Source organism: Bos javanicus, chromosome 18 (genome assembly GCF_032452875.1).
Source record: "Bos javanicus breed banteng chromosome 18, ARS-OSU_banteng_1.0, whole genome shotgun sequence".
In the NCBI taxonomy this organism is placed as follows: domain Eukaryota; kingdom Metazoa; phylum Chordata; class Mammalia; order Artiodactyla; family Bovidae; genus Bos; species Bos javanicus.
The window spans coordinates 58,458,870-58,530,958 of record NC_083885.1 but is presented as its reverse complement, the minus strand read 5'-3'; the positions used below and the strand labels follow the sequence as shown (position 1 = coordinate 58,530,958).

Below are 72,089 nucleotides of genomic sequence, written 5' to 3'. Positions count from 1 at the left end.
CAACTCTCACATCCATACATGACTACTAGAAAAACCATAGCTTTGACTAGATGGAGCTTGTTGGCAAAGTAATGTCTCTGCTTTTTAATATGCTGTCCTGGTGTGTTATAGTTTTACTTCCAAGGAGCAAGTGTTTTTTCAATGTCATGGGTGAGTCACCATGTAGAGTGATTTTGGAGCCTAAGAAAAAAAAAATTCTGTCACTGTTTCCATTTTTTCCCCTTCTATTGCCATGAAGTCATGGGTCCAGATGCCACAATCTTCATTTTTTGAATATTGAGTTTTAAACCAGCTTTTTCACTGTTCTCTTTCACTTTCATCAAGAGGCTTTTCAGTTCCTCTTTGCTTTCTGCCAGAAGGGTGGTGTCATCTGCATATCTGAGGTTATTCATATTTCTCCTGGCAACCTTGATTTCAGCTAGTGCTTCATCCAGCCTGGCATTTCGCTTGACGTACTCTGCATAGAAGTTATATAAACAGGGTGACAATATACAGCCTTGACATACTCCTTTCCCAATTTGGAACCAGTCCGTTGTTCCATGTCTGGTTTTAACTGTTGCCTCCTGACCTGGATACAGATTTCTTAGGAGGCAGGTAAAGTGGTCTGGTATTCCCATGTGTTGATGAATTTCCCGTAGTTTGTTGTGATCCACACAGTCAAAGGCTTATGCTCCTAAGTTCTGAATTTCAGTGTGTCTACTGTGCATGAAGAAAGCTCTACCTGAAAGGATTTGGAATTAGTCAGAGGCAGACTGTGTCATACCTTTTTGCAAAGGAATTTCCACTTATTTCTTTACTGGGGTTAAATCATTGAAATATATGCCTGACCCTTTTGGAGGAGCTTGCCATTTTGGTGGCAGAAATGGATGATCCTGCTTACATTTTTATTGTCTATATAGGGCAGGAAAACTACCCTCTGGGATGGGAGATCCCAGTTCTGCATTCTCTCCTTAATATTTTCCTGATTTCAGTCTTCTAGGGTCATTGTTTCTTTCAGAGATGAAGCTTTGGTCTTTGGGCTCTAGTGATCCAAGGACACCTTGCTGTCCCTTCTGCCTTCTACATGGCTTTAAGAACCCCTGGGAAGCTACCATATTTCTCCCAATGACAGTCTGGGGATGGGACAATGAGTCAGTAATTAAAAGCCAAGTTTTCTGATACAAGGATGCTGTGATGGCAACTCTGAAGCTGACTCTGGAGCTCTACCTCTAGTTTCATATTCCACTCATCAGCAAGATGGGTTTGTTTTGTTTTTTCCTGGAAAATTCCCATTTTATAAAATTTTAATTAATTTAATTGGAGGCTAATTAATTTACAATATTGGAATGTTTCTTGCCATTCATTCACGTGAATCAGCCATGGGTTTACATGTTTTCCCCATCCTGAACCCCCCTCCCACCTCCCTCCCCACCCTATCCCTCAGGGTCATCCCAGTGCACTAGCCCTGAGGGCCCTGTCTCATGCATTGAACCTGGACTGGTGATCTATTTCAAATATGGTAGTACACATATTTCAGTACTATAGCCTCAAATCATCCCACTCTCGCCTTTTCCCACAGAGTCCTAAAGTTTGTTATTTACATTTGTGTCTCTTTTGCTGTCTTGCATATAGGGCCATTGTTGCCATCTTTCTAAATTCCATATGTGTGAGTTAATATACTGTATTGGTGTTTTTCTTTTTCACTTACTTCACTCTGTATAATAGGCTCCAGTTTGATCCACCTCATTAAACTGATTCAAATGCATTTTAATAGCTGAGTAATATTCCAATGTGTATATCTACCACAGCTTTCTTATCCATTCGTCTGCTGATGGACATTTGTTGCTTCCATGTCCTGTCTATTATAAACAGTGCTGTGATGAACATTCGGGTATACATGTCTCTTTCGATTCTGGTTTCCTCAGTGTGTATGCCCAGCAGTGGGATTGCTGGGTCATATGGCAGTTCTATTTCCAGTTTTTTAAGGAATCTCCACACTGTTCTCCATAGTGGCTGTACTCGTTTGCATTCCTACCAACAGTCTAAGAGGGTTCCCTTTTCTCCACACTCTCTCCAGCATTTATATTTTGTAGACTTTTTGATGACAGCCATTCTGACTGGTGTGAGATGGTACCTCATTGTGGTTTTGATTTGCATGTCTCTGATAATGATACAGTCAACAACAAAAAAAGACCAGGAGCTGACTGTGGCTCAGATCATGAACTCCTTATTGCCAAATTCAGACTTAAAATGAAGAAAGTAGGGAAAAACACTAGACCATTCAAGTATGACCTAAATCAAATCCTTTATGATTATACAGTGGAAGTGAGAAATAGATTTAAGGGCCTAGATCTGGTAGAGTGCCTGATGAACTATGGACTGAGGTTCGTGACATTGTACAGGAGACAGGGATCAAGACCATCCCCATGGGAAAAAAAATGCAAAAAAGCAAAATGGCTGTCTCGGGAGGCCTTACAAATAGCTGTGAAAAGAAGAGAAGTGAAAAGCAAAGGAGAAAAGGAAAGATATAAGCATCTGAATGCAGAGTTCCAAAGAATAGCAAGGAGAGATAAGAAAGCCCTCTTTGGCGATCAATGCAAAGAAATAGAGGAAAACAACAGAATGGGAAAGACTAGAGGTCTCTTCAAGAAAATTAGAGAACCAAGGGAACATTTCATGCAAAGATGGGCTCAATAAAGGACAGAAATGGCATGGACCTAACAGAAGCAGAAGATATTAAGAAGAGGTGGCAAGAATACACAGAAGAACTGTACAAAAAAGATCTTCACGACCCAGATAATCACAATGGTGTGATCACTGACCTAGAGCCAGACATCCTGGGATGTGAAGTCAAGTGGACCTTAGAAAGCATCACTATGAACAAAGCTAGTGGAGATCGTGGAATTCCAGTTGAGCTATTTCAAATCCTGCAAGATGATGCTGTTAAAGTGCTGCCCTCAATATGCCAGCAAATTTGGAAAACTCAGCAGTGGCCACAGGACTGGAAAAGGTCAGTTTTCATTCCAATCCCAAAGAAAGGCAATGCCAAAGAATGCTCAAACTACTGCACAATTGCACTCATCTCACATGCTAGTAAAGTAATGCTCAAAATTCTCCAAGCCAGGCTTCAGCAATATGTGAACCGTGAACTTCCTGATGTTCAAGCTGGTTTTGGAAAAGGCAGAGGAACCAGAGATGAAATTGCCAACATCTGCTGGATCATGGAAAAAGCAAGAGAGTTCCAGAAAAACATCTATTTCTGCTTTATTGACTATGCCAAAGCCTTTGACTGTGTGGATCACAAAAAACTGCTGAAAATTCTGAAAGAGATGGGCATACCAGACCACCTGACCTGCCGCTTGAGAAATCTATATGCAGGTCAGGAAGCAACAGTTAGAAATGGACATGGAACAACAGACTGGTTCCAAATAGGAAAAGGAGTACGTCAAGGCTGTATATTGTCACCCTGCTTATTTAACTTCTATGCAGAGTCCATCATGAGAAACGCTGGACTGGAAGAAACACAAGCTGGAATCAAGATTGCTGGGAGAAATATCAATAACCTCAGATATGCAGATGACACCACCCTTATGGCAGAAAGTGAAGAGGAACTAAAAAGCCTCTTGATGAAAGTAAAAGTGGAGACTGAAAAAGTTGGCTTAAAGCTCAACATTCAGAAAACAAAGATCATGGCATCCGGTCCCATCACTTCATGGCAAATAGATGGAGAAACAGTGGAAACAGTGTTAGACTTCATTTTTGGGGGCTCCAAAATCATTGCAGATGGTGACTGCAGCCATGAAATTAAAAGACGCTTACTCCTTGGAAGGAAAGTTGTGACCAACCTAGATAGCATATTCAAAAGCAGAGACATTACTTTGCCAACAAAGGTCCGTCTAATCAAGGCTATGGTTTTTCCAGTGGTCATGTATGGGTGTGAGAGTTGGACTGTGAAGAAGGCTGAGTGCCGAAGAATTGATGCTTTTGAACTGTGGTGTTGGAGAAGACTCTTGAGAGTCCCTTGGACTGCAAGGAGATCCAACCACTCCATTCTGAAGGAGATCAGCCCTGGGATTTCTTTGGAAGGAATGATGCTAAAGCTGAAACTGCAGTACTTTGGCCACCTCATGCGAAAAGTTGACTCATTGGAAAAGACTCTGATGCTGGGAGGGATTGGGGGCAGGAGGAGAAGGGGACGACAGAGGGTGAGATGGCTGGATGGCATCACTGACTCTATGGATGTGAGTCTAAGGGAACTCTGGGAGTTGGTGATGGACAGGGAGGCCTGGAGTGCTGAGATTCATTGGGTTGCAATGAGTCGGACACGACTGAGCGACTGAACTGAACTGATAATGAGTGATGTTGAGCATCTTTTTATGTGTTTGTAGCCATCTGGAGAAATGTCTGTTTAGTTCTTTGGCCCATTTATTGATTGAGTCATTTATTTTTCTAGAATTGAACTGCATGAGCTGCTTGTATGCTTTTGAGATTAATTCTTTGTCAGTTGTTTCATTTGGTAGTATTTTCTCCCATTCTGATGGCTGTCTTCTCACCTTGCTTATGGTTTACTTCGTTGTGGAAAAGTTTTTAATTTAATTATGTCCCATTTGTTTATTTTTACTTTTATTTCCATTACTCTGGGAGGTGGGTCATAGAGCATCCTCCTGTGATTTATGTTAGAGAGTGTTTTGCCTATGTTTTCCTCTAGGCATATTATTAGTTTATCTTACATTTAGATCTTTAATCCATTTTGAGTTTATTTCTGTGTATGGTGTTAGAAAATGTTCTAATTTCATTCTTTTACAAGTGGTTGACCAGTTTTGCCAGCACCACCTGTTAGAGAAATTTGTCTTTTCTCCATTGTATATTCTTGCCTCCTTCGTCAAAGATAAGGTGTCCATAGGTGTGTGGATTTACCTCTGGGCTTTCTATTTTGTTCCATTGATCTATATTTCTGTCTTTGTGTCAGTACCATACTGTCTTAATGACTGTAGCTTTGTAGTATAGTCTGAAGTCCAATAGGTTGATTCCTCCAGTTCCATCCTCCTTTCTCAAGATTGCTTTGGCTATTCGAGTTTCCTTTTTTTTCTTTTTCTTTTTTTTTTTTTTGATATTTCCATACAAAGTGTGAAATTTTTTGTTCTAGTTCTGTGAAAAATACCATTGGTAACTTGATAGGGATTGCATTGAATCTATAGGTTGCTTTGGGTGGTATACTCATTTTCACTATATTGATTCTTCTGAGTCATGAACATGGTATATTTCTCCATCTGTCTGTGTCATCTTTGATTTCTTTCACCAGTGTTTTATAGTTTTATATATATAGGTTTTTTGTTTCTTTAAGTAGATTTACTCCTAAGTATTTTATTCTTTTCGTTGCAATGGTGAATGGAATTGTTTCCTTAATCTCTCTTTTGGTTTTCTCATTGTTAGTGTATAGGAATGCAAGGGATTTCTCTGTGTTAATTATATTTCCTGAAACTTTACTATATTCATTGATTAGCTCTAGTAATTTTCTGGTGGAGCCTTTAGGGTTTTCTATGTAGAGGATCATGTCATCTGCAAACAGTGAGAGTTCTACTTCTTCTTTTCCAATCTGGATTCCTTTGATTTCTTTTTCTTTTCTGATTGCTGTGGCCAAAACTTCCAAAACTATGTTGAATAGTAGTGGTGAGAGTGGGCACACTTTTCTTGTTCCTGGCTTTAGGGGAAGTACTTTCAATTTTTCACCATTGAGGATAATGTTTGCTGTGGGTTTGTCATATATAGCTTTTATTGTTGAGGTACGTTCCTTTTATTCCTGCTTTCTGGAGGGTTTTTATCATAAATGAATGTTGAGTTTTGTCAAAGGCTTTCTCTGCATCCATTGAGATAATCATATGGTTTTTAATCTTTCAATTTGTTAATGTGGTGTATTACATTAATTGATTTGCTGTATTGAAGAATCCTTTCATCCCTGGGATAAAGCCCACTTGGTCATGATGTATGATCTTTTTAATATGTTGTTGGATTCTGTTTACTAGAATTTGTTAAGGATTTTTGCATCTATGTTCATCAGTGATAATGGCCTGTAGTTTTCTTTTCTTTCTTTCTTTCTTTTATTTATTTATTTTGGTGGCATCTTTGTCTGGTTTTGGTATTAGGGTAATGGTGGCCTCATAGAATGAGTTTGGAAGTTTGCCTTCCTCTTCAATTTTCTGGGAGAGTTTGAATAGGATAGGTGATAGCTATTCTCTAAATTTTTGGTAGAATTCAGCTGTAAAGCCATCTGGTCCTGGGCTTTTGTCTGCTGGAAGATTTCTGATTACAGTTTCGATTTCCATGCTTGTGATAGGTCTGTTAAGATATTCCATTTCTTCCTGGTCCAGTTTTGGAAAGTTATACTTTCTAAGAATTTGTTCATTTCTTCCAAGTTGTCCATTTTATTGTCATATAGTTGCTGATAGTAGTCTCTTATGATCCTTTGTATTTCTGTGTTGTCTGTTGTGATTTCTCCATTTTCATTTCTAATTTTGTTGATTTGATTCTTCTCCCTTTCTTTCTTGATGAGTCTGGCTAATGCTTTGTCAATTTTATTTATCTTCTTAAAGAACCAGCTTTTCTCTTTGTTGATTTTTGCTATAGTCTCTTTTGTTTCTTTGCATTTTTTTCTGCCCTAATTTTTAAGATTTCTTCCTTCTACTAACCCTGGGGTTCTTCATTTCTTCCTTTTCTAGTTGCTTTAGGTGTAGAATTAGGTTATTTATTTGACTTTTTTGTTGTTCTTGAGGTAAGCCTGTATTGCTATGCACCTTCCCCTTAGCACTGCTTTTACAGTGTCCCATAGGTTTTGGGTTGTTGTGTTTTTATTTTCATTCGTTTCTATGCATATTTTGATTTTTTAAAATTTCTTCTGTGTTTCTTGATTATTCAAACACAGCATGTTGTTCAGCTTCCATATGTTGGAATTTTTAATAGTTTTTCTCCTGTAATTGACACCTAATCTTACTGCATTGTGGTCAAAAAAGATGCTTGGAATGATTTCAATTTTTTTGAATTTACCAAGGCTAGATTTATGGCCCAGGATGAGATCTATCCCAGAAAAGGTTCCATGTGCACTTGAGAAAAAGGTGAAATTCACTGTTTTGTGGAGAAATGTCCTATAGATATCAATTAGGTCTAACTGGTCCACTGTATCATTTAAAGTTTGTGTTTCCTTGTTAATTTTCTGTTTAGTTGATCTATCCATAGGTGTGAGTGGGGTTTAAAGTCTCCCACTATTATTGTGTTATTGTTAATTTCCCCTTTCATACTTGTTAGCATTTGCTTTACATAATGAGGTGCTTCTATGTAGGGTGCATATATATTTATAATTGTTATATCTTCTTGGATTGATCCTTTGATCATTATGTAGTGTTCTTCTTTGTCTCTTTTCATAGCCTTTATTTTAAAATCTATTTTATCTGATATGAGTATTGCTACTCCTGCTTTCTTTTGGTCTCTATTTGCTTAGAATATCTTTCCAGCCCTTCACTTTCAGTCTGTATATGTCCCTGGTTTTGAGGTGGGTCTCTTGTAGACAACATATATAGGGGTCTTGTTTTTGTATCTATTCAGCCAGTCTCTGTCTTTTGATTGGGGCATTCAACCCATTTATATTTAAGGTAATTATTGATAAGTATGATCCCATTGCCATTTACTTTGTTGTTTTGGGTTCGAATTTATACACCCTTTCTGTGTTTCCTGTCTAGAGATGATCCTTTAGCATTTGTTGAAAAGCTGGTTTGGTGGTGCTGAATTCTCTCAGCTTTTGCTTGTCTGTAAAGCCTTTGATTTGTCCTTCATATTTGAATGAGATCCCTGCTTGGTACAGTAATCTGGGGTGCAGGTTTTTCTCTTTCATCACATTAAGTATGTCCTGCCATTTCCTTTTGGCCTGAAGAGTTTCTATTGAAAGATCAGCTGTTATCCTTATGGGAATCCCCTTGTGTGTTATTTGTTGTTTTTTCCTTGCTGCTTTTAATATTTGTTCTTTGTGCTTGATCTTTGTTAATTTGATTAATATGTGTCTTGGGGTGTTTCACCTTGGGTTTATCCTGTTTGGGACTCTCTCGGTTTCTTGGACTTGGGTGACTATTTCCTTCCCCATTTTAGGGAAGTTTTCAACTATTATCTCCTTAAGTATTTTCTCATGGCCTTTCTTTTTGTCTTCTTCTTCTGGGACTCCTATGATTCGAATGTTGGGGCATTTAACATTGTCCCAGAGTTCTCTGAGGTTGTCCTCATTTCTTTTAATTCTTTTTTCCTCTCTGCTTCATTTATTTCTACCATTCTATTTTCTACCTCACTTATCCTATCTTCTGCCTTTGTTTTTCTACTGTTGGTTCCCTCTAGAGTGTTTTTGACCTCATTTATTGTATTATTCATTATTGATTGACTCTTTATTTCTTCTAGGTCCTTGTTAAACAATTCGTGCATCCCCTCAATGCTTGTCTCCAGGCTATTTATCTGTATCTCCATTTTGTTTTCAAGATTTTGGATCATTTTTACTATCATTATTCTGAATTCTTTTTCAGGTAGACTTCCTTTCTCCTCCTCTTTTGTTTGGTTTGGTGGGCCTTTATCATGTTCCTTTACCTTCTGAGTATTTATCTGCCTTTTCATCGTGTTTAGATTGCTGTGTTTGGGGTGGCCTTTCTGTATTCTGGCAGTTTGTGGAGTTCTCTTTATTGTAGAGTTTCCTTGCTGTGGGTGGGGTTGGACAGGTGGCTTGTCAAGGTTTCCTGGTTAGGGAAGCTTGTGTCGGTGTTCTGGTAGGTGGAGCTGGATTTCTTCTCTCTGGAGTGCAATGAAGCGTCCAGTAGTGAGTTTTGAGATGTCTATGGGTTTGGTGTGACTTTGGGCAGCCTGTATATTGAAGCTCAGGGCTACGTTCCTGCGTTGCTGGAGAATTTGTGTGGTATGTCTTGCTCTGGAACTTGTTGGCTCTTGGGTGGTGCTTGGTTTCAGTATAGGTATAGAGGCTTTTGGATGAGCTCTTATTGATTAATGTTCCCTGGAATCAGGAGTTCTCTGGTGTTCTCAGGTTTTAGACTTAAGCCTCCTGCCTTTAATTTAAGTCTTATTCTTACAATAGCCTCAAGATTTCTCCATCTATACAGCATCAGTGATAAACCATCTAGGTTAATGAGAAAAGCTTCTCCACAGTGAGGGACAACCAAAGAGATTCACAGAGTTACAGGGAGAAGAGAAGAGGGAGGAGGGAGATAGAGGTGACCAGGAGGAGAAGAGGGGGAATCAAAAGGGGAGAAAGCAAGCTAGCCAGTAATCAGTTCCCTATGTGCTCTCCACAGTCTGGACCCCTCAGAGAGGTTCATGGAGTTACACAGAGAAGAGAAGAGGAAGGAAGTAGACAGAGGTGATCAGGAGGAGAAAAGGGGGAATCAAAAGGAGAGAGACAGATACAGCCAGTAGTCAGTTCCCTAAGTGTTCTCCACAGCCCAGAACACACAAAGAGATTCACAGAGTTGTGTAGAGAAGAGAAGGGGGAGGTAGAAGATAGAGGCGACCCAGTGGAGAAAAAGGAGAGTCAAAAGGGGGAGAGAGCAATTAAGCCAGTAATCACACTCCCAAGTAAAAATGGTCGCTGAAGATTGGGTTCTTAAAGGTACAAAATTGATAACAAATACCAAAAAGCAAAGATTAAAAATTTAGAGTAGAAGTTAGATTCTCAAAAATACAATATAAAAAAAAAACAAAACAAAGTCACAAAAATTATAAAATATATATATATGAAGTTTGCTTTAAAAATAGGGTCTTTTTTTTTTTTGCAAGGTAATAAGTAGGTTATAAAAATGCAAATTAAAGGAGTAATAGAGGACTTAAAATTTAAAAAATTTTTTAAATGATAAGAGTAAAAATATATCTAGGAATTTCTCTGGAGCCGTTGTGGGCAGTGTGGGTTCAGTTCAGTTTCAGATAGTTCCTTGATCCGGTTTATACTTCTCAAGGTCTATAGGCCCCTTCCAATGTAACTACAGGGTTATGGTGCTAAGTACAGGGTTTCAATCTGTTGCACCTATCACTTCCAAAGCAGTTCCCTCTGTTTATTTTAGTTTCTTCTACTTTCTGGTCTCTTTGGTGTCTAATTTCCGCCCTGACACAAGGGGACGAAGGTGGTCACCTATTTAGGCTCACTTGTTCAGTCGTGCTGTGGGGAGGGAGCAACACTGCAAACAAATATCACTGGCATGTGTGGGGACTGCTCACAGTGTCTTGGCCACACTGAGTTTGCCCCTACTCAGGGCGTGTGCGCTTTCCCAGTCTACATTTCTCAGGCTCTAGGTTGCTCTGCCCAGGAACTGTCTGAGCTGGACCCTGAGTTGCGTGCACTTCCCAGATATAAGCCACTCAGGTTCAGGTTCTCAGGTACTCCACAAAGGCGAAGACTCAGTTGGGCCTGCGTTTTGTGCCCTTCCCAGATCCGAGCAGCTCAGGTGACCAGGTGCTTGGTTAGCACAGTCTCCCCAGGTGGGGAGTGCATCTTATCACCTCCCTGGTGCCAGCCGCCTAGTTTCCTAGGTAGCAGCAGGCACGCCCGTCTCAGGTGTTACCTGTTTCTCTTCTGGGGAGCTGATCTCTGGCTGCAACCTTCCCAGTGGATGTCAACTGTCCAGAATCCCAAGAAGTCGTGGTTAACAACTGGGAACCTGCTTGCAGTTTAGTAGAAGATGCCTCTCTGGGGCCAAGATTGTCCCTGTCCGGCTCTGGCTGACCCCGCCTGCCTCCCTGCCTCTGGCGGGGGATGGGCTGGTCTGCAGCCGGCTAGCTCTCCTCAGTCCTTTGTTCTGTGAGCAGCTTGGCAGTGCCTTGCTGCTGGTGCTGCTGCTAAGTCGCTTCAGTCGTGTCTGACTCTGTGCGACCCCATAGACGGCAGCCCACCAGGCTCCCCTGTCCCTGGGATTCTCCAGGCAAGAACACTGGAGTGGGTTGCCATTTCCTTCTCCAATGCATGAAAGTGAAAAGTGAAAGTGAAGTCGCTCAGTTGTGTCCAACCCTCAGCGACCCCATGGACTGCAGCCTACCAGACTCCTCTGTCCATGGGATTTTCCAGGCAAGAGTACTGGAGTGGGGTGCCATTGCCTTCTCTGGGCAGTGCCTTAGGTTAGGGCTTTCATAGGATAGTTCCTTTTTTTCCTCTCTCCCTCTGGCTATCCCACAGTTTGGGTTGCTATCTCACGTTAGTTCCCTCAGATTGCCCTCAGGGCATTCAGGCCCGGTCCTTACCCTAAGCAATGTAGCCCACGCCTCCCTGTTCAGCCACGTGCTGGTGGTGGATGGGAGCACTGGGAATTGCCATTAGGCACATAATCTATGGGTATTATTTATTTATTTATTTTTCCTCCTGGTTATGTTGCCCTCTGAGATTCCAAAACTCCCCACAGAGAGTGTTTCCTGGTGTTTGGAAACTTCTCCTCTTTTAAGACTCCCTTCCTGGGATGGACCTCCATCTTGTCTCTCTCTTTATCTTTATATTTTGTCCTACCTCCTTTCGAAGACAATGGGCTGCCCTTCTGGGTGCCTGATGTCCTCTGCCAGCATTCAGAAGTTGTTTTGTAGAATTTGCTCAGTGTTTAAATGTTCTTTCCATGAATTTGATGGGGAGAATGTGGTCTCCCCATGCTATTCCTCTGCCATCTTAGGACTGCCCCCAGAAATGGTAATTAAACACAATGCAATATTCAGTTCAGTTCAGTCGCTCAGTCGTGTCCGACTCTTTGCAACCCCATGAATTGCAGCACGCCAAGCCTCCCTGTCCATCACCAACTCCCGGAGTTCACTCAAACTCACATCCATTGAGTTGGTGATGCCATTCAGCTGTCTCATCCTCTGTCGTCCCCTTTTCCTCCTGTCCCCAATCCCTCCCAGCATCAGAGTCTTTTCCAATGAGTCAACTCTTCGCATGAGGTGGCCAAAGTACTGGACTTTCAGCTTTAGCATCATTCCTTCCAAAGAAATCCCAGGGCCGATCTCCTTTAGAATGGACTGGTTGGATCTCCTTGCAGTCCAAGGGACTCTCAAGAGTCTTCTCCAACACCACAGTTCAAAAGCATCAATTCTTCGGCGCTCAGCTTTCTTCACAGTCCAACTCTCACATCCATACATGACCACTTATTACTCAGCCATTAAAATGAATGAAATAATGCCATTTGCAGCACCATGGACTGACCTAGGTATTATCATACTAAATGAAGTAAGCTGGACAGAGAAAAGCAAACAGCGTACAATATCGTTTATATGTGGAATCTTTTTTTTTTTTAAGATCCAAATAAACTTATTTACAAACCAGAAAGAGAGTCACAGACATAGAAAATAAATTTATGATTATCAAAAGGGAAAAGGGGGAGGAGGGATAAATTAGGAAGTTCGAAATAACATATACACACTACCATATATAAAACAGCTAAACAACAAGGAACTAGTGTACAGAACAGGGAACTGCACTCAATATTTTGAAATAACATATAAGGGAAAAGAATCTGAAAAAGAAAAATATATATAACTGAAGCGCTTTTCTGTGTACACCTGAAACTAACATAACATATAATTTAAAAAGCAAAATAAAAGACAAACAAAAAAACCCTCATTTAAACTGGACTAAGAACTTGCTCATGGATTGTTTCTACATTTGAGCCCATGGTGAAAATATCATAGGCATATAAAGCATGCCTGGAAAAACCTTTACCCTTTATACACTAAAGGACCAGAAGTGGAATTTTATTTATTTATTTAGACTGTGCTGGGTCTTGGTTCTTGTGTGTGGGCTTTCTCTAGTTGTGGTGAGCATGGGCTCCTCACTGCAGTGGCTTCTCTTGCAGAGCACAGGCTCTAGGCACACAGGTGCAGAAATTGTAGTGCGTGGGCTTTGTTGCCCTGTGGAATGTGGGATCTTCCTGACCCAGGAATCGAACTGGAGTCTCCTGCATTGGCAGCCGGATTCTTTACCATCAAGTCACCAGGGAAGCCCTAAATATACACCACTATATATAAAATAGGTAACTAATAAGGGCCCAGGGGGAATTCCCAGATGGTCCAATGGTTAAGACTAAGTCCTTTCTAGGCAGGGAGAAGGGGTTCAGTCCCTGGTCAGGGAACCAAGTCCCACATGCCCTGAGGCCTGGTTTACAACAAAAATGAAGGGACCTACTGTATAGCACAGGAACTCTACTCAATACACTGTAATGGCCTATATGGGAAAACAATCTAAAAAGAGTAGATAAATGTATAACTGATTCACTTTTTTTATACACCCGGAAGTAACACAACACTATAGATCAACTATACCTTGATAAAATTTTATTTATTTATTATTATTTTTTTAAATGTTACTTGCAATTCAATTTTATTTTTTTATTTTATTTTTATTTTTTGGCATACAGTCTCTTTTTTTAATTTAAATTTATTTATTTTAATTGGAGGCTAATTACTTTACAATATTGTATTGGTTCTGCCACACATCAACATGAATCTGCCACGGGTGTACACGTGTTCCCCATCCTGAACCCCCTCCCACCTCCCTCCCAGTACCATCCCTCTGGGTCATCCCAGTGCACCAGCCCCAAGCATCCTGTATCGAACCTGGACTGGCACTTTTTTTCTTATATGATATTATACATGTTTCAGTGCCATTCCCCCAAATCGTCCCACCCCCTCTCTCTCCCACAGAGTCCAAAAGACTATTCTATACATCTGTGTCTCTTTTGCTGTCTCACATACAGGGTTATTGTTACCATCTTTCTAAATTCCATATATATGCATTAGTATACTGTATTGGTGTTTTTCTTTCTGGCTTACTTCACTCTGTATAATAGGCTCCAGTTTCATCCACCTCATTAGAACTGATTCAAATGTATTCGTTTTTATGGCTGAGTAATACTCCATTGTGTATATGTACCACAGCTGTCTTATCCATTCATCTGCTGATGGACATCTAGGTTGCTTCCATGTCCTGGCTATTGTAAACAGGGCTGCGATGAACATTGGGGTACATATGTCTCTTTCCCTTCTGGTTTCCTCAGTGTGTATGCCCAGCAGTGGGATTGCTGGATCATAACAGTTCTATTTCCAGTTTTTTAAGGAATCTCCACACTGTTCTCCATAGTGGCTGTACTAGTTTGCATTCCCACCAACAGTGTAAGAGGGTTCCCTTTTCTCCACACCCTCTCCAGCATTTATTGTTTTGGATCGCAGCCATTCTGACTGGTGTGAAGTAGTACCTCATTGTGGTTTTGATTTGCATTTCTCTGATAATGAGTGATGTTGAGCATCTTTTCAAGTGTTTGTTTGCCATCTGTACATCTTTTGGAGAAATGTCTGTTTAGTTCTTTGGCCCATTTTTTTTTAATTAGGTCGTTTATTTTTCTGGAATTGAGCTGCAGGAGTTGCTTGCATATTTTTGAGATTAGTTGTTTGTCAGTTGCTTCATTTGCTATTATTTTCTCCCATTCTGAAGGCTGTCTTTTCACCTTGCTTATAGTTTCCTTTGTTGTGCAGAAGCTTTTAATTTTAACTAGGTCCCATTTATTTTTCCTTTCATTTCCTATATTCTGGGAGGTGGGTCATAGAGGATCCTGCTGTGATTTATGTCAGAGAGTGTTTTGTCTAGGTTCTCCTCTAAGAGTTTTATAGTTTTGGTCTTATGTTTAGATCTTTAATCCATTTTGAGTTTATTTTTGTGTATGGTGTTAGAAAGTGTTCTAGTTTCATTCTTTTACAAGTGGTTGACCAGTTTTCCCAGAACTACTTTTTAAAGAGATTGTATTTTCTCCATTGTGTATTCTTGCCTCTTTTGTCAAAGATAAGGTGTCCATAGGTGCGTGGATTTTAAAAACATACAGTTTACATTTTTCTGATAAGATTATGCAATACTGAGTTCTTCATGTACAGAAAGCAGAGACTGGATACAATGGAGTCATGGCTCATGAGTAGAAAGGGGCTGATAAAGGGAAAACACACAGAAATCAGGCTATTTGTATACACCAACCACCAATCGGGATTATGGTAAAGAGCAAGAGTAATGTTAAAGATGCAGGACAGGGTGTGGAAACACATGAAGGTGCTCGCCAAAAGTAGGATGCTTTGGGTGGCTCTGGACTCAGCAGAGGATCTGGGAGACACAATAGCCTTGTGAATATACTGGACTCGCTGACTGTGTCTGTACAGGGTGAGAATCATGGAGCCACTGGCCCAGAAGATGAGCACAGAAAATGAAATTTCAGGGAACACTATCAAAGCTACATATATTGAGCCTGAGATGTTCTCAAGATCTGTGTCAGAACAGTACGCTGAACCTCTTGTATTTCTCATGTTTGTGCTGCACCTTTTGTCAGAAACATATAATGCATACAGAGGAAAAATGAGATGTACCAACATGCACTGGATCCAGCAGAAGGAAATGGAGAAGGCAATGTACTTTGGGGCTTTCACTTTAAGATTCTTCCAATAGGAGTTTATGGGGCTGATCGTGATGGTCTGAAACACACTCAAGAGGCAAGTGGTGCCGATGGACATACTCCTGCCCACTCTCTCAACATGCCAAATAAGTTTGCAGGCAAAATCACTGGCAAAATGTTTCAACCTCAAAGTTGTAATTGTCTGAGGGACTCCTTTCGAGAGAATGACCAAAATGTTGGCAATAGCCAGGTGCTTGCAAATCAAAGCTGTGACCCTCATCCTGCTCTGAGTGTGGTAAAGAAAGAGGTAATGGTACAGAAGGGAGATATTGCCCCAGATTCCAAGCACAGTCTGTAATAAGAAGATTATTCCTATGGCCAGTTGGCTGGAGGCTGTTGTGTTATTCAAGATACTCCCCTTTAAATGATGGCAACAGTGATGCCTTAGAGCAGGATGGTTTATATAAATCTGTGACATTGACAGCCAACTTTCCTTGTGTGCTTTGTGAAATTGCCAAGGCTTCACGTGACAGGAAACGATGATGAGAGGATCCATATATTTTATGAAAAAGTCAGCAGGAAGGACGAAGTGGTGGCGACCTGGAGGAAGCAATGACAACTGAGAGTAAATTGAAACATAACATGAAACAACACTTTAAGAAGAAGCTTACTGGAGGAAAAAATATCTGCATCACTGCCCTCATCAAAAAAGAGGTCAATTCTAAATGCATTCCCTTCTAAATTTTAAAGAAGATAATGTATTATTATTGTAGGGGGTTCTGTGATGCCTCAGTTGGTAAAGAAAATCTTCCTCCAATGCAGGAGACCCCAGTTCAATTTCTGAATTGGGAAGATCTGCTGGAGGATACATAGGCTTCCCACTCCAGTATTCTTGGTCTTCCTGTGCAGCTCAGCTAGTATTTTAAAGAAGATAATGTATTATTTTAGAAAAAAAGACAGGAGTTATTCTAGGATCTTACAAGTTAAAATGTATGCTAAAGGTACTTCCCTGGTTGTCTGGTAGCTAAAAATCTGCCTTGCAAAGCAGGGAACACAAATTTGATTTCTGGTTGGGCAACTTAGACCCCATATGCCACGGGGTAACTAAGCCTGGGATCTTCAACTAGAAAGTCTGTGTACCACAACAAAAAATCCTGCATGATACAACAAAGCTCCCATATGATGTGACTAAGACCCAATGCAGCTAAATAAATAAATATTAAAAAAATATATGTATGCTAAACAGAACAGAATATATAAAACATATGGTGAAGTAACTTTTGCACATATGAAAATTAAGACTGGTTCTCATCAATACACATACACACACAAAGATGTAACTTAGAACCACACAAGTATGTCCTAAAAAACACAAAATAGAATAAACAGTGGACAGAGTCTTCAAACAGAAACTTTGAGAAGGAAGTTATTCAGTGGATAAAACATATCAAAAAATATTCCACATCCTTGGTAATCAAGACAATTAAAATATAACCACTACCTATATGTAATCAAATACCATCAAGAAATCTGAAACAGAAATGACAAAAATGCCAAGTTTGGGCATAGCTGTGGATGAACCAAGAATCTCATACACTGATGGTGGGTGTTCAAATTGGTACACACATTTTGGAAAACTGTTGTATCGACTTAGCAGATCAGATGTAATCCTGTTCTGAGAAATCTGCTCCTATGAGTATACTCAATAGGATTTTGTACATGTATCACCCAGAGATTAGTTATATTAATAGAATTTATATGACAGCCCTAATTATTACTTGTAATAGCCCCTAACTCTTAATACCCACCTACCCATTAACAGTTGAATGATCAATTAATCCTTTGATAGTCACAGAATGAAGTCCAATATAGCAATGATAATGACAAAACAGCAATAATATAAAACAATAAGATAAATTCACAAAGATGTAATGGAATGGAGGAGAAAGTCCAAGTGAAAGATGCTGTATGATTTCTTTCATGTGGAGGCCAAGAGAGGCAAAGTGATCCAATATTAAATGTCATAATAGTTGTAATCATATACTGAATAATCCAGGCCTACATATAGTTAACAAAGCTATAGCCTTGGGAACAGTGAGTTAGAAGGGGCACAAGAGAGTTTCATGGGAACTGAGAACATTCTGTTCCTTGATCTAGTTGTAGTCTCTAGACGTGCAATAATTTCTGAAATTTCACTGAGCTTCACACGTATAACATGCGAACATGCTTTTAACTTTTTAAAAAAACATGCATTATCAAAAAAATATGGAAGGAGCTTGGGAAAGCCTATTTCTGTGCATGTGTCTCATCTGCTGCCTGTGTCTGCAAAGGAGGGGAGCTGTAAGCCCAGATCATAACTCCAACAATGAAACATTAAAGAATAGCAACATTGCTGCATACAGAGAATCACTGATTTTGTCATAAAATTCAGCAGAGCAGTATCCTAAGTCTTCATGCTTTGTGTTGATGTGTTGCTCCATTTGGCATCATGTCCATGGGGAAAATAATGTTTACACAGAGATATGACTTGTGACCAATCTTCTCTAAGGACCAGGAAATATAATGAACAGTAGACACAGTCTTCATACAGAAACTTTGAGAAAGAAGTTACATACTGTTCAGTAGTGCAAAGTGGAGACCCCAATATGCTCAGAAGCTTTATTTCTTGAGAGGATTTTATTTATTTCATCTTATTCATTTATTTATTTGGCTGTACCGGGTCTTAGTTAATGGTATGTAAACTCTTAGTTATGGCAGGTAAATTCTCAGTTATGGCATTGGGAGCACAGCCTTAACCTCTGGACCACAGGGAAGCTTTTGCTTTAAGTTGCACCCACCTGGATTTCCTGGGGCTGATCCTGGTGGCACTTCAGGGGCCAGGAGGGCCAATGGACACACCCTGCCAGCTCTGGGGGCATAGAGAACACATTTGCATGGCTAAATCCCTGAAGACAAGCTTCAGTTAAAGGCTGCCATTGTCACGGAGATGCCTTTAAAGGGAATGATCAAAAAGCGACTACAGTCCTGTGCCTGAAGGTCAAAACTGTGAACCTCAACTCTCATTCAATGTAGTATAGGAAGAAATTAAGGTAAAGAGAAGAAGCACCCAGGATTCCAACTATAGTCTGAGAGGAGCACACTGTTCTTAATGCCAACTCCCTGGAGGCCATTCTGCCAGTTGTTTGATGTACATAACTGCATGGGAGGCACTGGCACTGATTTATTGCAAAGATAAGGAGATCCTAGGTACAGAGAGGTCAGGTGATCTATGTAAATTCACATGCTGATTACAGGCCTAGTGGTGGTAAGAACCTGGTAGGCTGAGTACAAGACAGTGTCCTAAGCACTGTGATGCACCAACCAAACACATCAGCTGTTTTTCAATAATCCAATGTGAAATTTAGTTTTATTTTTCTATCATACAGTTTATTCTATCAGTTCAGTGCAGTCACTCAGTTGTGTCCAACTATTTGCAACCCCATGAACGGTAGCACACCGGGCTTCCCTGTCCATCACCAACTCCTGGAGCAGGCTCAAACTCATGTCCATTGAGTCCGTGATGCCATCCAACCATCTCATCCTCTGTCATCCCCTTCTCCTCCTGCATTCAATCTTTCCCAGCTCAGGGTCTTTTGCAATGGCTCAGTTCTTCTCATCAAGTGGCTAAAGTATTGAAGTTTATTCCATACCTTTTATATATGATAATTTTGGTTGTAAATAGTTTTCATATCTGCATAAGTATTTATTCTATAGGTAAATAACATATCAAGAAGATTCCCTGGATTGGATATGGCAACCCATTCCAATGTTCTTGCCTGGGAAATCCTAAGAACAGAGGAACCTGGTGAGCTATGGTCCATGGGGTCACAAACCGAGCCACTAACATGTATACACACAAACACACACAAACTTATAGGAAAGTACTTCCTGTCCATATTGGATATAATGAATGCAAGATTTCCTCAATGTAAGTTTTGCAACAGAAAGATGCATTCCTGTCATGCCAGGCACAAATTCACTATGGTATCTATCAAAAAAAGACTTGGACAATATTACTTTGTTTAAAAAACTATGAACCATGAATTACTACTATACAATAAATGAGTATAGGATAGAAATGAAAGAATTATTTTTGTCTAAACCCTTAGGTATTTTTAAAATCGAGGTTAAATGAGACTACAATATAACTTGACTTGTGAAGAATATTAACATACTAGGCACATGTAAAAGTATAATCTAGAAAATATTGACTGTTGTGTTGCAAAGGTGGAAGCATAAAGAAATGAATTGTGTGCTTGGAATTGGTGTTAGAATATGCGATTAGACAACATATGAGAAGATATATTTGGTCCTGACAACTATATTCCAAACCTCACCATTATAAAGCTGCCTTTTCCTTAAATGCTGCTTCTCTATCTTGAAGAGGGATAGCAATCTCGCCATCATCATCAGACCTCAAATGTTTCAGATAAGACACAACTTCTGTGTCCAGTAAGCACATTTTATGCCTAGAGTTAGATATATATGTAAAAAATCATTTCTGTTCTTCAAACATATTCATATTCATGCTTTCTGTAGAGGATTAGAAAATCATTGCTTTTCTATCCTAGTCTTTATGGAAAGCATAAAGGCATGATAATACTTCTAATACAAATTTAAAATTAGTCTAGAATTTCTGGAAGGCAATGTTACAGCAGATTGAATTTAGAAATACAACCCTTAAGCTGCATCAAGATGATCTTTTGGCACTTCCCAGTGTCCAGTGGCTAAGACTCAGTGCTCCCAATGCAGGGAGCCTGGGTTTGATTCCTGGTCAGGAAAATAGATACCACATGCTGCAACTAAGAGTTCACATGCTGCAATAAGATTAATACTTTTAAAAATATTCCTCATTATTATCACTAGGATTGTTCCTTGAGCCCTCCGCAGTAAGAGTTTCACAAAAGAGCTTTAGGAGCTGTCAAGTTCGATGTTGCCTGATGCCAGGAAAGATTGAAGGCAGGAGGAGAAGGGGATGACAAAGGAAGAGATGGGTGGATGGCATCACTGACTCAAATGGACATGAGTCTGAGCAAACTCTGGGAGATAGTGAAGGACAGGGAAGCCTGGCAGGCTGCAGTCCCTGGGGTTGCAAAGAGTCAGGCACAACTGAGCGACTGAACAACAAAGATCTTGATCTCGCTTTACCTAAACTCTCTCCTAAGGAATTATTCTGCCTTCCTGACCTGCTTTGCCACTGGGTCTATTCCCACTCTACCCCCAGCCCACAGAAAGATCCCTTTTCCAAACATGAACACTTACTCTGAGCTCCTTCCTTACAGACTCTGCCTCTTAGACTGAAATAAAGTACTCAACTCCTCATTCGTTCTCACGAGAAGGTTGCTGGGCTCAGGGTGAAGATTGTGGCAGCCAGGACGTGAGTGGGAGGGAGGCAGTCAGACCCTGAGATAGAGGTTTAAGAGCTGTGATCTCATCCTCCTTCAGAACTGCAATTATCATTTCACTTGAAGTGGCAATGACAGGGCCAACTTGAGAATCTAATTATCTTTCTGAAAAACTTTTTCTGAGTTGCTAATTACTCTCCTGTGAGTATCTCCAAAGAGACCACTGATGTGTTTGAGAGAAGCTCATGATTTTTCATGATGAAGGTTATTTTGAAATGATTAGGACTGCTACATAACTCTGAAATCTGTTGCCTTCATAAACAGGTTGTTTGATCTTAGGGATTCCCCCACAACCACCCCCAACCCATTTAAGAAAGTCAATTGTGAGTGTTCCAGGCTTTGTTCTGGAAACAAACAAAAACACCCAATTAAACTTGAACAGAACATAAGAATCTTGTGTGTGTGTTCATTTATTCATTTACTTGGCTGTGCTGGGTCTTAGTTGGCATGCACACTATTAGTTTCAGCATGTGGGTTCTAGTTCCCCAATCAGGGATCAAACTTGCACACCCCCTGCAATGGGAGCTTGGAGTCTTAGCCACCAGCCCGCTAGGGAAATCCTTGTATGGGACCTTCTTTCTTGTACTCAAAACAGCTCTACCTCTTCTCTTTCCTGCATCTCTGATCCTACACTGGACTACGCAGTTTTAGATCCCAGGTAAGGACTTAAGTTCACGCTAGAGGTAGAGTAATAGAAATGATAGTAAAGGAATATCTTTGGGTCTTGGAGGTGGCTTTTCAATGTTGGCTGTAGCACTCATCTGTCTTTGCAGCACTCTCATGGCCTTTCCTCTGGTACACGGAAGGCTTCTAGTCACTGACATATCCACCATGGCTCCCTTTGGGCCTGGAGCCAAATCCTTAAGTTTACCTTTCTCCACCATTTACAGTTCACACCTCAGATCCATTTTCTCCCCTGGAAATAGGCCGATTATTGCCTTCAGTTCAGTCACTCAGTCATGTCCAACTCTTTGCAACCCATGGACTTCTGCACACCAGGCTTCCTTGTCCATTACCAACTTTCAGAGCTTGCTGAAACTCATGTCCATCAAGTCGGTGATGCCATCCAACCATCTCATCCTCTGTCATCCCCTTCTCCTCCTGCCCTCAATCTTTCCTAACCTCAAGGTCTTTTCCGGTGAGTCAGTTAGCATCACGTGGCCAAAGTATTGGAGCTTAGCTTCATCATTAGTCCTTCTAATGAATATACAGGACCGATTTCCTTTAGGATGGACTGGTTGGATCTGCTTGCAGTCCAGGGGACTTTCAAGAGTCTTCTCCAACACAATTCAAAAGCATCAATTCTTTGGCATTCAGCTTTCTTGATGGTCCAAGTCTCACATCCATACACGACTACTGGAAACACCATAGCTTTGAGTCAATCGACTTTTGGCAGCAAAGTAATGTTTCTGCTTTTTAATACACTGTCCTGGTTGGTTATAGCTTTACTTCCAAGGATCAAGTGTCTTTTAATTTCATGGCTGCAGTCACCATCTGCAGTGATTTTGGAGCCCAAGAAAATAAAGTCTGTCACTGTTTCCATTGTTTCCCCTTCTTCTTCTTCTTCTTCTTCTTCTTTTTTTTTTTTTTTTTTTTTTTACTTTACAATATTGTATTGGTTTTGCCATACATCAACATGCATCCACCACGGGTGTACATGTGTTCCCCATCCTGAACCCCCCTCCCACCTCCCTCCCTGTACCATCTCTCTGGGTCATCCCAGTGCACCAGCCCCAAGCATCCTATATCGAACCTGGACTGGTGATTTGTTTCATATATGACATTATACATGTTTCAATGCCATTCTCCCAAATCATCCCACACTCTCCCCTCCTCACCCCTCCCCCAGAGTCCAAAAGATTGTTCTATACATCTGTGTCTCTTTTGCTGTCTCACATACAGGGTTATTGATACCATTTGCCATGAAGTGGTGGTACTGGATGCCATGATCTTTGTTTTTTGAATGTTTAGTTTTAAGCCAGCTTTCATTCTCCTATTTCACTTTCATCAAGAGGCTCTTCAGTTCCTCTTTGCTTTCTGCCATAAGGGTGGTGTCATCTGCGTATCTGAGGTTATTGATATTTCTCCCGGCAATCTTGATTTGAGGTTGTGCTTCATCCAGCCCAGCGTTTCGATGATGTACTCTGCATATAAGTTAAATAAACAGGGTGACAATACACAGCCTTGAAATACTCCTTTCCCAATTTGGAACCAGCCCATTTTTTCATGTCTGGTTCTAACTGTTGCTTCTTGGCCTGCATACAGATTTCTCCGGAGGCAGGTAAGGTATTCTGGTATTCCCATCTCTTGAGGAATTTCCCACAGTTTGTTGTGTTCCACAAAGTCAGAGGCTAATGCTCTTGAGTCCTGAGTTTCAGTGTCTCTGCTGTGCATGAAGAAAGCTCTGGTATTAAAGGATTTGGAATTAGTCAGAGGCAGACTGTGTCATATCTTTTTGCAAAGGAATTTCTACTCATTTCTTTACTGGGGGTAAATCACTGAAATATATGCCTAACCCTTTTGAGGAGCTTGCCATTTTGGTGGCAGAAATGGATGATCCTACTCACATTTTTATTGTCTGAATTGGGCAGGAAAATTACTCACTGGAATGGGAGATCCCAGTTCTTCATTCTGTCCTTAATGTTTTTCCTGATTTCAATATTCTAGGCTCATTGCTTCTTTCAAAGATGAAGCTTTGGGCTTTAGGATCTAGGGATCCAAGGACACCTGGCTGTCCCTTCTGCCCTCCACATGTCTTTAAGAACCCCTGGGAAGCTATCATATTTCTCCCAAGGACAATTGGGGATGGGAAAATGAGTCAGTCATTAAAAGCCAAGTTTTCTGATACAAGGATGCTGTGATGGCAACTCTGAAGCTGGCTCTGGCACTCTACCTTCAGTTTTACACTCTGCTCACCAGCAAGATGGGTTTTAAGGAATGGCATCAGCATGCAAGGAAGAAGAGAGTATGGCATGCTTACTGGAGCCCTCAGTTGCCTTTTCCTCAGGACACTTCTCCTAATATTGGTTGAGGACCAGAGAACTTCTCAGGCTTAACTTTCTTCCTGAATCTATGAAATTTCTGTAACCAACTACTCCTCACTGGAGCTGCTAATTTTCTTGTATACCAAAGAAACAGCCCTCTGTGGACATCCCTGGTGGTCCAGTGATTAAGGTTCTTCACTCCAAATGCAGCATTCTAGGTTCAATTCCCTGGTTGGGGAACTCGTCCCCACAAAGTGCAGCTAAGTGTTGGCCTGCAGCAACTAGTGAACCCACAGGCTGCAACTATGACCTGGAATAGCTAAATAAATAAATGAAAATATTTTAAAAGTGCCCTCTGTCCCAAATATGGTACTATACCCATCTTATGGGATTTTTTTAACACAAACATACCAGCAAAAATCTGGAATAAGTTCTCACAACTCCATACTAAGTAAAGTAAGTCAGACAGAGAAAGACAAATATATGATATCACTCATATGTGGAATCTAATGAAATATTTTTTAGAATCTAATTTAAGAATGATACAAATGAACTTATTTACAAAACAGAAAGAGACTCACAGACTTAGATAACAAAATGGTTGTCTAAGTAGGGGGGAAGACTGAGGGAAAAGGATAGTTAGAGAATTTGGAATGGACATGTACACACTGCTATATTAAAAATGGATAAACAACAAGGACCTACTATTTAGCACTGGGAACTCTGCTCAATGTTATGTGGCAACATGGATGGGAGGGGAGTTTGAGGGAGAATGGATACACATATATGTATGGGTGAGTCCCTTTGCTATCTCCTTAAAACTATCAAAACATTGTTAAGTGATGATACTCCAATATAGAATTAATTTTTTAAAAAGGGCTATGACACTCAGGTTACCAGGCATCAGAAAGAGACAGAGCTCTTTATTCCTCTCCACTCTGCCCATGTAGGTTCTGTATTCACCAATGATGAAATACCCACACTCATTACTTTGAAAGACATGTGGCTTCCTTATATACTGTCCACTGACCTTATGCTCATGAGTGAATGAATACCTGACCATTGTGGAAAAATAACACCATGGACCTAGAGATTGTCATACTAAGTGAAGTAAGTCAGACAGAGAAAGACAAATACATGATATCACTCATATGTGGAATCTAATTTATTATTATTTTTTGGAATCTAATTAAAGAATGATACAAATGAACTTGTTTAAAAAACAGGAAGATACTCAGATTTCAAAAACAAACTTATGGTTACCAAAGGGGAAATGTGGGAGGGAGAGATAAATTAGGAGTTTGGGATTAACAGATACACAGTACTATATATAAAATAAATAACCAACAAGGACCTACTGTATAGCATAGGGAATTTTACTCAATATCCTGTAATAAATTAATGGGAAAATAATCTGAAAATGAAAGAATATATGTATAACTGAATCACTTTGCTCTACACCTGAAACTATCACAACGTTGTAGATCAACTATACCCCAATAAATATTTAAATACATATAATTTACATTTTTCTGATAAGATTAGCAGATAGTGTATTGAGTTCCTCATCAATGAATGCAGAGACTGGATACAGTGGAGTCACGGCTCATGAGCAGAAAGGGGCTGATAAAGGGAACACACACAGAAATCAGGCTGGCTGTATTCACCAACCACCAACTGGGATTATGATAAAGAGCAAGAGTAACATTAAAGATGCAGGACAGAGTGTGGAAACACATGAAGGTGCTCACCAAGAGTAGGATGCTTTGGGTAACTCTGGACTCAGCGGAGGATCTGGGAGACACACTAGCCTTGGGAATATACTGGGCTCGCTGACTGTGTCTGTACAGGGTGAGAATCATGGAGCCACTGGCCCAGAAGATGAGCACAGAAAATGAAATTTCAGGGAACACTACCAAAGCTGTATATATTGAGCCTGAGATGTTCTCAAGATCTGTGGCAGCACAGTACCCTGAATCTCTTGTATTTGTCGTGTTTGTGCTGCGCCATTTGTCAGAAACATATAATGCATACAGAAAAAAATGAGATGTACCAACAGACACTGGATCCAGCAGAAGGAAATGGAGAAGGCAATGTACTTTGGGGCTTTGACTTTAAGATTCTTCCAACAGGAGTTCATGGGGCTGATTGTGATGGTCTGAAACACACTCAAGGGGCAGGTGGTGCCAAAGGACATACTCCTGCCCACTCTCTCAACATACAAAATAAGTTTCAGGCAAAATCAGTGAAAACATGTTTCCACCCCAAAGCTGTAATTGTCTGAGGGGAGAGAATGATCAAGGAGTTGGCTATAGTCAGGTGTTTGAGAATCATAACCATGGCTCTCATCCTGCATTGAGTGTGGTAAAGAAATAGGTAATGGTTAAGAAGGGACAAATTGCCCAGAATTCCAATCATAATCTGTGATAAGAATATTATCCCTAGGGCCAAATCTCTGGGGGTTATTTTTTTCATTCAATATTTTTAAATGAAAGTGTTCTCCTTCTTTTAAAGGGTTTGTATCTTTATTATTTATTTATTAGGCTGCACCAGATCTTCAACCTTCATTGTGGCATGTGGGATCTAGTTCCCTGATCAGGGATTGAACCCAGGGCCCCTGCATTGGGAGCGCTGAGTCTTAGCTACTGGAACACCACCCATGTCCCCAAAATATTTTCCTTTAAATAGTGACAGTCATTCTTCTGAGTAAAATGTCTCATTGATGTTTTTTGACAGCAAGTGTAATGTTACTTTTGTGCTCCTATTGGTTTGCCAAGGTTTCATGAGACAGGAAGAGATGGAGAGATAGCTGGTGTATTTCAGGGAAAAGTCAGCAATAAGGATGAAGCAGAGTTAACCTGGAGGAAGCAATGACAAGTGAGAGTAATTGGAAAGAGAGCTTATTACAACATTTCAAGAATTAGCTGAAATTTGCTAGCCAGATTGGAGAAAAGTAACACTTCAATCACTGCCCATATCATCAGACAAATCTATTCTGAATAGATTCCATTTCTAATTTTTAAAATTATGCAATTTTTAGAAAAACAATTTCAAAAATTTAAATTAAAAATATATCTGAAACACCACAAAACATATAAACCATATGGCAAAATGGCTTTATCTTATCTTTAGCTTCTATTAAGACTGCTCACATCAACACACACACACACACACACACACACACACAAGATTTGTCACCAGCACAAAGAACTCCTAAAGACCATATAGTAGAATACAACATGACCAAACTGTTTCAACAGAAACTTCAATAGTTATTCAATGGATAATACATATGTAAAAAATATTCAATGTCCTTAGGAATCAGGAAAAGGAAAATATAACCACTACCTACACATCAAACACCATCCAGAAAACTAGAATGGAAATGACAGAAATATAACGTTTTGGCAAAGATGTGGGTCAACCAAGAATCTCAATCAGATATTAAAATTTGAACAAAGATTTTGGAGACTAGATGTAATTTATGTTTCAACAATTCCTCTCCTATGTGTATCATCAAGACTAGTAGAATTTATGTGCTAGCACTTACCCATTACTCATGTGTGTGTGCATGTTCAGTCGCTTCAGTTGTGTCTGACTATTTGAGACCCTATGGACTGTAGCCTGCCAGGGATTCTCCAGGCAAGAATATTGGAGTGGGTTGCCCTGCCCTCTTCCAGGGGATCTTCCCAATGCAGGAATCAAACCTGTGTCTTCTGAATTGCTGGCAGATATTTACCCACTGAGCCGCCTGGGAAGCCCACACATTACTCATAATAGCCCTAAAATCAAAACTACTCAGTTGTCCATGAACAGTAGAATAAATCAGTAGAATTAATCCTTTGATAATCACACAGCAAAGACCTATATAGCAATGTTAATGTATACTAATAGTTAAATGCAATAATACGAAGAGTAGTCTTGTGTGGATATGAAAGTTGGACCAGAAGGAAAGCTGAGTGCTGAAGAATAGATGCTTTCAAATTTTGGTGCTAGAGAAGTCTCTTGAGAGTCCCTTGGACTGAAAGGAGATCAAATCAGTCAATCCTATAGGAAATCAACCCTGTATATTCATTGGAAGGACTGATGCTGAAGCTCCAATACTTTGGCTACCTGATGTGAAGAGATGACTCATTGGAAAAGACCCTGATGCTGGGAAAGACTGAGGGCAGGAAGAGAAGGGGGAACAGGATGAGATGGTGAGGTAGCATCACCAACTCAATGAACATGAGCTTGAGCAAACTCCGGGAGATAGGGAAGTGCAGGGAAGCCTAGAGTGCTACAGTTCATGGGATTGTAAACAGTCAGACACAAGTTAATGACTAGAACAATAACATACAAATAGTTTCCCCAAAATCATATGCAACTGGGAGAAAAGGCCAATATGAAGGTTTTCAGACTCTATGATTCCATTTAAGTGTGAAGCAGGCAAAAGTGATCTAATCTCTTAAATGTTAGAATAGTTGTAAAGCTCTTACCAAAAATCCTGACCTACAAATAGATTCAAGAAAACTATAGTCTTGGGAATAGAGACTAGGAGTATAGAGGGTTTCTAGGTGACCCACAATATTCGGTTTCATTCATATACATATATATATATATATATATATATATATATATATATATATATATATAAATTTTCTTTATCGACTTTTGGCTGTGTTGGGTCTCCACTGTTGCACAGGCATTTCTCTAGTTGCAGAGAGCAGGGTCTACTCTCTAGTTGCGGTGCTCAGGCTTCTCATTGCAGTGACTTCTCTTGTTGTGGAGCTCAAGCTCTAGGGTGTTCAGGCTTCATTCATTGCAGCATGTGAGCTCAGTATTTGTGGTTCCCGGGCTCTAGAGCATAGGCTCAATAGTTGGTGCATGAGCTTAATTGCTCTGCAGCGTGTGGAATCTTCCCAGATCAGGGATTGAACCCACATCTCCTGTATTGGCAGGCTGACTCCTTATCACTGAGCCACCAGGGAAGCTCAACAGTCTGGTTTTTTATCCAGTCATTGCCTACAGAGATGTGGTCATTTCTGAAACTCCACTAAGCTGTGTACTTATAACCTGTGCATATGTTTTTAAATTTTAAAAAATCTATCACAAAAAACAGATTTTAAAGAAACTGAGAAAAAACTATTCCTCTGAATGTTGGATCTGCTGATTGTGTCTGTAGAGGATAAGCCTTAGAGAGCCACAGGTCCTGATCATGAGCCCAACAATGAACATCAGACAATAACAACATGGCTGCATATATTGAGTCACTGATTTTATAATTCAGAAGAGTGATATCCCAGATCTTTGCTCTTTGTGTTCGTCTATTGCTTGATTCGGCAAGTCTATGCACTGGGAATTGATATACACCAGCTTATACCTGGTAGGCTACAGTCCATGGGGTCGCTAAGAGTCGGAGATGACTGAGCGACTTCGGCTTTCACTTTTCACTTTCATGCATTGGAGACGGAAATGGCAACCCACTCCAGTGTTCTTGCCTGGAGAATCCCAGGCACGGGAGAGCCTGGTGGGCTGCTGTCTATGGGGTCGCACAGAGTCGGACACGACTGAAGCGACTTAGCAGCAGCAGCAGCAGCTTATACAAGGTCCAGCAGAGGAATATGAAACCTCCACTCCTTTGGAGCTTTTCAGTTCTACCCAACTCTGGTTCCTGGGGAGGATCGTGATGGCTGGAGACGCATAAGAGGCAGGAGGTGCCCATGGACATACCCTGCCAGGTCTGTGAGGATAGAAAATTGGATATGTCACTGAAGACATGCTTTAACTAACAACTACCAGTGTCATGGGGATGTCTTAAAGAGAATGACCAAGAAGCGACTGTATGTACGTGCTTGAGGATCAAATGTGTGGATCTCAACCTTTAGGAAGAGATAATGGTAAAGGAAGAAAATAGTAGTCCTCCTGTAGTCTGAAATGAGCAGACCCTTCTTTGCAAATCCCCTGAGGCCATTCTGCCAGTTGCTGGTGACTGGTGTTTTGTCTTCAGAATGAGAGGATCCTGTTTTGGAGCATGTGCTGTGGGATACAGTCTTCAGATAAGTGGAAATCCCATATTTGCTTTGATAAATATTTACTTGAGAGGTTCATGGTCTCAAGTAAATATTAAGAGGCTTCACAGAGTTGAATATGTAACCTTTAAATAGCGCTTATGATGGATGCATTACTATTGTACTACATCACACAAGGTGCTTTCTTTGATTTTTGTACCTGCCGGGGGTACATTATTTTCCTGAGGGCATTATTTTCAGCATTATTTCAGTAAGGAGACCTGAGGTACAGAGAATTGAATGACCTGTGTAAATGCACATGCTGCTATGGGGCTGAGTGATAGGAACCTGGTAGGCTAGTTGCCAAGACAGTGCCCTGACCACTGTGTTACACTAATAAATCATGTTAGCTCTGTTTTCAAATCATCCAGAGCTGAATTTCATTTTGTTTTTGTACTTTTCCACCTAATTCACATCATTTTTTAATTTTATTATATAATCATGGTTGTGAACAGTTCCTATTTTTAGGAACTTAAAAAAAATTAATTTATTTATTTATTTTAATTGGAGGCTAATTACTTTACAATATTCTGCCATACATTCACATGAATCAGCCATGGGTGTACATGTGTTCCCCATCCTGAAGCCCCCTCCCAACTCTCTCCCCTCAGGGTCATCCCAGTGCACCAGCCCTGAGCACCCTGTCTCATGCATTGAACATGGACTGGCGATCTATTTCACATATGATAATATACATGTTTCAATGCTATTAGGAACTTCTTTTTAGTCTAAGAATTTACCATATGGTCAATATCAAATATAAATGATTTTTTGAGGTCATAATAAAGTACAGATGCAGTTTCACAGACTACTGTTAAATGTCCAAATTGGATTTAATGATGCAAGATTTGTTTAGTGTTAGTTGGCACCCCACTCCAGTACTCCTGCCTGGAAAATCCCATGGACGGAGGAGCCTGGAAGGCTGCAGTCCATGGGGTCGCTGAGGGTTGGACATGACTGAGTGACTTCACTTTCACTTTTCACTTTCATGCATTGGAGAAGGAAATGGCAACCCACTCCAGTGTTCTTGCCTGGAGAATCCCAGGCACGGGGGAGCCTGGTAGGCTGCAGTCTATGGGGTCGCACAGAGTCGGACACGACTGAAGTGACTTAGCAGCAGCAGCAGTTGGCCACAGAAAGGCTCATTTGCTATCATTCCAGGAACAAAGCATAATGGTATGTATCAAATAAATTATTGGATGATAAATCCTTCTTTACTAAACTGCAATGCATGAAATACTGCTATGTGATAAAAAGAATGTAGCTCTTTTACCTGTTATTAATAATTTTGGTCTAAATGCCTAGGTATTTATTAATGCTTACAATGAGTAAAACTATTAACAATGAAGCAAGATTTGTGAATGTTAAAATACAAGAGACATGTACTTTATGCATGTCTTAAATGCAACATAGTGAATATGGAACCCTGTGTATTGTTTAAGTTGAAATCATCAAGAAATGAGTTGTGAGCTTGGAATTGATGCTAAAATATTATTAAGCCATACAACACAAGACAAGATACATTTGGTAGTGACTATATTTTAACACTCATAATTAAAAAGTTATCTTTTCCTTAAATGTTACTTCTCTAACTTGAGTAGGGAAAGCATCTCTCCATAGGTGTTAGACCTTGAATGTTTTCAATGGAGATAATCACTGTATCTGGTAAATGCATCATATTCCTAGAGCTTGATTTAAAAAAAAAAAAACAACATTTTTATCCAAAAACAAACTCATATTCTCAATGTATGCAGAGGACTAGAAAACTGTTACGTGCTATCCTGGCTTCCCTGGTAGCTCAGCAGTAAAGAATCCACCTGCAATGAAAGAGATGTGGGTTCAGTCCCTGGGTTGGGAAGATCCCCTGGAGGAGGAAATGGCAACTCACTCTAGTATTCTTGCCTGGAAAATTCCATGGACAGAGGCGGCTGATAGACTATGGTCCATAGAGTCTTAAAGAGTCAGACATGACTGAAGTGACTGAGCATGCATGCACAGTGCTATCATACTCTGTATAATAGGCAAAAAGGCAGTATAAACCTACCTCTAATTATAATGAAAAATTAGTCTTTAAACCCTGTAAAGTAATGTAAAGGTGGCTCAGTGGTAAAGAATCCACCTGTAATGCAGGAGATGCAGGTTCAATCCCTGGGTTAGGAAGATTCTCTGGAGAAGGAAATGGCAGCCCACTCCAATATTCTTGCCTGGAAAATTCCATGGACAGAGGAACCTGGTGGGCTACAGTCCACGGGGTCACCAAGAGTTGGACACAACTGAGCCTGCAAGCATGCATACAAGGTAACATCAGAATGATTTCAAAACAAAAAGCCTTAAGACCTTAAAAAATGATTCTTCATCCTCACTGTGATGATTCAACATTGATCACCCACAGTGAAGATTTCATTCAGCGACACCAGGAGGCATGAGGCAGGGTTTAGGATCCTCATATCTCTTTACAAGGTCAGCTCATACCTACAGTCTTATTCTGCTTCCCTGTCTAGCTTTGCCACTGAATCTGTTCTTACCCCCCAAATCCCTTTTCCAGACATGAACACTTACAGACTTCCTTCCATAAACTCTGTCTCTTGGGCTGAAATAGAAAATGCTCACCTGACTCCTTCTGGTGGGCTCAGGGTGAAGGTCATGACAGCCAGGACGTGAGTGGGAGGGAAGTGGTCAGACCCTGAGATATAGGTTTATGTTCTGTGACCTCATCTTCCCTCAGAATGCAATTATCATTTCATTTGAAGTAGTAATAACAGGGCAGGCTTGGGGAGCTAATGATCTTCCTGAAAAACTTTTTTTGAGTTGCTAATTACCAAAACCAATTATGACTTTCTGGTGAGTATCTCCAAAGAGACCACTGATGTGTTTGGGAAGAGGCCTGTAATTTTTCACGATCCCTGATGGCACAGAAAGTCACCTGTGGAAGGAGGAGTCATGCTGATGTCTGAGTGACTGGTAGTGAGTTATGTGTGTCTCAGGATTCCCTGATTCCCTGAGAAGCTCTTCCACTAAACATCTAGTTCATCCTTCATCTTTGGACTTCTAAGCTGCACTGCTATTAGACTTGGATTCAGACGTAGCACAAGAAGAATATCTGGGATAGGAATAACAGGAAGAACATGCATGATGTTACTTTTTCATTTGTATAATTAAAAACAGGTTAATTTGAGACTCCCCTGGTGGTACAGTGGATAAGGATCTGCCTGCCAGTGCAGGGGGATATAGGTTCAAGCCCTGGTCCGGGAAGATCCTACTTGGTGTAGGGCAACTAAGCTGGGGCGCCACAACTATGAGCCTGTGCCCTGGAGCCCGGGAGCTGCCACTAGAGAAGCCACCACGATGAGAAGGCCATGAACTGCAATGAAGACCCAGCACGACAACCAAATTAAATAATTTAATTTGGAGATGGAAATACGGAAAAGTTTCTAAGAGATGATACTTTACAGATATGGTACTTTTCTGTTGAAGTTGGTCATATGCAATCCATATAATCTACTTTTCATGATTTTGTTTTTAAACCACTTCTTAAAAATCAGCAGTTCAAAGGGAAATGTCCGTAAGGCATTTTCCTTACTTGTACTGGATCTGAAGAAGTGAATGTTAATTTAAAGATGTTTTATCATAATGCCCTCAAGCACAAAACAAGACCGGGAGCTGACTGTGGCTCAGATCATGAACGCTTTATTGCCAAATTCAGACTTAAATTGAAAAAAGTAGGGAAAACCACTAGACCATTCAGGTATGACCTAAATCAAATCCCAAATGATTATGCAGTGGAAGTGACAAATAGATTCAAGGGATTAGATCTGATAGACAGAGTGCCTGAAGAACTATGGACAGAGGTTCGTGACATTGTACAGGAGGCAATGTTCAAGACCATCCCCAAGAAAAAGAAATGGAAAAAGACAAAACGGTTGCCTGAGGAAGCCTTACAAATAGCTGAGAAAAGAAGAGAAGTAAACAGCAAAGAGAAAAGGAAAGATATACCCATTTGAATTCAGAGTTCCAAAGAATAGCAAGGAGTGATAAGAAAGCTTTCCTCAGTGATCGGTGCAAAGAAATAGAGGAAAACAGTAGAATTGGAAAGACTAGAGATCTTTTCAAGAAAATTAGAGTTACCAAGGGAATATTTGGACACAACTGAACGACTGAACTGAAGGGAATATTTCATGCAAAGATGGGCACAATAAAGGACAGAAATGGTATGGATCTAACAGAAGCAGGAGATATGAAGAAGAGGTGGCAAGAATACACAGAAGAACTATACAAAAAAGATCTTCATGACCCAGACAACCACAATGGTGTGATCACTCACTTAGAGCCAGACATTCTGGAATGTGAAGTCAAGTGGGACTTAGGAACCATGACTACAAACAAAGCTAGTGGAGGTGATGGAATTCCAGTTAAGCTATTTCAAATCCTGAAAGATAATGATGTGAAAGTGCTACATTCAATATGCCAGCAAATTTGGAAAACTCAGCAGTGGCCACAGGACTGGAAAAGATCAGTTTCAATTCCAATCCCAAAGAAAGGCAATGCTAAGGAATGCTCAAAGTACTGCACAATTGCACTCGTCTCACATGCTAGCAAAGTAATGCTCAAATTTTTTCAAACCAGGCTTCAACATGATGTGAACTGTCAACTTCCAGATGTTCAAGCTGCATTTAGAAAAGGCAAAGGAACCAGAGATCAAATTGCCAACATCAACTGGATCATCGAAAAAGCAACATAGTTCCAAAAAAACATCTACTTCTGTTTTATTGACTACACCAAAGCCTTCGACTGTGGGAATCACAACAAACTGTGGAAAATCCTTCAAGAGATGGCATACCAGACCGCCTGACCTGCCTCCTGCAAAATCTGAATGCAGGTTAAGAAGCAACAGTTAGAACTGGACATGGAACAACAGACTGGTTCCAAATCAGGAAAGGAGTACTTCAAGGCTGTGTATTGTCACCCTGCTTATTTAACTTATATACAGAATATATCATGTGACATGCCAGGCTGGATGAAGCACAAGCTGGAATCAAGATTTCTGGGAGAAATATCAATAACCTCAGATATGCCAATGACACCACCTTTAAGGCAGAAAGTGAAGAAGAACTACAGAGCCTCTTGATGAAAATGAAAGAGGAGAGTGAAAAAGTTGGCTTAACACTCAATGTTCAAAAAATAAAGATCATGGCATCTGGTCCAATCACTTCATGGCAAATAGATGGGGAAACAGTGACACACTTTATTTCCTTGGGCTTCAAAATCACTGCAGATGGTGACTGCAGCCATGAAATTAAAAGATGCTTGCTCCTTGGAAGAAAAGCTATGACCAACCTAGACAGCATATTAAAAAGTAGAGACATTACTTTGCTGACAAAGGTCCATCTAGTTAAAGCTATGGTTTTTCCAGTAGTCGTGTATAGATGTGAGAGTTGGACTATAAAGAGAGCTGAGCACTGAAGAATTGATGCTTTTGAACTGTGGTGTTGGAGAAGACTCTTGAGAGCCCTCGGACTGCAAGGAAATCAACCAGTCCATTCTAAAGGAAATCAGTCATAATATTCATTGGAAGGACTGATGCTGAAGCTGAAACTCCAATACTTTGGCCACCTGATGTGAAGAACTGACTCATTTGAAAAGACCCTGATGCTGGGAAAGATTGAAGGCAGGAAGAGAAGGGGACAACAGAGGATGAGATGGTTGGATGGCATCACCAGCTCGATGGATATGAGTTTGAGCAAGCTTCGGGAGTTGGTGATGGACAGGGAAGCCTGGCTTGCTTCAGTCTGTGGGGTCGCAAAGAATCAGACACGAGTGAGTAACAGAGCTGACTGACTGATGCTAACAATGACATTGAGTGCAAATAGGGATATACCACAGAAAACAGAGCATTTTGAAAAGCATCCTTTATAAACAAAAGCACAAGGATCAAGTGGTATAACCGATTGTTTTTATGATTCTTTTAAACATCAGACAAGCCAGTGCTACTTTCTCAACTCAACAGCATTGGATTGTTACCAGAGGTCTTTACACTTGTGCTGACATTTCATGAAGGAGCACTCATTGGTTACGGGATTGATGAAGACACCTAAAATAACAACACCACAGTTAAAAAGCATCAATTCTTCAGTGCTCAGCTCTCTTTATAGTCCAACTCTCACATCTATACATGACTACTGGAAAAACCATAGCTTTAACTAGATGGACCTTTGGATTTTCCAACGGACATGCCCACAGTCTGAACAAGGTCTACTCAATAGTTCCCACGAGTGTTTTTGGTCCTGCTGGGAAGTTAAAGGAAACACAGTTCACACAAAAGCACATCCACTTCTGACTCCAACTGCAAGTGTGGGCTTTCCCAAACCCATGCCTGCTGGGAGCGAGCTCCGCCCATGGCAAAGGTCATGAGGAAGGAGGCTTGGCATATGCAAAGGCAGGATCGAGCCTCAGAAGTCCCCCTGGAAATTCTCAAGCATCTACCCCCAAAACCAGAGTCTGCCTACTTTCTGCTTTGTGCTTTCACCTACACCTCCAACTTTATGGGGGGCTGTCCCCCACTACCTCTCTCTGAAAAAGAGTTAGCTTACAGCTCCAGTTAATAATTCCTGGGTGTGACAGTGTTTCAACCTACAAACTCCTTTGGAAATCCTCTAGCCTGCCTGAATAGGTTTTTCTGGCCACATGTGATTGTTCAGAGCCTCCCAACTGTGAGAGGCAGGAGATGTTCTAAACCGTCTAAACACATATTCCTTTGAGTAGTTAAAAGATTGATTAGAAATTGTATTGGTGAAGGGTTTTTCACTTGCTGGGCCAATGTTTGCTGCTAAGTCTCCATATCCCTTACTTACTGTGTCCTTGGCAGTGTATTGATTGATATAATGGGTGTATAGAAATGTAAGTAGTGGCCTCAATGTTTATAACCTTGGACCCTTGAGTTAATTCTTTTCTTGATTGAGCCCACCTCACCTTTGCCCTATAGGAATGCAGCTTTGTCCAATGCTTTTTGGAGGCTGGCGCCTGACTTTAGAATAATCACCTTTAGAGAAAGATAAGTTTCTTAAAATGTTAACAGGCCTCCTGGCCAGAAGAGGGTGTAAATCACCTAAACTTTTGCATATGATAAGTTTGAAAGCCTGGCTTCGATTAGGATCAGGAACTGCTGTCCTTGCATGACTCTACCCCTTCCCCCTCTATGCATAACTTAAGGTATAAAAACTACTTTGGAAAATAAAGTGCGGGCCTTGTTCACCAAAACTTGGTCTCCCCATGTCGTTCTTTCTTTCACCTTCTGGCTGAATTTTTCCTCTGAGGCGGGGAAGCTCGTCAAGCCTACTAATTTTGCCTGGGCTTCTAAGATCTGACCGGGGAGGCCTTAGTGTCTCCTCTCCTTCAGGAGAACGGGAGGACGCCTGCAGCCTTCATAGGTGACATAAATTCCCTGCTTTGGAATTTCATTCAGCCTCTTTTCTTCACTGAATTTTCCTACTGAGCTATCCTTATTCCAGCCTCTTTTCTCCACTGAATTTCATCAGTGCACTGTCCTTATTTCAGCCGCTTTTCTCCACTGAATTTCCTCACTGAGCTATCCTCATTCTATTACTCTTTATATCTTTGATGAATATTTAAATAAATAGGTCGCCGACGCCGTCTCTCCTTCGAGTACCCTGGATCAGCTGGGACTGGACCCCGGCACATGCCCATTTCGGTAATTCTCTTGAAGGACTCAGAACTAACTGGCACTCTTCTCCTCACAGTTGTGGTTTATTATATGGAAAGACAGATTAGCACCAAACAAGGAAGAGATGCAAGGGGTACAGCAGCCCAGGACAACGCCAGATCGCTCATTGTTCTCTGCAGACGGCATCTCCTGGTCTCTGGCCACAGCTCTCAGCAAAATGCACATCTTTGTCTGAGCATCTGTATTTAGTACATTTACTATAGGCTTCATAAGACAGACGGCAATAGTATCTCTGAATGTACCTAACATTTGAAGAGCCAGTATGAGGTAAATAGAGATTTAATGAGATTTTAATGAGACAGTGACTCCATTCTACAAAGCTATTACATACATTTTCACAGATTTCTACTAATTCAAGTTTTCTTTCCCCCTTGCTCATTCTTCACCACACGGCCCTCTGTTTTCAAGTCAGTGAATGCAATCATATCTGGCCACACATATGCCAAACACACATATACATAGACATAGTCTGACACACATGTGTTTGCACACTCACATATATACTTAATCACCCCATACTCCACACTCATCCCACACTCACAAACACTCATGACACATGGAACCACACTCACATTATTGCACACTCTTCACTCACACAGCAACATAAAAGACACAATCCCACTTACTTTCACAGAATCATTTATTTGGTCATCAAGAGGGTTATTATGTTCATCGTGTGTCTGTATAAGGTAAGGCTGCATCTTTTCTGGGGAGTGAAGGCCAGAAAAAGGGAGGAAATGTATGTACTTTACCCTCTGTCCATCCTGTCAAAGCACTCAAGGATAATATATTAGACATGCATCTTCTAAAAATTTCTGAGAGCTTTGCCACTTGAGGTGGGGAGTATGGTATAAACGTTGGAATGCCTGTGGGTATGACTGGGAGTGGGTGTAATGGAGAAAGATAAGAAAGAGGACATGGGGGGCAGGTCAGAGGGTAAGGTGAGACAAAGGGGTTCTGGGGTGCAGAGTACAGGAGGAAAGAGGGTGCAGGAGTAAACAGCACATGGATTTGAAGGCTGCAGTGGGTTTCAAGTCCACTGCAGGATTTAAGGGAACTCAGAGGTTAAGCAAAAACGTTAAGGGCACATCACATATTTGCACTGTGGGGAATAAGGGTTGCAGGAGGCATGGGAACATAAAAGAGATTCCACTGAATATGTAGCTTATACTAGGTGGTGTGTTCATTTTTACAATTCTAATCCCCCAAACCATGAATCTGGTATATCTTTCCACCTGTTTGTGTTGTAATTTCTTTCCTCAGTGTCTTACAGGTTTCCAAGCACATGTCTTTTACTTCCTCTCTTACTTTCTGAGGAAATGGATGCTTTTACTATGTTTTTAAAGCATTTTACTAGCTTTGAACATGGTTGATTTACTACCTTTACCAATGAGATTTTTCCTTTTGTAATGTTCATGGTTCTAGTGTGGCCTTTTTTCTGCTTAGAGAAGTCCCTCTAACATTTCTTTTACAGGTGGTTTCACAGTGCTGAATTATTAACTTTTGCTTGTCTGTAAAACTTTTTACCTCTCCATCAAATCTAAACGAAAGCCTTGCTGAGTACTCTTGGTTACAGATATTGGTTGGGTCAAAAAGTTCATTTGGGTTTTTCCATAAGATCTTACAGAAAAACTCAAATGAACTTTTTGGCCAATCTAGTATTTTCCTTTCGTCTTTTAAGTAATACTGTTCCATACCCATTGACCTGCAGAGTTTCTGCTAAAAAGTCAGTTGATAGCCTTACAGGTGTTCCTTTGTAGGTAACTTGTTCCTTTTCTCTTGCTGTTTTTGATATTCTTTATTTTTAAAGAGTTACTTTATAGTACAGGGAAATATATTCAGCATCTTGTAATAACCTAAAGTGGAATATAATCTGAAGAAAAAACCCAAGTCACTTTGCTGTACACTGAGGCTAATACACTATTGTAAATCAACTATACCTCTAAAAAAAAAAAAAAGAGAGAGAGAGAGTGGAGTCTCTATTTCCTACAGCCTTCTGGCTCTCCTGAAAGACAGCCCTACTGGATTTTAAATATTCTGGGTGCTCATCTTCTCCGTGTTAGAGCCCCATGTAGGGCTCAGAACCCTCACCCCTTGAGGAGAATCTCTGTAGTTGTATTATTCTCCTGTATGTAGGTCACACACCCAGTGCTACGGTTCTTGACTATACAGAGATTCCAACCCTCCTACCTGTCTTGTTGTGGACACTTCTGCCTTTCTTGAGTTGTAGCAGACCTTTTCTGGTAGCTTCCAGTCTTCCTCATCAATATTTGCTCTGTATTCAGTTGTAATTTTGGTGTGTCCATGAGAAATGAAGAGCTCACAGTTTTCCTGCTCCACCATTTTGGAGCAGTTGCCTGGGGTATTCTTGGTATAGCAGCCCCCAGCTGACTAAAACAGATTTTTCTGGTCAAGGAAGGTGGGTTGATTATACTCACCTGAACTTTAGAAGTCAAATAGAGATAATTGAAAGACAAGAGATTGCAAACAGGAAGGGGACTCAACTTGCCAATGCAGGCATGGTTGATGGAGAGAATTCAAATGTAAGTCTATTAAAGGAAACAAATTCTACCAACAACATGAATCAGACTGGAAGCAATTCTTATTTAGGTTTCACTTCAAAAATTCTCTTTGGTCACTGAAAGTGAAGGAATGAATGAATTGGCAACTGTGCACTGTGGAAATACATACAGTTCACATATATCACATAATAGTAGGGGATTTTCTTATTTCTTATCCAAGCAAAGTAGAGCCTGTGTACACTGGAGTCATGGCTCATGAGCAGAAAGGGACTGGCAGTAGGGAAGCATGCTGCTATGATTACAGTCTCATTCACAAGGAAACAGTTCAGATGATCAAAAAGAGCCACAACAGGTTGAAAAATGGAGGAAAGAGTATAAAAATAGACAAAAGTGCTCACCAGGAGAAGGATGGTTTGGGTAGCTCTGGACTCAGGGAAGGACTTGGGGAAGGGGTTGGTCCCCTGAATGTGTTGGATTTACTGCTTATGTCTGTACAGGATGACAACCATGGAGCTGCTGGCCCAGAGTGTGAGCCCCAAACATAAAACATCAGGAAATAATAGCAACACTGCAGACAATGCCCCTCTGGTTCTGTCATGACGAACAGCAGAACAGTATCCAAAATCTCTTTCCTCTGTGATGTTTTTGTCACTCCATTTGCCAGTTATATAGAAAGGAAAAAATGACATTTACCACCATTTGCAGGATCCAACACAGGAAAATAGAGCTGGGAGCTCTATTTGTACGTACTTGGGAGCTGTTACTTTCAGCACTGCCCACCTGGAGTTCCAGGGACTGATTGTGATCACCTGAAAGACATTCAAGAGGCAGATGCTACTGATGGACCCTCCCCTCCCCACTCTGCAGAAAGAAGAGAACTTTGCAGCCAAAATCACTGCGGATATGCTTCCACCCAAAGACTGCCATTGTCTAGGGGACTCCTTTACAGGGGAGGATCAAGGAGTTGACCACAATCAGGTGCTTAAGGATCAAATCTGTGGACCATAACCTGGAGCCAGTTGAAGTGAATGATGATATGATGGCAAAGGAGTGAGAAATTCCCCAGGATTCCAGTCACCATCTGAGTTAAGATGATTATGCCTATTGCCAACTTGCTGCTGCCCATTCTCTCAGTTCACAGTCAAATACTTGTCTTGTGAGTTAGAATATCCTGCCTGGGAACATGAGGTGTGGGTTACATACACGGTGTCAGCTGGTATCTCATATTCTCCACTTAACATTAGTTCCCACTTGGAAACTAGCAGTTTATAAACAGTTGCATGTATGATATTTAAAGAGCACTAATACATAAAAGTAATCACTGCAGCATGATTACTTCTTCATTCTTCAAAATCTATGAGCCAGACACTTATTTGACCTTAATGATACAGAGAAGAGTAAGATAACCATAGAGTGGTTCAGTGTTTGTCAAAATCTACTTTTAGGACAGAATGAGGACTTGAAACCCACTGGACTGGTTTAAAAAAACATGCATTGATCCCCTATTTCTGCCAAAAAGTTAATTACCTGTGTTCATATAAATTCAGATTTATATTTAGCTTTTTTTCACAACTTGTTCTTTGATTTTAGACTGGTACTATTTTATAACTTCCATGATAAGAAGATTCCAGTTTTGTAAAGTTTTATTCTGGAGGGCACTATGTAGTGTGACTGAGGCTTTAGCTGTCTTAGTATATGTACATGCACTGCTGCCGGGAGAATCTGGCAGGAACCTGCCCAAGACATGAAAATGAGGATGGCTCAGAATTAAGATGCAAACAGTAAGATCTTTTGCTTTTATTTCAGAAAAGCAGTGATAATAGCATGTATCCAAGAAATTGTTAAATAGTCACATGTAATGCCATAAACTTTGGTACATAAAATACTCATGCATGATTAATTAGTGTAAGGAGTTACTAAGTTATTATTTTCAGGTGATGCAATTATCTACTTGTAATAGAAAATATAACAATGAATTAGTATTTGCAAATGATATTAACATACCAGAGATATATACAAATCAAAACCTGCGAGGCATGTATTTTTATGCATTTTATAAATGAAAACACCACATATTTAGATTGATATTAAGATACTTTTTAAATGGGCAGAAATGATATGATATATGACTGAAAGTTGCTCCCTGAAACTCAGCATTATTATGTGAACTTTCCTTAACATTTCATAATATTAAGAGTGAAGACAGCCTCACCATAATCAGTGGACTCAGGATGTTTTCAGTGAGGACACAATTACTGTCTCCATTAACATCCAGAGTCAGAGAAGACATTTTCCTTCAAGGTGTTTCCATTTGGATACACTTTCTGCACAGGATAACATTTTTTGCAGACTCGTCATACTCTTTATTGCCACCCTGGAGTTATTAGTGCTATACCTCTACTCACCCTGAACATTGAGTCTATTTTTTCCCCTACAGTAGGTTCAAGAGTGAACTGATTTTACACCTACAGTTTTAAGCACCTTAAACAATCAGGTTTCGTTTTCACTTGGACCAAGCCACAGTAGTCACTGTCAGTGAGGATTCAGTTAAACTGCCTGAGATGGTTTAGGATTAGGACCCTATCTCTCTTTATCAGTTCAGCTCATGCTTCACAATATTCCCATGTTCCCACCTGGAGTTGGCTCTGAATCCAGTTACTACACAGAAGACTGTGCCTTTCTGATATAATCGCTTACTCAGCGTCCTGATCTGCCTTTCTTGTACAGACTCTGACTCTCAGATTGAAACAGAACATCGTTACCTGGCACCTTCCTGCTCCCAGTAGAGTGGGCTCCCTGATGGTCATTATACCCAGTATGTGTGTAGGAGGGAGGCAGCCAGACCCTGATATATAGGTTTGAGATGCTGTGTCTTCCCCACTCCTCCCATCAGAGCTGCAATTATCATTTCACCTGCAGCAGCAATGGGAGTGCAGGCCTGGGATCTGAGAACATTTCTGGAAAATTTTCTCTCAGTTGTTAATTACTGGAAACAATTACAAGTTTCTAGTTAGCACCTTTAGGAGACTAAAGGAATGTTTCCAAGAGCCTTCTTATTTTCCCTGACCACTAATGGCAGACAGGGTCTCACATGGAAGAGTGTAAGAAATACTGAAATACACACATGATTGAGGTAACTATTTGGGTCTCTCTGGATTCTTCACTTCCATGAGATGTTTCTCTACATTCCACTAATCTGAACCATCAATTAAAATATTGGTGGAGAAATGGAATGAGTCCAATTACCTGGGAGGTATATTCAAAGAGATAAAAGGGAAAGGAGGAACATGGGAGAACTCATTATATGAATCATTAGCACAAATAAAATCAATTGATTTAGACTCATTTTCATAATTTCATGGCAATTATGAAGGAAATCTTGTCAGAAAATACACTTTATTCTTATTTAATTCTGTTGGTGATAAGAATGGGATGCAGAACAAATGCATAGAAACAAAGAGAGGGTTCGAAAAGAGTAGCTCTTAAATAAAATCATCTAGATCTGATGGCTCAATAGTCTGAGCAATTAATTCAGGAGGATCAAACATAGAGACTAAATAAAATACTGCTAAAAACCAGTGGATCAATGGGAAATAAAAAGAAAATCAGAAATTACCTTGAAGCAAATAAAAATAAAACAGAAACTTTAAAAATCAAGAAATAGAAAAGGCAATTCTAAGAGAAACTGAGAAAGATAAAAGCCTACCTGAAGAAACAAGAAAAATTTCAAATAAACAACCTAACCCACCATCTAAAGAAATTATAAAAGGAATTACATAAAATGTCCAAGATAGGAGACAGAGGAAATGATATAAATCAGAGTATTTTAAAAATCAGAGATTAAAACACCAACAGAACAAGTCAATGAAACCAAGAGGTGGTTTTTTGAAAAGATACATACAACTGATAAGCCTTTAGCTGGGGTTCATTTAAAAAGAGAGAGAGAGAGAGAGAGAGAGAGAGAGAGAGAGAGAGAGAGAGAGAACCTGGAACTTCCCTGGTGGTGCTGTGGTTAAGACTTCGCCTCCTAGTGCAAGCGGTGCAGTTTGATCCCTGGAAAGGGAGCCAAGATCCCACATCCCTTGTGGACAAAAAGCAAAATGTGAAACAGAAGCAATATTGTAACAGAAGCAATAAATACTTTAAAAATGGTCCACATAAGAAATCTTTAAGAAAAAGAAATTAGGTACATATACTGTTTTGTATAGACTTTTTACACTTCTTATGTTGTTTGTGAATTTAAAGTTTGCATAATGTTGTACAGCACTCATTGGCATTGCTGTATAAGAATTCATGTTAGGAATATTGAATAATGTCATGAGTCCACTATTATAAGGAGTGATTCTAGAAAAATGGAATTTAAGGGAGAGTTTTGCATTGGTTCCTGGGTTTTTGGAAATGGCTTTTGAATCTGAAGCCCTTCCATTGTGACTCAGCTGGTAAAGAATCTGCCCACAATGTGGAGACCTGGGTTCAATCCCTGGGTTGGGAAGATCCCCTGGAGAAGGGAAAGGGTACCCACTCCAGTATTCTGGCATGGAGAATTCCATAGACTAAGTCCATGAGGTCACAAAGAGTTGGACATGACTGAGCGATTTTCACTTCACTTCACTTCGAATCTGATTAGAAGTGAAGACACTAATGAGCTCAATTCCAGCAGTAAAGACAGCATGGAGAGTCCATGTCCTGATTCAGCAGTACAGACTCCCAACACATCTGCATGGGATACACCCCATCACCTCTTAGATAAGTAAGTATCTGAGTGACTCTGCTTACAATACTTTTGAACATTTGGGAGAAACTAATGAATGTATTAACATTGGCTGCTTGCTCCTAATGTTGCTGGACTAAGAGATGAGTGAAGAGTTTGAGCTCAGTGATTGGAATGCCCCATTCCAGCACCATATATAGAAGCCCAAGGCTTCTATGTGTGCCCTGAAGGAGACCCTTACCCTTTCCCACCCCTTAGCTGAGATTGCTGAAAATCAAGCAGAGACTCGTGCCCTCTTGTTATGTATTACAAAGGATAACTCAGGAGAAAAATTGTGGGGTTCACACAATTATGTATCAAGAATTATAAGTCAAGTTGGGTTTTTTAAGGAAGATTTTATTTTAGAATAGTTTTAGATTTTCAAAAATGGAAGACTATACAGAGTCTCCTTATATTCCACATTCAATTGGTGACTCTGAAATCTTGTATGTGTCAAGTTGTTTAATTAATGAACCAATAGTAATTAATTTGTGCTAACTAAAGTCAATACTTTATTCATATTTTCTCAGTTTCTCTTTTATATCCATTTTCTTTTCCATGAATTGATCCAGATACCAACTGTCACGTTGTAGTCATCACTCTCTAGTCTCCTCTTTGCTGTGACAATTAATCAGACATTCCTCTGACTTAATGATGGTGACAGATTTGAGAAGCACTAGTCTGGTATTTTCTGGAATGACCTTTAACTGAGATTACTGTGAATTTTTTTTGCATTTCTTTTCCACGGGGACGGTCTTGATCCCTGTCTCCTGTACAATGTCACAAACCTCCATCCATAGTTCATCAGGCACTCTATCTATCAGATCTAGTCCCTTAAATCTATTTCTCACTTCCACTGTATAATCATAAGGGATTTGATTTAGGTCATACCCGAATGGTCTAGTGATTTTCCCTACTTTCTTCAATTTAAGTCTGAATTTGGCAATAAGGAGTTCATTATCTGAGCCACAGTCCACTCCCAGGCTTGTTTTTGCTGACTGTATAGAACTTCTCCATCTTTGGCTGCAAAGAATATAATCAGTCTGATTTCAGTGTTGACCATCTGGTGATGTCTTGGTCATGAAAGATCTTTCTTGTACAGTTCTTCTGTGTATTCTTGTCACTTCTTCTTAATATCTTCTGCTTCTGTTAGGTCCATACCATTTCTGTTCTTTATCAAGCCCATCTTTGCATGAAATATTCCCTTGGTATCTCTAATTTTCTTGAAGAGATCACAAGTCTTTCCCATTCTGTTGTCTTCCTCTATTTCTTTGCATTGATCACTGAGGAAGGCTTTCTTTTCTCTCCTTGCTATTCTTTGGAACTCTGCATTCAGATGCTTATATCTTTCCTTTTCTCCTTTGCTTTTCGCTTCTCTTCTTTTCACAGCTATCATGATCAAGATAATCACGATGGTGTGATCACTCACCTAGAGCCAGACATCCTGGAATGTGAAGTCCAGTGGGCCTTAGAAAGCATCACTATGAACAAAGCTAGTGGAGATGATGGTATTCCAGTTGAGCTATTTCAAATCCTGAAAGATGATACTGTGAAAGTGCTGCACTCGATATGCCAGCAAATTTGGAAAACTCAGCAGTGGCCAAAGGACTGGAAAAGATCAGTTTTCATTCCAATCCCAAAGGAAGGCAATGCTAAAGAATGCTCAAACTACTACACAATTGCGCTCATCTCACACACTAGTAAAGTAATGCTCAAAATTCTCCAAGCCAGGCTTCAGCAATACATGAACTGTGAACTTCCAGATGTCCAAGCTAGTTTTAGAAAAGGCAGAGGAACCAGAGATCAAATTGCCAACATCTGCTGGATCATCGAAAAAGCAAGAGAGTTCCAGAAAAACATCTATTTCTGCTTTATTGACTATGTCAAAGCCTTTGACTGTGTGGATCACAATAAACTGTTGAAAATTCTGAAAGAAATGGAAATACCAGACCACCTGACCTGCCTCTTGAGAAACCTATATGCAAGTCAGGAAGCAACAGTTTGAACTGGACATGTAACAACAGACTGGTTCCAAATAGGAAAAGGAGTACATCAAGGCTGTATATTTTCACCCTGCTTATTTAACTTATATGCACAGTACATCATGAGAAATGCTGGGCTGGAAGAAGCACAAGCTGGAATCAAGATTGCTGGGAGAAATATCAATAACCTCAGACATGCAGATGACACCACCCTTATGGCAGAAAGTGAAGAGGAACTAAAAAGGCTCTTGATGAAAGTGAAAGAGGAGAGTGAAAAAGTTGGCTTAAAGCTCAACATTCAGAAAACGAAGATAATGGCATCTGGTCCCATCACTTCATCGGAAATAGATGGGAAAACAGTGGAAACAGTGTCAGACTTTATTTTGGGGGGCTCCAAAATTACTGCAGATGGTGATTGCAGCCACGAAATGAAAAGATGCTTACACCTTGGAAGGAAAGTTATGACCAACCTAGATAGCATATTCAAAAGCAGAGACATCATTTTGCCAACAAAGGTTCGTCTAGTCAAGGCTATGGTTTTTCCAGTAGTCATGTATGGATGTGAGAGTTGGACTGTGAAGAAAGCTGAGTGCCAAAGAATTGATGCTTTTGAACTGTGGTGTTGGAGAAGACTCTTTAGAGTCCTTTGGACTGCAAGGAGATCCAACCAGTCCATTCTAAAGGAGATCAATCCTGGGTGTTCTTTGCAAGGAATGATGTAAAGCTGAAAATTCCAGTACTTTGGCCACCTCATGCAAAGAGTTGAGTCATTGGAAAAGACTCTGATGCTGGAAGGGATTGGCGGCAGGAGGAGAAGGGGACGACAGAGGATGAGATGGCTGGATGGCATCACTGACTCGATGGACGTGAGTCTGAGTGAACTCTGGGGGTTGGAGATGGACAGGGAGGCCTGGCGTGCTGCGATTCATGGGATCGAAAACAGTTGGACACGACTGAGCTACTGAACTGAACTGAACTGAATGTGACATTTCTTTCATGATTATACTTGGGTTCTGTGTTTTGGGGAGGAAGACTGCAGAGGTATAAGAGCCATTTTCATTTCATCATGTCAAGGGTCCATACAACCAACATGACTTATCACTGTTGATATTAACCTAGGTCTCCAGGATGAGGCAGGGGCCTCTGATTTACTCATCAAATGTTATTTTTGTCCCTTTTCATGGTGAACTCATTGAAAGCAAGACACTATGCCACACTTAAGCATGGGATGTTATTTTCCACGTTTTTTCATGATAAACTTTTAACACAATTATATAGAATCTTTCTGAAAAGGAATTATGTTTCCTCAAATACATTATTTCTTCAATTGTATTTCATTTCAGTTTTCACTGGTACACATTAATTTTTATACTTTGAGTTATAATCCCAAACCACTTTGTTAAAAAATCAAATTGTCCAACTTGGTGATTGGCTGTTCTTTTAGGTGACTTCTGTGTGTCTCTGATATAGCCCATCATTATGGTTCTTCTTACTTCTTATTTAAAGCACTTCCTTCTTCTACTATTTAATATAGGATTCTAAAGGAAATATATATATATACATATATATATATACACATACATATATATCCTAGCCCCAGCTTCAGCCATTACTTCACCAAGCAACAGCTGCTCTTATTAATGAATGGTGTGATGAACCACAGTATGCACTGTACATGTGGTCATGGCCACTGGTGTCTGAAAGGTGGGGTTGTACACAGGTAGCCCAGGGGACAGAATATTCAGCCAAACATGATATTTCTCAAACTTAAAAGTCTGACAGAATTTACCCTCCTTGGATTTTACCTGCCTTGGACAAGTGAGTTGCTTCTTCTTTCTGATTTCCTGTTTTGGGAAAGAGAATATCCATCCTATTCGGTCACACCATTGGAATTTGGTAAGCGTATTACGTATCTGCTTTCAAAAAAAAAAGAAGAAGAAGAAGACAATGGAGGAAACAAGCTCCTTGATTTCAGACTATACTACAGAGCTACCGTCAACAAAACAGTATCAAACTGGCACAAAAATAGGCACATAAATAATTGGAATAGAGAGGCCAGAAATAAACCCACGTGCTATTGGTCAATTAATCTATGACAAATAAGCCCTACCACTGAGAGCTGGTGGGCCTCACTCTTGAGGATGTTCTCCTCCCAGGACCTTCTCTCCTCCCTCTCCACGCTTGTTATAAAGACCTTAACACACCTCCTTTGTGAATGAGTACGAAACAGACTCAGACCAAATCTCACCATGCAAACATGGATGGAATAATATATAATGGAGGTATATATAATATATAATGGAGAAAACATAGTTTCTTCAAAAGTGGTGCTGGGGAAACTCAACAGCTATGTACACATAAGACAATAAAATTATTTCAATATTTTGTACACTTTAAAATCACATAATGCTATATATCAAATGCATTTTAATTTTAAAAATCAGCTGACATAGTTCATCTATTATTTTAAAAACATTAGAATATTCTTTTGTTTTTGTGTTTCTTTTTGGAAAGTATATTTCACTTCAATCTGTTCATTTCTGCATGAAAGTATTTAAATGTTTTAATCTCAGTTCCAAACAACATATTTCTAATAAATACTACCACCTCTCTAGGCATGTTATCTGTAAACTCATAATGGACTGACAAAGTCTCTACTGAAGGAGATGTATTTTAAATTCCAACTCCCCACCAGGTCACTCTTTATTCTGTGAGGACATTAACTTGTTCTCTTTCATTAATGACTATTGCAGATGCTAACCCACAATCATGCATACCTTTCTCTTTAAGTTCACGCCTGTATAACTTCTAGGAAACGTACTATAGCGGACTGAAAACTACACACCTGAATAGCTTATAATATGCAGATTGTTTCAAGACTTGATTTTATTATCACATGAATTCTGAACTCATTTTCTGAAAGTATTAGAAAAATTAAACCATATAATTCTTTACAAGATAACTATATGTCATGACAATACTATAACAATTGTTTATTTTCAAGAAGATGTTCAGCATGTCATGTTTACTATTCTCTTGAGATTCAAAATTTTAGCTAGATCTCTGAGGTGAAGCCATAAAGAAGGTTGACCACTGAAGAACTGATTATTTGGACTGTGGTTTTGGGAAAACCCTAGAGAGTCCCTTGGACTGCAAGGAGATCCAACCAGTCAATTCTAAAGGAAATCAATCCTGAATATTCATTAGAAGGACTGATGCTGAGGCTCCAATACTTTGGCCACCTGATGTGAAGAAATGACTCATTAGAAAAGACCCTGAGGCTGGGCAAGATTTAAGGCAGGAAAAGAGGATGACAGAGGAAGAGATGGTTGGATGATATCATCGACTCGATGGACATGAGTCTGAGCAAACTCCAGGAGGTATTGAAGGACAAGGAAGCCTGGTGTTTTGCAGTCCATGGGGTCGCAAAGAGTCAGACATGACTGAATGTCTAAACAACTGAGGTGAATTAATGAATGGTCATCCATACACTTCAGAAATACACCCAATTCACACATTTCTCATAATAGTAGGGGACTTTGTATTCCTTATCCAGGCAAAATAGAGCCTGTGTACATTACAGTCACAGCTCATGAGCAGAAAGGGACTGACAGTTGGGACACACAAAGCCAAGATTACAGTGATGTTCACAAGGAACCAGCTGGGATAATCAAAAAGAGCCATCATGAGTTGAAAAATGGAGGAAAGAGTATAAAAATAGACAAACGTGCTCACCAGGAGAAGAATGGTTTTGGTAGCTCTGGACTCAGGGGAGAATTTGGTGGGGGTATCAGCCCTACGAATGTGTTGGACACGATGCTTATGTCTGTATGGGATGAAAACCATGAAGCTGCTGGCCCAGAGCATGAGCCCCAAACATAGAACATCAGGGAGTGATAGCAATGCTGCAGACAATGACTGTTGGATTTTGTCATGATGAATAGAAGAACAGTATCCAAAATCCTTCTTGTTTGTGTTGTTTTTGTCATTCCATTTGCCATTTATACGTAGAGGAAAAATGAAATTTACCAACATTTGCAGGATCCAACACAGGAAAATAGAGGGAACGATGTACTTAGGAGCTTTAACTTTCAGCGCTGCACACCTGGATTTCCAAGGAGTGATCGTGATCACCTGAAAGACACTCAAGAGGCAGATGCTACCGATGGACACTCCCCTCCCCACTCTGTGCAGAAAGAAGAGAAGTTTGCAGCCAAAATCACTGTGGATATGCTTCCACCCAAAGACTGCCATTGTCTGGGGGACCCCTTTACAGAGGAGGACCAAGGAGTTGGCCACAATCAGGTGCTTAAGGATCAAATCCGTGGACCTTAACCTGGAGCCAGTGAAGTGAAGGATGATATGATGGCAAAGGAGTGAGAAATTCCCCAGGACTCCAACCACCGTCTGCATTAAGAAGATAACGCCTATTGTCAAATCAATGCTGGCCATCCTCCCGGTTCACAGTCACTGATATTTGTCTTGTGAGTTAGAATGTCCTGCATGGGAACATGAGGTGTGGGTTACATGCATCATGTCAGCTGAAATCCAGTATTCTCCATTTACCCTTAGTTCCCACTAAGAAATATTTACTTTATGTTCTTCAGTTACCAGCAGCTTTAAACAGTTGCACATATGATATTTAAAGAGCATTACTATGTAAAATTAAAAGCTGTAGGCTCTACACATGATCACTTCTTCATTCTTCAACAATCTATGAGGCAGGTACTTATGTGATGTTAATGATACAGAGGAGGGTGACATAAGCACAGAGAGGTTGAATATTTGTCAAAATCTGCTCTTAGGACAGAGTGAGGACTTGAAACCCACTGGACTGCTAAAGATAGTGCATTGAACCCCAACTTTGCCAAAAGGTTAGTTAACTGTTCATATACTAATTCAGATATATATTTAGTTTTGTTTTCAGAACTTGTTCTTTGATATTTGACTGCTGCTATTTCATAATTTTTATTAAGACAGACACTTTGTCTTATAAATGAGGCTTCATGTGTCTTAGTATATGTACGTGCACTGCTGCCTGCCAGGGGAATATGGGAGGAGCCTGCCCCAGGACCAGGTAGTGTCATGAAGATGAGGATGGCTCAGAATTAGGATGGAAACAGGAAGACTTCTGCTTTTATTTCAGAAAAGCAGTTATAATGCAAGTACTCCAGAAATTGTTAAATAATCCCATATAAAGTCATTAACTTGGGACATAAAATAGTCACACATGATGAAGTAGTACAAAAGGAAAAAGTAAATTATTATTATTTTCCAGTGATACATATATCTATTCATTAATAGCAGAGTTAATTGAATATACGGCAATGATTTATACTTTTCAAATGATATTAACATACCGGAGATATGTACAAATCAGCACCTGCAAGGGATCTATTCTTATGCATTTTATAAATTAAAGTAAGAGGCATTTAGATTCATATTAAAATACCTTTTAAATGGGCAGAAACAGTACGATATACGACTGAGAGCTGCGGCCTGAAACTCGGCATTATGTGAAGTTTCCTTAACTGCTTATTTCATAACATGAAGAGTGAAGACAGCCTCACCATAATCAATGGACTCCGGATGTTTTCAGTGAGGACACAATTACTGTCTCCGTTAATATCCAGAGTCAGAGAAAACATTTCCCTTCAAGCCATTTCCAGTTGCATTCACTTTCTGTATAGGATTACATGATTTTTGCAGACTCATCATACTGTTTATTACCACCCTGGAGTTATTCTTGTGGCCCCTCTAGGCATCCTGAACATTTAGTCTATGATTCCCCTGAGGCAGACTCAAGAGAAAATTGATTTTATATCTACATTTTTAAACACCTCATAAAAATCAGGTTTTGTTATCACTTGGACTAAGTCCAACAGCCACTGTCAGTGAGGATTAAATTAAACTTCAGGAGGAGCCAGCAGGGATTGGTTTAGGGTGAGGACCCCATCTCTCTTTGCCATCTTGGCTCATGATTCAGGATTTTACTACCTTATGCATAGTGTTGGCACTGAATCCAGTGACTACACAGAAGACTGCCCCTTTCTGATATGATCACTCAGCATCTTGATCTGCCTCTCTTTCACAGACTCTGCCCTCTCAGACTGAAATAGAACACCCTTACCTGACACCAACCTGCTGCCAGGAGAGTGGGCTCCCTGATGGTCATTATACCCAGTTCGTGTAGGGGAGGCAGGCAGTTGGTCCCTGATATGTAGGTTTGAGATGCTGTGTCCTCCCCTCCCCTCCCATCAAAGCTGCAATTATCATTTCACCACCAGCAGCGATGGGAGTGCAGGCTTGGGAGCCAAAAACGTTTTGAAAACTTTTCTCTTAGTTGTTAATTACTGGAAGCAATTACAAGTTTCTAGTTGGCACCCTTAGGAGACAACTGGATATATTTGAGAGGCTTTTTTTTTTTTTTTTTTCATAATCCCTGAAGATGACAGGGTCTCACCAGGAGGAAAGCAGGAAATGCTGAAATCCCACACGTTAGGGACTGACATAAGCCATGTAGGTCCCTCTGGATTCTTCACTTCCTTGTGATGTGTCTCTGCTCTGAAACTAGTACTTTCCTCACCTTCAACCACTGGACCAAACCATCAACAAAAGTACTGGTAGAGAAATGGAATGAGACAAAATACCTGGAAAGTACATTCAAAGAGATGAAAGGAATAAGAGGAATATGATTAGAAACTCATTATATGGACCACTGGCACAAATCAAATCAATTTAGACTCATTTTCATAACTCGATGCCAATTATTATGGAAATCTTGTAGGAAAATATAATTTATTATCATCAACCTCTGTGACAAGAACTGGATGTGGAACATATAAACAGTAAAAAAGGGATAGGGGTTGAAAAGAACATGTCATAAAATAAAATCACCTAGATATGATGGCGCAGTGATTTTGACAATTACTTAATTCAAGAGGATCAAACCTAGGCACTAAACAACAGGCTATTAATAACCAATAGGTCTATGTGAAATCAAAAGAAAATGAGGAATTACCTTGAAGCAAATAAAAATAAAAACAGAAAATTTCAAAATCTATAAAACACAGCAAAAGCAGTTCTAGAGGGAAATTTATATGGATAAAAGCCTATCTCAAGAAGCAAGAAAAATCTCAAATAAACAATCTAACCTACCAACTAAAGAAATTAGAAAAAGAACTACACATAGTGTCAAAGATAGCAGAGAGTGGGAGCGATATAGATGAAAGAGAAAAATTTAAAATCAGACATCAAAAGACCAATAGGACAAGTCAATAAAAGCAAGAGCTTTTTTTTCTTAAAGATGCACAAAACTGATAAGCCTCTACTGGGGGGATCGGGGAAATAAAAAAGAAGACCTAGGACTTTCCTGGTGGTCCTGTGGTTAAGACTTTCAACATAGGGTGTGCAGGTTTGATCCCTGGTAAGGGAGCTAAAATTTTGCTGCCTAAATCAAAACATAAAACAGAAGGGATACTGTAACATATTCTATCAGATCAGATCAGAGCAGTCGCTCAGTCGTGTCCGACTCTTTGCGACCCCATGAAGCGCAGCATGGAGGCCTCCCTGTCCATCACCAACTCCCAGAGTTCACTCAGACTCACGTCCATCCAGTCAGTTGAGAGAGTCAGTTCCTAGGCAGGTTGATAGGGAGTCTAGGGGTCCCCAAGGAGAGAGGGGTCTGGAATTCTCAAGGAGGAAGAAAGGACAAACTTTTTTTCTTTCTCCACATTCCTTAGGATTATATACCAATAATGTATCCTGCCTAAGGACAGTCTTTGGATTCCACCTTCTGTTATCTTAAAATGTTAATTATGGGAGTAGACCTGGTCTTTACAAGGATGTATCTTGCCTGAGGACAGTGTTATCTTAAAATGCAAATTATGGGAGTAGGTCTGATGAGGTCTTTACAACCTCCAGATATTCTTTGGATTATATAACTTCATTGTTAACACTAGCAAGCTGGTACTCTTTTTGCCCCCTTCTGATGCCTATGTCAGAAGCTTTCTCTATCTCCTTTATACTTTAATAAAACTTTATTACACAAAAGCTCTGAGCGATCAAGCCTCGTCTCTGGCCCCGGATTGAATTCTTCTCCTCCGGGGGCCAAGAATCCCGGTGTATTCGCGTGATTCAACAACAACCTTTCACAGTGATGCCATCCAGCCATCTCATCTTCTGTCGTCCCCTTCTCCTCCTGCCCCCAATCCCTCCCAGCATCAGTCTTTTCCAATGAGTCAACTCTTCACATGAGGTGGCCAAAGTACGGGAGTTTCAGCTTTAGCATAAATGGTTCATATCAAAAAAATCTTAAAAAAAGAAGTGCATTTACAGTTATGTGTTACCCTTATATTCCTTATGTTCTTTGTGAATTTAAGATTACCATAAAGTTGTATAGCACTCATTGTTATTGCTGCATATGCCAATCTGTCCATGGGAGAAACGCTGCAAGAATACTGAAGTGGATTGCCATTTCCTTCTCCTGGGGATCTTCCTTGACCCAGGAATCGAACCCCCATCTCCTGCAGCTCCTGCACTGCCAGGCAGATTCTTTCCCATTGAGCCAGCTGGGAAGTGTATATAATATACAATATACAAGATTTCACTTTTATGAATTTCAAATAATGCCATGATTCCATTGTTATGAGGAGTAATTCTAGGGAAATGGAATTTAAGGCAGAGTTTTTCATCAGTTCCTGTTTTTGGAAAATGGCTTTCTAATCTAATTAGAAGTAAAGACACTAATGAGCTTATTTCCAGCAGTAAAGAGAACACAGATTCCATGTCCATGTCCTGATTCTGCAGTACAGACTCCCAACACATCTGCCTGTTAGTAGAAGTAAGTATCTGGGTGACTCTCTTTACAATACTTTTTAACATTTGGGAGAAACTAATGAATGTATTAACATTGGCTGTATGCTCCTAATATTGCTAGACTAAGAGGTGAGTGACAAGGTTGATCTCAGGGATTGGAATACCCCGTTCAAGCACCAGAGAAAGAACCCAAGGCTTCTATGTGTGCTCTGAAGGAGACCCTTACCTCCTCCCACCCTTTAGCTGAGATTGCTGAAAATCAAGGAAGGACTCTTACCCTCTTGGTATTTATTCCAAGGGAAGGCTCAGGAGAAAAGACTGTGCAGTTATCTCAATTATGTATTGGGAATTCTAGCCATGTTCTTTAGAAGGATTTTATTTTAGAACAACTTTTGATTTACAAGAATGACAAGACTCTACAGAGTTCGCATGTATCCCACGCTCAATGCATTGACTCTTAAAATCCTCTATTCGGTGTATAAAGTTGCCATAATTAACAAATCAATAGTGATGAAGTTGTGTTAACTAAAGTCAACACTTTATTCGGATTTTCTCAATTTTTCCTTTATATCCATTTTCTTTTAAAAGAACTGATCCAAATACCAAATCTCACGTTGTATTCACCTCTCTCTAGGCTCCTCTTCGCCAAGACAATTAGTCAGACATTTCTCACATTTAACCATGTGACAGATTTGAGGAGAACTAATGGGAAAAGGAGTACGTCAAGGCTGTATATTGTCACCCTGCTTATTTAACTTATATGCACAGTACATCATGAGAAATGCTGGGCTGGAAGAAGCACAAGCTGGAATCAAGATTGCTGGGAGAAATATCAATAACCTCAGATATGCAGATGACACCACCCTTATGGCAGAAAGTGAAGAGGAACTAAAAAGCCTCTTGATGAAAGTGAAAGAGGAGAGTGAAAAAGTTGGCTTAAAGCTCAACATTCAGAAAACGAAGATCATGGCATCCGGTCCCATCACTTCATGGGAAATAATGGGGAAACAGTGGAAACAGTGTCAGACTTTAATTTTTTGGGCTCCAAAATCACTGCAGATGGTGATTGCAGCCATGAAATTAAAAGACGCTTACTCCTTGCAAGGAAAGTTATGACCAACCTAGATAGCATATTCAAAAGCAGAGACATTACTTTGCCAACAAAGGTCCATCTAGTCAAGGCTATGGTTTTTCCAGTAGTCATGTATGGATGTGAGAATTGGACTGTGAAGAAAGCTGAGCGGTGAAGAATTGATGCTTTTGAACTATGGTGTTGGAGAAGACTCTTGAGAGTCCCTTGGACTGCAAGGAGATCCAACCAGTCCATTCTAAAGGAGATCAGTCCTGGGCGTTCTTTGGAAGGAATGATACTGAAGGTGAAACTCCAGTACTTTGGCCACCTCATGCGAAGAGTTGACTCATTGGAAAAGACTCTGATGCTTGGAGGGACTAGGGGCAGGAGGAGAAGGGGATGACAGAGGATGAGATGGCTGGATGGCATCACCGACTTGATGGACGTGATGGAGTTCACTCTGAGTGAACTCCAGGAGTTGGTGATGGACAGGGAGGCCTGGTGTGCTGACCTCCGGGAGTTGGTGATGGACAGGGAGGCCTGGCGTGCTGCAATTCATGGGGTCTCAAAGAGTCGGACACAACTGAACGACTGAACTGAACTTAACTGAATGGCAGTCATATTACAATATTTATGTGTAACGAATTACCAAATCTTACACTTTAAATTTACACAATGTTATATGTCAAATATATTTCAGTTTTTTAAATCTGCTGAAATATAGTTTTCTTTCGGTGTGTTTTTTATTGTCCTTCACTTCAAACTGCTCATTTCTACATGAAAACATTTTAATGTGCTAATCTCCCTGCATGACTAATAAATACTGCCATTTCCCTTAACAATGTTAACTATAAACTTGTAACTGGCTCCCAAACTCTCACCTGATTTTACCTTCGAGTGCTAACCAGGGTATTCTGCCGAGGTCCAGCCCCGGCTGATCCAGGGAGTTCGAAGCGGGGACGGTGTCGCCGAGGATCAGGATACAATAGCTTCAATTAGGTATTAATTAGAGATATAAAGAATAATAGAATGAGGATAGCTCAGTAGGAAAATTCAGTGGAGAAAAGAGGCTGAGTAGATTGATTTACACGGGAGGCCAATAAAACTTCAAGACAAGAAGTTTGCACCACTTACGTAGGCCGCAAGCGTCCTTCCGTTCTCCCAAAGGAGAGGAGACACTGAGGCCTCCCTGGTTGGATCTTAGAAGCCCAGGCATAATTAATAAGCATGGTGGGTTCCACGCTCCAGATGGAGACTCAGCCAGAGTTTGAGAGAGAGAGAGACATGGGGAGACCAGTCTTTCGAGGAACTGATCCCAATTCTTTATTTTCCATGGTCTACTTTTGTACACTGAGATGTATGCCAAAGTCACGTGGGGTCAGCAGTCCTGACTTTTATCAAAGTCAGGTGCTTCATACAAATGTATACAGAAGTCTTAGGAGAGTTACATCATCTTCTGGCCGGGGGGCCTGCTGACAATTTATGACCCTCTCCTTGTGACAGTGGTCAGTCAACCAGGACACTTATTTCTCCAGGGGTGATTATTCTTAAAAAGACTCCACCTTCCGAAGGTACCAGGTAAAGTTACATTCCTATAGGGGGAGGGTGTAGTGGGTTTTAATTAAGGAAAGAATTTACTTAGCCTAAGGTCTAACGTGATTAATATCAAAGGTTAATACTTATTTCTTCTATATATTCATTAATGTGTGTAAGGGCAGGGGATGTGGAGACTCAGCAACAAACATTGGCTCAACAAATGAAAAACCCTTCAAAAATACAATTTCTAATCAGCCCACTATACTTATACTAATGGTTTTCTAACTTTTCTAAGGAACCTGTTTTTAGAAGGTTTAAAGCATCTCGTGCCTCTCACGGTTGGGAGGCTGTGAGCAATCACATGTGGCCGGACAAGCCTGTCAGGCAGGCTAGAGAACCTTCAGAGGAGTTTGTAGGTTAAAACATTCTTGTCATGCCCAGGAGTTTTTATTAACTGGACCTCTAAGTTAACTCCTTCTCCGAAAGAGGTGGTGGGGGACAGCCCCCCGTAAAGTCAGAGGTGTAGGTGAGAGCACAAAGTAGTAAAGTAGGCAGGCTCTGGTTATGGGGGTAGATGCTCGAGGATTTCCAGGGGGACTCCTGAGGCTTGATCCCACCTTTGCGTATGTCGAGTCTCCTTCCTCATGACCTTTGCCACGGGCGGAGTGCCTCACGCTGGCCCCCAACAGTATTCTTTACTCTGTGAGGACATTGATTTCTTCCATTTTATTTCTGACTACTGTACACACTGATCCCTCTTCATGTATACTTTTATCTATAATTCCATACCTACTTCATTTCTGGGAAATTCGTTTTGTTAGACTGAAAGTAACACATTTTAACACTTCATAATATGCAGATTATTTTAAGACCTGTTGTTTATTGCATAAATCTGAACTCCTTTTCTACAAGCAAAGTTCATTGATATATTTATATTTCATGACAATATATTTCAATTGGTCTTTATATTGAAGAAGACGCTTGGCATGTCCGGTATAATATTGAGATTCCAAATTTAAATTAGGATTCTGAGCGTGAATAAATGAACTGGCAATGGCTCATTATAGAAATAAATAAAATTCACACTTTTCTCATAATAGTAAGGACTTTGCATTCCTTATCCAGGCAAAGTAGAGCCTTTGTACACTGGAGTTATGGCTCATGAGCAGAAAGGGGCTGACAGTAGGGAAGCACGCTGCAATGATTACAGAGATGTCCACAAGGAACCGGCTGGGTTGATCAAAAAGAGCCAAAAGTACTTGAAAGACGAAGGAAACAATATAAAAGTAGACAAAGGTGCTCCCCAGGAGAACGATGGTTTTAGTAGCTCTGGACTCAGGGGAGGACCTGGAGGAGGCGTCAGTCCTACGAATGTGTTGGACCTGCTGCTTATGTCTGTACAGGATGAGAACCATGGAGCTGCCAGCCCAGAGCGTGAGCCCCAAACATAAAACATCAGGGAACGACAGCAATGCTGCATATGAGGCATCTTTAGCTTTGTCAGTAAGAATAGAAGAACAGTAGCCAAAATCTCTTTCCTTTGTAATGTTTTTGTCACTCCATTTGCCAGTTATATAGATGGGAAAAATGACATTTACCAACATTTGCAGGATCCAGCACAGGAAAAGAGAGAGAACCACGTACTTGGGAGCTGTTACTTTCAGCGTTGCCCATCTGTAGTTCCAGGGACTGATTGTGATCACCTGAAAGACACTCAAGAGGCAGATGCTGCCGATGGACACTCCCCTCCCCACTCTGTGCAGAAAGAAGAGAAGTTTGCAGCCAAAATCACTGTGGATATGCTTCCACCCAAAGATTGACATTATTTGGGGGACCCCTTTACAGAGGAGGACCAAGGAGTTGGCCACAATCAGGTGCTTAAGGATCAAATCTGTGGACCTTAACCTGTAACCCATGATGTGAAGGATGATATAACTGCAAAGGAGTGAGAAATTCCCCAGGATTCCAATCAAGGTTTGTGTTAAGATGATCATGCCTATTATGAAAAAGCTGCCAGCCATCCTCTCAGTTCACAGTCACTGGTACTTGTGAGTTAGAATGTCCTGCGTGGGAATATGAGGCATGGGCTACATGCATAGTGTCAACTGTAATCCAATATTCTCCACTTAACAATAGTTCCCACTTGGAAATATTTGCTTCTTGTGTTTTCTGTTACCAGCAGCCTTTAAAGGGTTCCATGTATAACATTTAAAGAGAACTAATATGTAAAATTAATCACTGGAGATACTCATGTGATCACTTCTTCTTCTTCACAAATTTATTAGGCAGGAACTGAAGGGACCTTGGTTATACAGAGGAGTGTAACCTATACCTAGACAGGTTAAGTATTTGTCAAATCTGCTTCTTAGTGCACAGTGAGGACTGAATCCTTTTGGGCTATTCAAGACAGTGGTTCAAGGAACTTCCCAGGTGCTTAAATGATTAAGACTCTGCCTTCCAATGCAGAGGTTCCAGGTTCAATCCCTGGTCCAGGATCTAACATTCCATGAACTCTGATGCATGGATAAAGACAAAAAAAAAAAAAAAAAGTGCACTGATCACCAGCCATGCAAACAGCTAGATAGTTGCAAGCATATAATAAACCAGATCTATATTTGATTTTGATTTCACAACTATTGATTGTAGACTTGTGGTATTTTGTAATTTTCATATAACATGATACCATTTATTTGTAAAGCTTTATTCTATGGTACCACGTATTCTGAATAAAGTCTTAGCATATTCATACATGAACATCACTGCTGGCAGTAGAATACAGCAGGAACCTGCCTCAGGACAAGGCAATGTCATGAAGACAAGAATGCTTCACTGTGAGGATAGCAACAGAAAGACTCTTGTTCCTATGACAGAAACACAACTGAAATAACATATATTATAGAAATGTTTGAATAGTCATATGTAGGCAATAAACCTTAGGGCATAAAACACTAGCATGTGATAAAACAGTTTAACACAAAAGAAAATTATTATTGTCCAATCATATACTGAACAGTGTGTTATTGTCTGAGCCCAGTGAATAAATTAGCAATGAATTAATATTTGCAACTGACATTACATACAAGACACAGAGGCAAAATTTAGCACTTGTAAAGCATGTGCTCTTGTGTCTTTCATAAACTGACATACTAGATTCGTTAGAATGTCAACAAATTGGTGTTGGTGTCTGTTTCTGATCTGATCACTTACCCAGAATCTTGATATGCCTTTCTCTCACAGACTCTGCTGCTCAGACGAAAGTACAACGAACATACCTTCCAGCTGGCAGGACAAGGGCTTGGTGGGATGGTCATTATACCCAGTATGTGTGTGGGAGGGAGGCAGCCAGATCCTGATAAATGGGTTTGAGATGCTGTCCTCCCCTCCCCTCCTGTCAAAACTGCAATTATCCTTTCACCTGCAGCAGCGATGGGACTGCAGGCCTGGGAGCTGAGAACACTTCTGGAAACCTTTCTGTCAATTGTTAATTACTGGAAACAATAACAAGTTTCTAGTTAGCACCCTTCAGAGACAACTGGCTGTACATGAGAGGCATTTTCTTTTCCATGATCCCTGAAGGTGATGGTCTCACGAGGAAGAAATGCTGAAATCACACACATTAGGGACTGACACAAACCATTTGCGTCCTTCTGGATTCTTCACTTCCCTGAGCATCTCTGCCCTAATACTAGTACTTTCCTCACCGTCAACCATTGAATGGAACCGTCAATGAATGTATTGGTGAAGAAATGGAATGAGACAAAATACCTGGGAAGTATATTCAAAGAGACAAAAGGAAAAGGAGCAACATCATTAAGAACTCATGATAGGAACCACTGGCACAACTTACATCAATCTAGACTCATTTTCATAATCCAAAGCCAATTATTATGGAAATTTTGTAGGAAAATATACTTTATTATAATTGAACCCTGGGATAAGAATTGGGTGCAGAACAAATAAATAGAAAAAAGAGAGGATTTGAAAATAGTTATAAAAGCACCTAGATCTGATGGCTTGATGCTTTTATCAAGTACTTAATTCAGGAGCATCCTGGAGATGAAACAGTATGCCACTAAAAACCAATACATCAGTGCAAAATTAAAAGAAAATATGAAATACAAGTAGGAGGCTTCACAAAAAGCAAACACACTGACAACTTGATCATGTACTTCTAGCCTCCAGAACTGTGAAAAACTATCTATGTGAAAAACTGTGAAAACTATCTATGTTTAAACCTCCTAGGCTGTTGTATTTTATTAAGGCAGGCCTAAAAGGTAATACAAACTGTAAGAGTCTGTCTTTTTGATCCTGGGACTTTCAAGGGTGATCCTGGAACTTATGTTGGAGAAAGTTTTGCCTATGTTCTCTTCTAGCAGTTTTATGGTGTCATGTCTTCTATTTAACTCTTGCAGCCATGCTGAGTACTGTGTGTGTGTGTGTATGGTGTGAGAGCGTGATTTGACTTCACTGATTTACATGAGGCTGTCCAGCTACCGGAGAGGAGTGGAGAAATAACTCTAGAAAGAACAAAGAGAAGGAGCCAAAGCAAAAACAAAGCCCAGTTGTGAACGTGACTGGTGATGGAAGTAAAGTCCGATGCTGCAAAGAACAGTATTGCATAGGAACCTGGAATGTTAGATCCATGAATCAAGGTACACTGGAAGTGGTCAAATAGGAGATGGGAGGAGTGATCATCGACATCTTAGGAATCAGTGAACTAAAATGGGCTGGAATGGGTGAATTTAATTCAGATGACCATTATATGTACTACTATGTGCAAGAATCCCTTAAAAGAAATGGAGTAACCCTCATAGTTAACAAGAGTCCAAAATGCAATATTTGGCTGTAATCTCACAAATGACACAATGATCTCTGTTCATTTCCAAAGCAAAGCATTCAATATCACAGTAATCCAGGTCGATGCCCCAACAAGCAATGCTGAAGAAGCTGAAGTTGAACGGTTCTATGAAGACCTACAAGACCTTCTAGCACTAACACCAAAAAAAAAAAGACGTCCTTTTTATCATAGGGGACTGGAATACAAAAGGAGGAAATCAAGAGATACCTGGAGTAACAGGCAACTTTGGCCTTGGAGTACAAAATGAAGCGGGGCAAAGGCTAACAGAATTTTGCCAAGACAATGCACTGGTCATAGCAAACACCCTATTTCAAGCCACAAGAGACAACGCTACACCAGGTGGACATCACCAGATGGTCAACACCAAAATCAGATTGATTATATTCTTTGCAGCCAAAGATGGAGAGGCTCTATACAGTCAGCAAAAACAAGACCAGGAGCTGACTGTGGCTCATATCATGAACTCCTTATTGCCAAAGGCAGACTGAAATTGAAGAAAGTAGGGAAAACCACTAGACCACTCACGTATGACCTCAATCAAATCCCTTACAATTACACAATGGAAGTGACAAAGAGATTCAAGTGATTATATCTGATAGAAAGAGTGCCTGAAGAACTGTGGACAGAGGTTGCTAACATTGTACAGGAGGCAGTGTTCAAGACCACCCCCAAGAAAAAGAAATGCAAAAAGACGAAATGGTTGTCTGAGGACGCCTTACAATTAGCTGAGAAAAAAAGAGACGATAAAGGAAAAGGAGAAAAGGAAAGATACACCCATCTGAATACAGACGTCCAGGGAATAACAAGGAGAGATAAGAAAGCCTGCCTCAGTGATCAATGCAAAGACATAGAGGAAACCAATGAAATGAGGAAGATGAGGTATCTCTTCAAGAAAATCGGCGATACCAAGGGAACATTTCATGCAGAGATGGGCACAATAAAGGACAGAAATGGTATGGACTGAACAGAAGCAGAAGATATTAAGAAGAGGTGGCAAGAAGACACAGAAGACTATACAAAACAATCTCATGACCCAGATAACCACGATGGTGTGATCATTCACACTCACCTAGAGCCAGACATCCTGGAGTCTGAAGTCAAATACGCCTCAGGAGGCATCACGACGAACAAAGCTAGTGGAGGTGATGGAATTCCAGATGAGCTATTTCAAGTCCTAAAAGATGATGCTGTGAACGTGCTGCACTTAATACGCCAGCAAATTTGGAAAACTCAGCAGTGGTCACAGAACTGGAAGAGATCCGTTTTCATTCCAATCCCAAAGAAAGGCAATGCCAAAGAATGCTCAAACTACCACACAATTGCACTCATCTCACACGCTAGCAAAGTAATGATCAAAATTCTCCAAGCCACGCTTCAACAGTATGTGAACCAAGAACTTCCAGATGTACAAGCTGGATTTAGAAAAGGCAGAGGAACCCGAGATCAAATTACCAACATCCACTGGATCATCAAAAAAGCAAGAGAGTTCCAGAAAAACATCTACTTCTGCTTTATTGGATACAACAAAGCCTTTGACTGTGTGGATCACAATCAACTGTGGAAAATTCTTCAAGAGATGAGAGTACCAGACCACTTGACCTGCCTCCTGTGAAATCTGCATGCAAGTCAAGAAGCAACTGTTAGAATGGACATGGAACCATGGACTGGCTCCAAATTGGGAAAGGAGTACATCAAGGCTGTATATTGTCACCCTGCTTACTTAACTTATATGCAGAGTACATCATGCGAAATGCCAGGCTGGATGAAGCAATTGCCAGGACAAATGTCAATAACTTCAGATATGCAGATGACACCATCCTTATGGCAGAAAGTGAAGAACTCTAGAACTATAGAACCTCTGGATGAATGTGAAAAAGGAGAGTGAAAAAACTGGCTTAAAACTCAAGATTGAAAATACAAAGATCGTGGCATCTGGTCCCACTACTTCATGTCAAATAGATGGGGAAACAATGGAAACAGTGACAGAATTTATTTCCTTGGGCTCCAAAATCACTGCAGATGGACATGCAGCCATGAAATTAAAAGATGCTTGATCCTTTGAAGAAAAGTGATGATCAACTTAGATAGCATATTAAAAAGCAGAGACATTACTTTGCTGACAAAGGTCCATCTAGTCAAAGCTATGGTTTTTCCTGTAGTGAGGTATGGATGTGAGAGTTGGACCATAAAGAAAGCAGAGCACAGAAGAATTGATGCTTTTGAACTGTGGTGTTGGAGAAGACTCTTGAGAATTCCTTGAACTGCACAGAGATCAGACCAGTCAGTCCTAATGGAAATCAGTCCTGAATATTCACTGGAAGGACTGATGCTGAACCTGAAGCACCAATACTTTGGTCACCTGATGCGAAGATTGGATTCATTGGAAAAGACCCTGATGCTGTGAAGGATTGAAGGCAGGAGAAGGGGAGGACAAGATGAGGTGCCTGCATGGCATCACCGACCTGATGGGCATGAGTTTCAGCAAGCTCCAGCAGTTGGTGCTGGACAGGGAAGCGTGGCATGCTGCAGTCGTGCGGTCACAAAGAGTTAGACGTGACTGAGCAACTGAATTGAATTAATTACACTCGGCCCACAGATAATTGGGGGAAATTCCCTATCTTGAATCAACTCTTTAGTAAACTTAATGGACCTGAAAAATCCACTTGCCATGTAATATAACATGACTACCCAGATGATGTCACATCCATGAGAGGAGAACTGTTTATTATTTATATAATTATCAATGTTTTCAACACTATGAGCATTTTTACTTCCTGTGATGGTTTCTTACAAGAAAGAAGCTAGTATAGGGGATATGCCCTCACAATTTTTAGTGGCCTACTCTTTTGTCTGACTCTTTGTGACCCCATGGATTGCACCATGGCAAGCTTCCCTGTCCATCACGAACTCCTGGAGCTTACTCAAATTCATGTCCATAGAGTCGGTGATGCCATCCAACTATCTCATCCTCCGTTGTCCCCTTCTCCTCTTGCCTTCAATCCTTCCCAGCATAATCGTCTTTTCAAATGAGTCCGTTCTTCTCATCATGGGCCAAAATATTGGGGTTTCAGCCAGCATCAGTCCTTCCAATGAATATTCAGAACTGATTTCCTATAGGATGGACTGGTTGGATCTCCGTGAAATCTAAGGGAGTCTCAAGAGTGTTCTCCAACGCCACAGCTCAACAGCATCAATTCTGCAGTGCTCAGCTTTTTTTACAGTCCAACTCTCACATCCATACATGACTACTGGAAAAAACATAGCCTTGACTAGACGGACCTTTGTTGGCAAAGTAATGTCTCTGCTTTTTAATATGCTGTCTAGGTTGGTCATAACTTTCCTTCCAAGGAGCAAGCGTCACTTAATTTCATGGCTGCAATCACCATCTGCAGTGATTTTGGAGGCCCCCAAAATAAAGTCAGCTACTGTTTTCATTGTTTCCCCATCTATTTGCCATGAAGTGCTGGGACCAGATGCCATGATCTTCGTTTTCTAAATGTTGAGCTTTAAGCCAACTTTTTCACTCTCCTCTTTCACTTTCATCAAGAGGCTCTTTAGTTCTTCTTCACTTTCTTCCATAAGGGTTGTGTCATCTGCATATCTGAGGTTATTGATATTTCTCCCTGCAAACTTGATTCCAGTTTGTGCTTCATCCAGCCCAGCATTTTGCATGATGTACTCTGCATTTAAGTTAAACAAGCAGGGTGACAATAAACAACCTTGACATACTCCATTCTCGATTTTGAACCAGTCTGTGGTTCCATGTCCAGTTCTCACTGTTTCTTCTTGACCTGCATACAGATTTCTCAGGAGGCAAGCCAGGCGGTCTGGTATTCCCTTTCTATGGATTTCACAGGAGGCAAATCAGGTGGTCTGGTATTCCCATTCTTTAAGAATTTCCACAGTTTGTTGTGATCCACACAGTCAAAGGTTTTGGCATAGTCAATAAACCAGAAGTAGATGTTTTTCTGGAACTCTCTTGCTTTCTCGATGATCCAATCGATGTTGGCAATTTGATTTCCGGTTCCTCTGCCTTTTCTAAATCCAGCTTGAACGTCTGAAAATTCACGGTTCACGTACTGTTGAATTGGTTACAGTAAAGCTTAAAGGGTTTAAAGACTCATATATCTGCATTTTAAATGGTATGTTTCAGAAATACCAGAACACATAAATGTGTTTTCATCATATCAGTAGAGAGCCATAGAATTTCTTTGAGGTATAGCAAATATTCAATGACACAGCGCACTTTGAACATGATGAGCTGACATCACTCCCCAACCCCTGCATCACTGGACACCAGTAAACAGCCTCTCCTTCCTGACCCTGTGAGTTCACATCCTATGACTAATATTGTGAAGGAAGAGGTAGAATGCTGTTGAGTGCTGTTTCCTCAAAATTTTAGCTTTCCTCCTTTACTGTATGTGCTTTTAAAACAGTTTTGAGGGTATTTTGAATAAACAAGATATTTTCCCCCTGAGCTGAAATTAGAAAGTAACCCTGACTGATTAAATACTATGTGGTGTATGTATGCAATGGAATACAACTCAGCCATAAAAAGAATGAAATAATGCCATTTGCAGCAACATGGATAGAGTTAGAGATGATCATACTCAGGGGAGTAAGCCAGAAAGAGAACAACAAATACCACGTGATATCATTTATGTATGGAAACTAAAATACTGGGGCCTCCCAGGTGGTGCTGGGGGTAAAGAACCCTCCTGCCAATGAAGGAGACATAAGAGATGTGGGTTCCATCCAAGTCTGATCCACTACTTGGGTCAGGAAGATTCCCTGAGTAGTGCATGGCAACCCACTCCAGTATCCTTGCCTGGAGAATCCTCATGGACAGAGAAATCTGCTAGGCTGCAGTCTGAAGGGTTGAACATGACTGAAGCAACTGAGCGAGCGAAAACATGACACAAGTGAACTTATCTATGAAAAACAACAGACTCACAGACATAGAAACAGAATTGTGGTTCCCAAGGGGAAGGTGGGGGAAGGATGGATTGGGAGTCTGAGATTAGTAGATGAAAACTATTAAAGACAGAATGCATCAAGAACAATGTCCTACTGCACAGCACATGGAACTATAGTTAATACCTTGTGATAAGCCATGGTGGGAGAGAATATGAAAAAAGTCACTAAATCACTTTGCAGTACAGCAGACATTAACACCACACTGTAAATCAACATCATATATCAGAAAAATAAATTTTTAATACCTGTGTCAGATATGAAGTGAAGTGAAAGTCGCCCAATCGTAGCCAACTCTTTGAGACCCCCATGGACCGTAGACTGCCGGGCTCCTCTCTCCATGGAATTCTCCAGGCCAGAATACTGGATTGGGTAGGCGTTCCCTTCTCCAGGGGATTTCCCCAACCCAGGGATCGAATCCAGGTCTCCTGCATTGCAGGCAGATTCTTTATCATCTGAATCACCAGGGAAGCCCAAGAATACTGGAGTGGGTAGCCTCTCCCTTCTCCAGCTGATCTTCCTGACCCAGGAATTATACTGGGGTTTCCTGCATTGCAGGTGGATTCTTTACCAGCTGAGCTACCAGGGAAGCTATGATTAGATGACAAATTGTGGAATTAATGAATGGGTCCTCTGCCACGTCCTTCATTTCCAGCTCCTCCTTCCTACAAGTAGATGTTACCAAGCTGAATGTGCGTCCATAGGAGTCTTTCAACATATTGTTGCATGCAATTTTCTTATATTTTGTGGAGGGTTTTTGCATCTATGTTTATGAGAAATTCTGGCCTGTAATTTTCTTTATATATATTACCATTTTGTGCTTTTGGTATCAGAGTGATGTTGGCCTCATAAAATGTGGTAAAAAGTATTCTCTACTCTTGAATTTTTTTGGAAGTACTTGGAAGCATCAGTATTAACTCTTTCAATGTTTGGTAGAATTCACCTGTGAAGCCATCTGGTCCTGACCATTTGTTTGGGGAAGTATTCTATTACTATTTCAAGCACTGGACGAGTGATCAGTCTAGTCAGGTTTTTTATTTCATGATTCAGTCTTGGAAGGTTGATTCTAAAAATGGACCCAATTCTTCTGGTCTGTCCAAGTTTGTTGGCATAGATAGATGTTCACAATATTGTCACAATTATTTGTATTCCTGTGTAATTATTGCTCTTTTTCTTCTTGTTTCATAATGTATTGATCAGAACCTTCTCTCTTTTTTAAAAGTGGGTCTAATTAAAGGTTTCTCAATTTTGTTTACCTTTTCAAAGAACCAGTACTTAGTCTGATTGATCTTTTAAAAATATTTATTTCTGTATCTGGGTGCACTCTGCCTTAGTTGTGGACTCAGTATCTTTAGTTGTGGCATGCAAAGTCTTAGTTGTCTCATGTACTATCGAGATCCTGGACCATGGATCAAACCCAGGCCTCCCGATTGGGAGCATGGAGTCCCAGTGGACTTAGCTACTGGAACGCCAGGGAACTCCCTGATTGATCTTTTCTACTGTCTTTTTAGTCTCTGTTTTATTTGTTTCCACACTAATTTTATCATTTCCTTCATTCTCCTGACTTTGGGCTTTGTTTGTTTCTCTTTTCTAGTTTCTTTAGGTGTATGGCTACAATGTTATTTGAGATTTCCCTTCTTTGTTTAGGTGGGCCCATATTGCTGTAAACTCCTCTCTCACTTTTCTAATTCTCTTTCCAAAGATGGCTTCTTCATTTCATACCACTGTGAGTAGAATATAGGATATATATGATTTCTAGTTAAATTTGTTGAGATTTGTTTTGTGTTCCAATATATGATTTATCCTTGAGCAATCGAGCCAGGAGCTGTACCCATGGCTGACAACTCAGAGAAATGGATACCTTGGTGAGTGAGTAGTCTGAGCCACAGATTGGGTACCCCAGTCCTAGGGTCCTGTGTGTTTGATACAAGCCACATTGTCTGGTGGGAGAAGCGCTGGGACGAGAAGAAGAGCTATAGGAAGGTAGGACTATGCTCATGAGGAGCACACATTGACTAGTCCATGAGGCAGGGAATACAGAGGTCTACTCAAGTAGCTGCTGTTTTACCACAACCAATTCACCACACACCCCAACCCCAGTGGAATGAACACACCAGTCCTCCTCCCTACATGGCACTGGATCTGGAGCAGTCACTGTGAGGGAAGAGTTGACGGAGGGACACAGAGATAACCCACAGCCAGGGCAGAGCCTGGGTGGAGCAGTGGCAGCCACTGTTGGTGTTGATTCAAGCAACCCCCCAGAAGCAGCCCGGAGTTCATATGACAGCTATTTCACTACAGCTCATTACGCAGGGATAATTTGCAGGTAAATATGCAAAGAACTGCCTACCCTGAGGAGCAGTTTCACAACAGTGCAGGACTGATAGAGGATGGGGAAACTTTAGAGACACAAGGGACTTTCCACCCAGACAAGACAGAGGGGTCTGCTCTAGTGGCTGCAGAGTTTCCCACGACAACCCACCACCTACTCAGGTGCCCAGCCTGAACACAGCAAATGCTTCTGCCCAACTCAATCCATGTCATATCGCTGCATTGGATCTAGGGAGCCTACAACCAGACAGAAGACTTCACCAAGGGACACAGAACAACCTGGTTCTGGGACAGAGCTGTTCCACAACAGCTCACTTCTCAACCAATGCTTAGGGTCCCCATGAGCTCCTGCAAGCTGTAAAGAGCAGCTCCATAACAGGGTGGGGGTTGTAAAGACAGGGAGCCGTCTTCAACTGTGAAGGACAATGGGAACTTGCACTTGAGGCTGCGACAGCACAGCCATTGGCACCTACATAGGCAGAGCATCAGACCCCTGTCTGCCCATGGTTCCCAACTGACTCAGACGTCTTCTTCCTCTGGGGAAATAGACCCAAGGTGTGGAGAGGAAAAACACACACTTAGAAGAAAGAGATTCACCTTGGGCCTGACCCAAAGAGTTTCTGTTCTAGCACCTAACTGGAGTAAAAACAAATAACGAGTTCTTCCACTATGTTTCCTGCAAGAGACTTACCTCAGATATAAATCTGCAAAGAGACAAACACACAGAGACTAAACAACACACTACTAAAACATGATAGTGAAAGGTTGTTGTTGAAGAATACAAAGACACCAGGATTTTTGGCCTCTGGAGGATAAGATTTCAACACGGGGCCAGAGACGAGGCTTGATCACTCAGAGCTTTTGTGTAATAGTTTTATTAAAGTATAAAGGAGATACAGAAAGCTTCTGACATAGGCATCAGAAAGGGGCAGAAAGAGTACCCCCCTGCTAGTCTTCAGCTGGATGTTATATAGTCACTAACTGTCTGTTAATGAAAGAAAGGAATGTCTTAAAACTCAGAATGGCACAAGGCCCCTCATCCATAAGGTGCATTTTGGGATAATCTTGACACTAGATGACTCATCCTGGGCCATAAAATGATTAACTTGAATCTTGTAGAAGGGCAGATTACCATACAAATAATTTTGTTTACATAGGTTAGGGGAACAGTATCTGAGTATAATATTCTGGTTTGTCAGGTAGGTTCTCAGCCATTAGGCGGAACCAATTTGAAGACAGAGTTTGGGGTAAATGCACAGTACATTAAATAGCTTAAGACAAACACTTCCATAAGAAAAATGCATTGGTTATGTCAAGGTTTGAGAATAGTTAACTTCAGGTGAAACCAGGTGTCATTATGGCAGCACAGTATGTTAAGAGAAACCTCCTTTTAAATTTGTATAGAGAAGAAAAAAATATTGCTAGTTTGTTTCCTCCTGCCACTTAAGAGAGACAAAAATGTCTGACACTTGCAGGCTATTTCCTCCACTTGGAGACTCCTGGCCTTCCTGCCTGTTACCCTCTCAATAGGTTCAAAAAACATATCAAGAGTAAATCAGAAATTACCAGAAGACAAATGAGAATAAAAACACAACTTTCCAAAATTGATGGAACACAGTAA

The 72,089-nt window shown here is 40.5% G+C and overlaps 2 protein-coding genes and 1 pseudogene across 2 annotated transcripts; all 3 read right to left on the bottom strand.

The window, feature by feature from the left end:
- Positions 1-35,468: 35,468 nt before the first annotated feature.
- LOC133229711 (vomeronasal type-1 receptor 4-like) lies at positions 35,469-47,751 on the bottom strand (annotated as a pseudogene).
- Positions 47,752-49,904: 2,153 nt separating this feature from the next.
- LOC133229718 (vomeronasal type-1 receptor 4-like) lies at positions 49,905-51,504 on the bottom strand. Its single transcript, XM_061386444.1, has one exon. It carries the CDS (start codon positions 51,330-51,332, stop codon positions 50,391-50,393), a length of 942 nt encoding a protein of 313 aa, XP_061242428.1. The 5' UTR covers positions 51,333-51,504; the 3' UTR covers positions 49,905-50,390.
- A 6,872-nt stretch (positions 51,505-58,376) lies between these two features.
- LOC133229719 (vomeronasal type-1 receptor 4-like) lies at positions 58,377-63,683 on the bottom strand. Its single transcript, XM_061386445.1, has one exon. The coding sequence runs from the start codon at positions 60,324-60,326 to the stop codon at positions 59,397-59,399; it is 930 nt and encodes a 309-aa protein (XP_061242429.1). The 5' UTR covers positions 60,327-63,683; the 3' UTR covers positions 58,377-59,396.
- Between the last annotated feature and the right edge of the window lie 8,406 nt (positions 63,684-72,089).

Coding starts and splice junctions, on each gene's coding strand:
- LOC133229718 (XM_061386444.1), bottom strand. CDS start 51,332: ATGGCCAGCATTGATTTGACAATAGGCGTTATCTTCTTAATGCAGACG.
- LOC133229719 (XM_061386445.1), bottom strand. CDS start 60,326: ATGGCTGGCAGCTTTTTCATAATAGGCATGATCATCTTAACACAAACC.